Source organism: Abrus precatorius, unplaced genomic scaffold (assembly GCF_003935025.1).
Source record: "Abrus precatorius isolate BTA unplaced genomic scaffold, Abrus_2018 Scaffold7, whole genome shotgun sequence".
Classification (NCBI taxonomy): domain Eukaryota; kingdom Viridiplantae; phylum Streptophyta; class Magnoliopsida; order Fabales; family Fabaceae; genus Abrus; species Abrus precatorius.
This window is the reverse complement of record NW_020874417.1, coordinates 32,468,145-32,527,011: the sequence shown is the minus strand read 5'-3', so window position 1 is coordinate 32,527,011 and position 58,867 is coordinate 32,468,145. Positions and strand designations below refer to the sequence as shown.

The 58,867-nt window shown below is 34.1% G+C and overlaps 7 protein-coding genes and 1 pseudogene across 12 annotated transcripts; 3 read left to right on the top strand and 5 right to left on the bottom strand.

The window, feature by feature from the left end:
* Window positions 1–1,122: 1,122 nt before the first annotated feature.
* On the bottom strand, window positions 1,123–4,243 carry LOC113872205 (transmembrane ascorbate ferrireductase 1). Its single transcript, XM_027509568.1, has 4 exons — window positions 4,043–4,243; window positions 2,127–2,175; window positions 1,812–2,011; window positions 1,123–1,710 (listed from the first exon to the last, which is right to left on the bottom strand). The coding sequence occupies exons 1-4, from the start codon at window positions 4,184–4,186 to the stop codon at window positions 1,414–1,416; spliced, it is 690 nt and encodes a 229-aa protein (XP_027365369.1). The 5' UTR covers window positions 4,187–4,243; the 3' UTR covers window positions 1,123–1,413.
* A 6,860-nt stretch (window positions 4,244–11,103) lies between these two features.
* LOC113871034 (paramyosin) lies at window positions 11,104–16,402 on the top strand. Its single transcript, XM_027507719.1, has 8 exons — window positions 11,104–11,512; window positions 11,749–11,949; window positions 12,033–12,155; window positions 12,359–12,396; window positions 12,509–12,611; window positions 12,768–14,759; window positions 15,427–15,518; window positions 15,669–16,402. Exons 1-8 carry the CDS (start codon window positions 11,444–11,446, stop codon window positions 15,892–15,894), a joined length of 2,844 nt encoding a protein of 947 aa, XP_027363520.1. The 5' UTR covers window positions 11,104–11,443; the 3' UTR covers window positions 15,895–16,402.
* A 951-nt stretch (window positions 16,403–17,353) lies between these two features.
* LOC113872474 (low-temperature-induced 65 kDa protein) lies at window positions 17,354–21,378 on the top strand. Its single transcript, XM_027510053.1, has 6 exons — window positions 17,354–17,779; window positions 17,901–18,125; window positions 18,338–18,679; window positions 19,120–19,446; window positions 19,806–20,885; window positions 20,979–21,378. The coding sequence occupies exons 1-6, from the start codon at window positions 17,704–17,706 to the stop codon at window positions 21,092–21,094; spliced, it is 2,166 nt and encodes a 721-aa protein (XP_027365854.1). The 5' UTR covers window positions 17,354–17,703; the 3' UTR covers window positions 21,095–21,378.
* An 868-nt stretch (window positions 21,379–22,246) lies between these two features.
* Window positions 22,247–26,737, top strand: LOC113871984 (pentatricopeptide repeat-containing protein At1g55630-like). Of its 5 annotated transcripts, none has more exons than XM_027509104.1 (5): window positions 22,271–24,217; window positions 24,359–24,422; window positions 24,905–25,093; window positions 25,211–25,431; window positions 25,713–26,707. In XM_027509104.1, exon 1 carries the CDS (start codon window positions 22,650–22,652, stop codon window positions 24,090–24,092), a length of 1,443 nt encoding a protein of 480 aa, XP_027364905.1. In that variant the 5' UTR covers window positions 22,271–22,649; the 3' UTR covers window positions 24,093–24,217; window positions 24,359–24,422; window positions 24,905–25,093; window positions 25,211–25,431; window positions 25,713–26,707. The 5 variants fall into 5 exon arrangements, with proteins under 5 accessions (XP_027364903.1, XP_027364905.1, XP_027364906.1 ...); XM_027509105.1 differs by having other exon boundaries at window positions 22,273–24,217; window positions 25,057–25,123; window positions 25,713–25,897; XM_027509102.1 differs by having other exon boundaries at window positions 22,247–24,217; window positions 25,057–25,123; window positions 25,211–25,881.
* Window positions 22,301–28,217, bottom strand: LOC113871985 (heavy metal-associated isoprenylated plant protein 39-like). Of its 2 annotated transcripts, XM_027509107.1 has the most exons (4): window positions 28,101–28,217; window positions 27,825–27,906; window positions 27,477–27,678; window positions 22,301–22,476 (listed from the first exon to the last, which is right to left on the bottom strand). In XM_027509107.1, exons 1-4 carry the CDS (start codon window positions 28,107–28,109, stop codon window positions 22,440–22,442), a joined length of 330 nt encoding a protein of 109 aa, XP_027364908.1. In that variant the 5' UTR covers window positions 28,110–28,217; the 3' UTR covers window positions 22,301–22,439. The 2 variants fall into 2 exon arrangements, with proteins under 2 accessions (XP_027364908.1, XP_027364909.1); XM_027509108.1 differs by lacking the exon at window positions 22,301–22,476 and having other exon boundaries at window positions 27,426–27,678; window positions 28,101–28,203.
* A 6,870-nt stretch (window positions 28,218–35,087) lies between these two features.
* Window positions 35,088–39,415, bottom strand: LOC113871815 (annotated as a pseudogene).
* Window positions 39,416–42,349: 2,934 nt separating this feature from the next.
* On the bottom strand, window positions 42,350–43,528 carry LOC113871813 (receptor-like protein EIX2). Its single transcript, XM_027508913.1, has one exon. It carries the CDS (start codon window positions 43,526–43,528, stop codon window positions 42,350–42,352), a length of 1,179 nt encoding a protein of 392 aa, XP_027364714.1.
* Window positions 43,529–43,612: 84 nt separating this feature from the next.
* LOC113871812 (receptor-like protein EIX1) lies at window positions 43,613–57,572 on the bottom strand. Its single transcript, XM_027508912.1, has 5 exons — window positions 56,824–57,572; window positions 50,980–51,960; window positions 48,743–50,568; window positions 46,152–46,264; window positions 43,613–45,289 (listed from the first exon to the last, which is right to left on the bottom strand). The coding sequence occupies exons 1-5, from the start codon at window positions 57,570–57,572 to the stop codon at window positions 43,613–43,615; spliced, it is 5,346 nt and encodes a 1,781-aa protein (XP_027364713.1).
* Window positions 57,573–58,867: the final 1,295 nt, after the last annotated feature.

The following is a 58,867-nucleotide window of genomic DNA, read 5'->3' as shown; positions in this document are numbered from 1 at the left end:
AAAAAAAGAGAAAATGATAATTTTTTATTAAAAATTATAACATTAATCTTGTCAACGTGAATCGCGAAATATCCTGTAATTTTCATACGTGTTTTTATTTATCTTTTCTTGAAGATGTTTTTGAGAGTTAAGTCTAATTTGTTTCTGATACATGATCTAAGAATGGCGTTGCTTCCATAAACTCCGTTAGAGGTTGCATGATATAGGTTAATTTGTTGATGTTATTGGGGTTTCTGACCTATTCTGTTCGCTCGTTGTAGGTGTAGCCTTTCTTTGTGGTGTAACTTGTGTCTTCAGCTTTTTGTCCCTTTGTTTTCACCCAAAAAAAAAGTGTTACAATGCATCATGTCATTTAATTTCACTTTCGAATTGGAGTAAGAGTTAAAACGAAGTATTTTATTTTTTCCGTTCTCTTATAAAATCGTGGAAATAGATATAAAGTGGATTGCAAGGGTGCTGGGAAATAAGTATGTATAAAATGGATCACACGGGTGCTAACCCACGAAAGCTAGTGCAGAGAGTGATATTTTCACCTCAAGACTTGCACAAAAGAGAAAAATCAAGCCAATACAAAATGTAAAGGTGATGGTAAGATTAGTCGTAACGTGCATGCCCTATTAGCTCTTCTTAGTGACGACAAAAATGTCTTTTTGGTTATCCCATGTCGTTGTATCATGAAATTGCACGTGAATGCATCATCACTTGCCCGATAATCTACTTTGAACTGGGATTTTCTGAAAATTAATTATGATTTTAAGTGAAGGACAGTATTTTCCAAATAGCTAAGATAAGATAATATGTAGCGCATAATAAAGACAATATTTATCTACTCGATCATTTCTCAAAAATTATAATTGATGGCACGCTCTTATTGGTATGAGAAAATGGCACCTACTCGTGGATTGGTGGCGGAGCCAACGTAGACTCATAGCCACCTTCCATGGCTATGATGCAGGATGAGGACTACACAATGTATATGACCTATATATTGATGAGCCTGACACGGTCCATAGACGTTCAAGGGTCTGCAGTTTTGGAATATTACAGGACATCTTAGCCAGTAAGAAATGGTACGAGTATCTTGTAATTGACAGGGTATGACCAAAGTTAACACACTTTGGAGTAAATACAATTTCCATTTATAACAATTTAAAACAACCCTGTGAATCTAGCTGGAGTCAGTTGTTAATTTCACCGTTTGGACCCATTTTATAACCGATAAAAACAGATAAGTCGATATTAAAAGTGCTGATGTAAAACAATAACTAATTTCACGTTTCAGGATAACATTGATGATTTACAAGCTTTTGTGTCCCAAAATATAAACAAGAGATTATTTGCTTCGTCCCACTCCCAGTACAAACATTAGCAGACATGATATTATTCAATACAAGTATGATTACAAATAGAAATCTATATGGGTTCATAGTCATCTGCTGCTGCAGGAGCATCAGATATAGCAGATAATACAACAAAGGCACCAAATAAGATTGTGATCACAGCAGTGAAGTTGACAAGTAAAGCTTCAGAGCCATATTTTGCCAATCCTGAGTTCTCCAGGAAAGTGAGCTTCTCCAAAAACCCGAGAGAAGCAGTGGCCACAGCCAAGACATATACAAACAGCCCAAATAGCACGTGCCAAGGAAGTGAGTAACGTCTAATGTCTTGTGTCCCACCAGGGAAGAAAAAGATCACAAACCCATATATCCACTGCAGGTAAACCAATACAATGTTAGACAAAATTGTAATATCATATCCTGTTCAGCGAATACTATACTGATAGGATAGTTTAGTCATATCCAACACTTTACCTGAATGCCATAAAGGGAAATAACAGCAATTCCAAGCCATGAATGCAAGCTGTACAGATTGGCAATCCCACTCTCATTATGATACTTAAAGGCAGTATAAATTCCAATTATTCCAAGTGCTAATGCAATGGCGTGGAGAACAAGGTGTATCAATTTCTTCACCTCCTTTTTCAGGGGAAGAGCTTTGTAACTTATAATAGCTGCAATTTTTTTTGTGTGTGAGAAAATTTAAGAAACAATTAGTACGTCAACAAAATCAAGTGGTGTTGAACTGTTGATTCATAAAGCAGATACTTGTGAACGTATATTGATTACCTTCACCTCCAAGAACTATTAAGCCAATAATTATAAGAACGGGATGAATCTGTATAAAGAAAAAGATGCGTAAGATATAGGGATTTCCTAAAAGCGATAGCACAACTCAACCACAAATATATGTGTGGAATTACCAGTCACTTATTATAATAATAAATCAACTTGTATAATAAACTATTCTTCACACATTTCTTTGATCTAATGATGCAAGAGAGAGAGACCATAATGTTAATCCAGATTCGAGGGGTCCCATCTCTGAATATAATAATTCTTTTTGTATATAAGAGATAAATACTGTAGACGGATGGAAATGTCAAGGTCAATTGCTTGCAGACATGAGACACAACAAAATTCAAAACTCAAACCAAGAAGATAAGCCAGGCTTTCACTGTTATAATCATGAATATCGATAATTCAATGTTAAGGATAATACTTGAGTTGGCAGCACATATAGCAGCAGTACCATGTGACAATTCCATTTCTCACTCAAATGCTAAACAGATAAGCAAGTGGGTCCATCTCCATCCAGCAAGTTAGAAATTCTGGACCCCATAAATTATTAAATTAAAAGGAGTAGTAGGTAAAGATGAGGCCAATAATTAATCAAAACATATTATAAATAGCAAATAACAGTAAAAATCTACAGACACCCAAAAAATCCACTTTTGATCCTTAAAACTAGTTCTAATAATTATGTTTGAGAGAAACGCAGTGTTTCCCGTCAGAACCCCGAGAGAAACACAAAGGAAGGACTTCCGACTGGACCATTTGCCATTGCAACACTAATATTCACTAGAACAATAAAACAAAAAACTGTCATAAATCCTTTACCGTCTACTCACCTTAAAATTTTCTTTGTCAAAAATAAAAGCAAAAGTAGGTAGCTCTTATATAGCCATCATCAGATGGTTGTCAATAAAAAGCACAATTTCTGTTTATTTTATTTACGAGACAATAAAAGGGATCTGGCACTACAATGATATGAATCACTTTTAAATATAAAAATGACATCACATATCTAATTTATCACAAGTGGCAGCACCCACATATAGATTATGTATAGATATATCATATATATAACACACGAGGTACATGCACTCCATAAAAAAAAATTTCAGTCTACAAAATTTGAAATAAATAATTCATACCAAAATTATTAAATGTTCGTAAATTAGAGGTAAAAAATTATTCAAAGCACAGGTAGTAAAAAATAACACTCAGATATGAATTTATGATTCTGTTTCAAACAAATCGAAATTGCACCATAAAAATTCTTCAACCAGATGCACCTTTCAATCCATGCTATTTTTTCAATTTCAAAATACATAGCTACAAGCCTATAATATCTTTCGTTTAATTACTGTTTTAGTAAAATGTATTTAAATTAATTACTCGTGTAAACACCAATTTTTCAGCTGCATATGAACACCGGTTATTATTGACAGTAGTAAGATAAATTAGGAAGAGGTTTTATATCAAAGTTATACCTCCAAAAAATGGCAACTATGTAAAATTTAAGTTCCACGGCGATAAATATTCGGTTACATATTTCAGGGGGAAAAAAAAAAGAGGGGAAAACTATTTTCAAAGCGCACCTAAAACAATGAGTTTAGAGGCACGAGTCAGAGCTCTGGAGTTGAACAATCGTCTAAAACTAATTTAACCTCTAAGATTAAAACTACATACTTATTCGGTTATTCCATATGATAAATAACAACAGCGAAAACAAGGAAGAGAACTGCAAATCGTTTTTGAGTAGGTGATGGGGAAAGCTGGAAGTGGTTTCCAAACAAGCAAAAACGCAATTTAACAGCACAGAAGAGAAATAAATTTGAAATTAAGTTGAGGGCCATTAACATTTAATTAACCAAAAAAGGAAAGCGAAAAATGAAGAGGGAGAGAGAGGGCAGCGTTACATTGAAGATAAGGGCCTTGTTGGAAGAGTCCCAAGCCAAGCCACCCCTGAAATGAATGTTCCAGACCAATACCAAGATGATTGCAACAAGACCTAGAAGATGAACAACGTACGTGAAGGGAAGAGCAACCACACCTAAAGCCATCTTCTTCAGTGTTTGTTGCAACTGTTTAACTGCAATCGCCAATCACAATATAAGATATCGATGCCGTCGACCATCTAACCCTCCATTTGACCGTCTGATGCCAATCCAGATCTTTTTCCTTCTTTGGCTAGATGCTCGCCACGTGTTCCTCTCTCTTGCCACACTTCCTTGTTTCATATCAAACGTTTTACCGTCCCTTTTTTTTATGCTCTAGTAAATTTCATCACTATATTTTGTTTTCTCTCTCGTTGTTATTGTTGTTTAATTAATTGGAGTAACGATTATTTCTTTCTTTGCTTTTATATTCTTCAGATTAAATATCTGATTTTAAATAAGTCAAAATCATCATCAATCTCCAATTAATTTTCATTCAACATTTTTTGGTTGAAATTTTTTTACCTTTTTAATAACCTTCATCTGAAAATATTTCCTTGATAGTTACTAATGGCTCTTACCCTATTGCATCCGTTACCGAATGATGAAAGGAACAGCTCTTGTGTTTTTCCATTAATATTTCACTAATTAATTTCCATCAGTTTACCATTTTAATCATGCTTAATGAATACTTTCATTCTCCCTCAATTTTAAATGATAGAAACTATATGCACATGAGATAGAAGTATTTGTGTTTCTTAGCAAAGGCCTAATAGTTATCAGTAGTGGTGTTTTGTTTTGCATATGCTGAAGTAGGCAATGACGTTCTCTTTAGACTTTTATTTTTTTAAAGAAAAAAAAGAGAAAATTGCACTGACCTTCTCCCTCCTTTCCGCAGACTATGGACAGTAATCATAACTGCCCAATAAGACGAGGCCGAAATTTTATTTATCTTTTATTTATGCATAAAATATTAATTTCACAAATTTACTTGTTGATATTTTCATAATTATATTTGTTAACTAACTATATAAAAATATTTATTCATATTTTAAAAATATTTTATATTTTAAAATAAAAATAACAAAATATAAAAAAACTTATCTTTTTAATGAAGTTATCATTCGGTTAAATTAAATTCAATATTTATTAATAAAAGTTGTTGAAATGTTTTTAAAAAAATTATGCCTTTTGATGAATTAATAATTTTATTGGCAGAAAAGTACTTTAAATATAAAAAAAAAACTACAAGTGATTAAAAACAAATAATAACAATATTATGTGATATATCGCCCTTTTGTTTGAGACAGCGACGAACGCGAATATACGATAAAACGAAGTACGGAGATCGACAACGATGATCGATTTGGACACCCAACTGGTGGTCCTGGAAATTGGAATCGCGCTTTTATCGTCACAACTCAGCTAATTGTTACCCTTTGGATATTTTGCTTGAATAAATGCTTTATGAAAAATTACTTTTGTACTATGTGAAGACATATTTTTAAATTTTTATATATATAATATTAATTTTTTATTTAAATAATTGAATCAAGACTTAATTGGTGGTCAACCACGAGAAACAACCTTAACTGATGAAAAATGTTGTACATATAAAATATATTAATATATCTCATATCTATTGAAACAAAATAGAGAAAAGGCAAATGAAATTGACACGTTATAAAAGCTTCTTATCTTATTTTTCTAGTATTCAAAATTAATTATAGTTTTAAAAAACATACAAAAAAAAAAGTGCCTTACCCGACCGCATATATAATATATAATGGTTTGTTAACCTTTACTTCTATGCGATAATTAACAGGTTCGATATAAGGTTGAAGGTGATGTTAAAGTGGACTGGCCTCTGGAACGGGTTGAATGCTTTGCATTTGTTGGTACACCTAATCTGTCTATTTTTATCCGTTAAAATGCAGATTAATGATAAGTTATTTTGGACTTATTTTTAATTTTTTTTAAAAATATTTAATAATTAAATATTTATTTTATTAATATATATATATTTTTATCAATTTTGTAATTTTTTTATATTTTTGTGTTACTTATTATTCCATTGATCTATTAATTTTTGCGTTTTTTTTTTTTTTTTAGTGTTTGACTCAACGAGTTGAATTAGAAAATCTAGTTATTTTTTAAACTGGTCCCATTTTTTAATAGAATTTTAGCGGAATGGAGACAAGCTGACCTGTAACTATATGTTTGATAAGAATGGTGTGAGTAAAAAGCTGGGTAGGGCAAAAAGTTTGGGCCACAAGCAAGTTAGGCTTATCCCTGTTGACCCAATAGCAACGTTTTTTTGTAAGGTTAGCAAATCGCAATACCGAGACCAAGCAAACAATTCCACCTTAACTGGTCTTTAGTTATTACAAATAAACTGGGCTTTTATATCCGATACAATACAAATGACAAGAAGTCCATAACATTACAAAAAATGCCATACGTTGGACCCCCAAGTTACAAGAAAACAAGAACTTCACAATCTTTTTGCTTACATTATTTTGTCGAAAGTCTACAAAAAATGGAGGGGGGGATAGTGGCTTAACGAAGATGGTTTTGATTCTTATTGAATATTTATGAATTTAGTATTGTAAATTATTGCTGCATTTTTATAATAAAAAGCAAGTTTTAATATTTGAAAAGACTTTACATGTTTAACTATATCACCTAAAACTATATTAAAAGAAACAACCAGCAACCACCATATGAGCTGAGTTATAATCAAATATTAAACTAGTTAATATTAACTATTTAACATTAACCATCTACACTTTATATGATGAAATAAAGTCTTCAATTTCTCCAATAAGATAATATTTTACAAGACATTTTTCTTCTTATTTACGCAACTTTATTCTTGAAAAATATTTTTGCAACAATTAAACTAGTTACTTTTAATTCTTCTCTAAATTTAAGTTGTTTATGATATCAAATTAACGACTTAATATTTTTTATTTTAAAAAATTCTCTTCCTCTCAAATTTCAGTGGCTTATTTTCCCAAATTAATTATTTTTACTTTTTTCTTTATATGATACATTAAAATATGTTCTTTAAAAAGTTACTTAATCTTTTAGTGTATATACCTGAATTAATTGCGCATAGTTTCTTTAAAAGATGGAATCAACTGAGTTCAAATTTTGTGTACGAAAAAAATGTTTAAAAAGTTAATCCGTTTATAATATAAAAACTTTTAATTTAAATAAACTTATCTTGTATAAAAAGTATTTATAGTTTAAGCCGAAAAGATCAATAGTTTGATCATTAATATACATGCGTTTGTCAAGTACTGTTGTTGGGTATTCCATTTACTGAATTGGGTTATGAACATGGATTAGTAAATTGCAGCTAAAAGATACATGATAAGTAGGTATTTCAGATGCAATATTAAAGTCAAGTGCACACTCCACTTCCGGATATACCCAAGATTCATCATTTCAATCTTCTTAATTTATTGGCCATATATAGAAAAAAGAAAAAGAAAAAAGCAATAACATGATCTAGAGAACAAAAGAACGTCTCAATAATGCATCTATCCGTCATTCATTGTGTTCATATCTATCATAGAGAGACAGAGAATTAAGAGGAAAAGATTGAGAACCACCCTATTGACACTTGTCAAGCTTTGAAGTTTGATTGTATAGTATATATGCTACGATGGCACGCTATGAACCAAGCAAAGATAGGCTATGCCATCAAAAATTTAAGGATTGAAATGCGATACACTGTGACCTGTGAGTTCCACGGGACAAGACAAGAAGCTTGGAACAAAGTTCGCAAGTAACGAACTTGTCTTTGCCATTCTCAGAAAGAGACATTTCAAGTGCTTTCTTTTCAGATTTGGGAATCCTACTCCTTTGCCGACGTACCCAATCTTCATAAAAGTGAAATAACAGATAGATTCACCTTTTTTTAAGGAGCGATTCTTTCTTCATGCTGATTATTTATAAAATTGATGTTCCCTTTGTCAAAGCTCAGAGGAAGAAGGTAGCTGATAGATTTCATTGTTGATCTTTGTCGATTTTTTATTATCCGTTTTGTTAATTATTTCGGGTTTTGATTTTGCATTATCTGTATGTTCATATTTATTAGGGTGGCTTAGCGTGCGTAGTTTATGACATCACCCTTGATTGTATTTTTAAATCGAATTGAAAATGTTTGATAAAATTAATCATTGAACTAGCTAATACATGTAAAATGAAAAATAAAAAATCATTATTTTTTACTCTAAACTTTAAATTTTAACAATTGTATAATAATTTAGTTATATTTTGATAACGTTTAATGACAAACATAATTTAAAAAAGTTGAACCTCGAAAAATAAAAGTAATAATATTTCAAATGAAAGGAAAAAATATTAAAAATTATTTGGGAGAAAAATATTTATTTATTTTATTTTTAAATAGTAATTGAAAATTAGTTAAAAGAGTGCTACTTAGAGTAGTATTAGAAAAAATGTATGCAACTGTCTATTTTAATTATCTTTCTAAACTAAGCTATTTTTGTCTTTTTAGTTAGTTAACTAAAATGCTTTGCTAAACACATTCTTAATTTATATTAATAAGTTTTTGTGCATTACATGAATAATATTAAACTAAAATATTCGTTTAAATAAAAAATTGAAATGTATTGATTGATATTTTAAAAATTTATTAAACTTTATAATTTTTATTATTAATACAATTTTTTTATATTAAATATAAAATTATTTCTTCATCCCTTATTAATATGACATGTTAAAATTTTATATTGTTTTAAGATTATAATAATTTTAAAATTTATTTTATCTAAAAAGCGAAATATCTTCAATTCGATAGAATATGTCAAAATTTGAAATAAAAAATAATATAAAAACAACGGTTAAGAAAAATGACTAAATAAAAAAAAATTCATGTGATGTAATGAAAGAAAGAAATAACTTTCAAGAATACTTGCCTTTACGATAGTAAAAGTAAAATATATGTGAATTCATTTTTAATGCTTGCTAAACATAAAAATTATTCTAGTTTAAAGCAATCAATAATTAAGAAAATATGCAAAATATATTTTATTTAAAATATATTAAATAATAAATGTAGAACAGATTGATGGGAGTGTCTAATTAATATAGAAAACAATATTTTCTATAAAAAAATTTGTGGCTAAAAATAATTATTCGCCGATATTTCATGAAGAATATTATTATATAGTACATAACTAAAATCATTATCCCACTGTTTACCTATGCCCATGTTTATAAAGCCTCTTAGCTGGCAAACATAATTGCTACCATTTATACGGAAGATTTTTATACCTAAAAAATAAACCGAAGATTCCCACATTGAATTGGTAAAACTGATTTCATTATTTCATTAAATCTCAAAGACTTGCAATTCTGATTATGGGTCCAACTTATTGCCCAAAATTTGTGAAAGTGGGTACTAATCTTTAATTCTTGGGTTCTCCATGATTCTCTGTCATTAGTCCAAGCACATAACTACTAGCCCATGATTTTTCCACGCCATATTTTGTAATCAATGATTTGTAGTGACTTTTGAAAAGGTAATTCAACTTTTATTTAATTATTATTATGGTGCAAAACCGAAAGTCAGGGACAAGGGAGAAAAGTTGTAGCCCTCAGTGTGGTGGGGAGAAAGGGAGTTGTAGTGTGATGCTTTGGACAGGTAACCAAGAAAACAAATTCAGGTTGAAGAATGAGGATCATTTCTTCCTACAAGAAAGAAAAAAAAATGGTTCTTGTTTCTTGATTATGGCAAATGAATGCCATGAAGGGTTGGTTACACATACATGCTACACTTGACAGTGATATAATGGAATAGGGGGTTGGAAACCACTGATATACATCACTGCCTTAACACCAAAACTCCAAGACTACCTTCAATGGATCCGTATAAGCTTGTGTGTGGAATTAAATTTGTATGGAGCTAGTGGACAAGGTTATTATTTCTGATTCTATAAACCTAGGTGTCCACGGCTTGTGGGCCACCTTAGCCATATGCTTGGATAGGTGAAGGTCAATTGTTTATACTAATTTTATAATGTTTTTATTTTATATATCACATTTGAGAAGGCCAGTTTTGGTGCAACTAAAAAGACAATTTTTGTGATTTGGTGGTCACTTATTTCAATTAGTTTGTAACATTTTATTTTTCAAAAAGGATGAAGATGTGTATAGCATTTTTTTTTCCTGATCTTTTGACGTGAGTATCATGTATGGGGCACCTAAATTTTAATTAAATTAATTGATTCGTTTAAATTTTCTTTTCAATGATAACATCAAATAATTTTCAATTTTTTTTTTGGAAAGGGTTACCACCTTATTGTTGATGTGTTAATTGCTTATTACTTAAAATACACAAGAAAAATAATTTCAGTATGTTAAGGATCTGTTTGGCCGCCGACAGTGGCATGTGCTGAATGTGTATACACAAATGCCTAAGTTGCTTAGCTTTGTTTTACGAAGCTTGTTGTTTTATATATTTTATTTTATTTTATTTGCTTATTGCCACTTAAATAGATATTGAAGAAGGCTAAATATATGTGGGGACCAAGGCTCATAGCATTTACAACTCATTTCTGAATAAACTTTCCTCATCATACCCTTGCAGCAGAAAGGTGCTACATTTATGTCTTGGTGGGTTGTTGCTTATCAAAGACAGCACAGAAGCACATGGACACTGCTCTACCCTTTTTACTTCACCCTTTGGAATAATTAGATTTCTAGGTGAATTTGGTCAAATAAAATGTCATTCTCATTCCCATTTAAATGTAGGAACAATTACGATCTAGCTGCTGATTTGAACCTCTCTTCCTAACTCTATTTCTTACCCCAACTAGTGGGTTATCATTACAAACTGAAAGCAAGTTCTCTTAAAGACCCATTTATTGAAATTTTAACGCGACAATTATTACTAAAAAAAAATTTTGTTTACCGTGATTGACACTCATGTGTTTGGTCAATGTTGTCATTTTAATTTTCCTCACCCCTTTTTCCTTGTAAAAAAGCAAAAAGGAGACCATAATGCTATTCAGCTGTGTTACCCTTTACATTATCTTTGGTGCATGAAGACATGCGGAGAAGCTTCTAATATCAAAATTATTTTTCTTTATTGCTTTTTGTTAGTAGTTTGCTAATAATACAAGTTCAGTATCTCAGCCAAGGAATCAGGAGCCACTTCACAAGACTCTTGGCTTTCTGAACACTCTGATACTTCATTCCAGTCATTAACTGAATCAGTCACAGATAATAAATTTTCTAGTTTCAAATCAACAAATCCATTTCCCTCACCAATGAGGTGCAGCTTATAAGAGGCTTGTCTTCTGGCATCTACAATACTGCAACGGCCATATTTATCAGCCTGAAAACATGTTCAAGTCATGGAGCAAGAAGAACAAAATCAAAGCTGTGTTCAAACTGGAGTTTCAGGCAACACAGGTAAGTAAAATCAAATCTTTAGTTTATGTGCTACTAAATCTAAAAAGGGGGTTTGGCCTAGCTTTTATAATTGAAACAAATTGCACAGAAAGTTTGAAATTTACATAGTATCACATATTTGTCTTGGTTATAAGAGTTTGACTGTTTGTGTAGTGAGGGGAATGTCATACACAAACCAATGTACAGATTCTGTAGGCAGTGTTTTTGACCTTGTTCTTCATGTCCTATTTTATCAGGTGCCAAAGATGAAAAAGTCTGCACTGATGGTATCTTTGGTGCCAGATGATGTTGGGAAGCCAACTGTGAAACTAGAGAAAACTGCTGTCCAAGATGGGACCTGCTTATGGGAGAATCCAGTTTTTGAGTCAGTTAAACTCATTAGAGATTCAAAATCAGGAAAGCTCCATGAGAAAATCTACCATTTTGTTGTTTCAACTGTAAGCAGTAGTTGTGATTTCGCACTGTCTTTTTACCCAACTAAGAGGTTGGTTGGGAAGTCTAATCTTTGTGGTTCTTGCAGGGATCTTCAAAATCTGGCTTTCTTGGAGAAGCCTCAATTGATTTTGCTGATTTTGTCGCAGAAACTGAACCACTGACTGTTTCTCTACCCCTAAAGTTTGCCAATTCAGGTGTGGTTTTACATGTAAGTACCCTTTATCTCCTTCCTAACTTGCTTCTTGTCTCCGTCTTAAGTCTCAACAAGGCCCTTCCGCATTATTCATCTCTTAATCTTTAATATGTCTTAAGAAATTTAGCTGTATCCTTTGATACTAAAAATACTTCAACATAATTAGATTTCAAACACCATTCAATTCTTAGTTTCTCACATATGAATTGTTGAAACAGGTGACTATTCAGAATGTGGAAGGATACACTGCTGAAAGGTTAAAAATGAACCACACCACACTGATAATTTAAACATTGCAAATTTCCTGATGTTTCATTGTACTTTATTTCTTTCCAAAATGCTCTCTCAACCTTATACCTTAATTCCAGAAATGGAGAAGATAATGGAGCTGAGGGACTTTACAGTGATGGAAGCTTGAAACACCAGCTGAGCTATGGAAGTACAGATCATGAAAGTTATAATGTTGATGAAGTAAGGTCTTACAAGATATACCTTTATATTGCTAACAATTCTAATTAACAAAGTTGAAACTTTCCTAAACAGAAACTTCTAACGAGGATAAGTTATGCAAAGAAATAACTCATTTAAAAAATTATAGTTACATTAATTTTTATTATTGTCTTTCAGAATGGGCACATGGGGAAGACCAAATCTGAGTATTCAGAACAAGATGCATCTAATGGCATCAGTCCTGGGGCAGCTCCATGGGATTCTTATAGCTTCAGACAGAATTCAATGCCATCAAGAGGAACTGTTCAGCCCATTGCAACGGAAACCCAAGTGCGTAAGAGGTCAAACACAAACTGGTCAATGGGTTCAACATCAGATGGAAGTTTAGGTGACTGGACAAACAGCCTGGAAGATAATCTTCCAAGAGAAAGATTACAAGAGCCTTCGGATAATGCCACCGAAAGGCTCCAAAGTGAAATTGCTTCTTTAAAGAGGCAAGCAGAAGTATCAGAATTAGAGTTACAATCACTTCGGAAGCAGATAGAAAAAGAAAGCAGTCGAGGACAGAATTTGTCTAGACAAATAATCAGCCTCAGAGAGGAGAGAGATTTGCTCAAAACCAAATATGAGCAACTCAAGTCTCAGCAGGACTTCAATAATGAGACCAAAACCTCTAAAACCTTCAAGTATGAGATTGAAGATACTAGGCTTCAGTTAGAAGCAATAAAGGAAGAGCTTATTTATGAAAAAGAATTGAGTGCCAATCTTCAGTTGCAACTGCAGAAGACACAAAACTCAAACTCTGAACTACTTTTAGCTGTGACAGACCTTGAAGCAATGCTGGAACAAAAGAATAAGGAAATATTGGATCTGTCTACCAATATAAAATCCCAGAAGACTACTAAAGAGTTTGATGGTGGCATAGAATTTGATCTCTTGCGGCAAAAAATTGCTGACCAGAAGGATGAAATAGATAATTACTACAAGCAACGTGAAGAGCTAACTGAGCATATAAAAGAGCTCACTTTGGAGTATGATCTTCTTAAGAAGGAAAATGTGGATATCTCCTTGAGGTTAAAGCAAGATGAAGCACAACACATCATGTTACAAAATGAACATTCAGCTTCTTTAGTTACAATACAACAACTTGAATCCCAAGTGGAGAGATTAGAGGAAAAGCTAAAGATGCAGGAGGATGAATTTTCAGAATCTTTGGTCTTCATCAATGAACTTGAAAATCAAGTCAAGTCTTTGGAAAAAGAACTGAAAATACAGGCAGAGAAATTTGAAGAAGATCTCCATGCTATGCAATGCGCTAAAACTGAGCAGGAAGAATGGGCAATCCAAGCAGAAGAGGCCTTGAGAAAGACAAGACACAACAATGCTGTTGCATCTGAGCGTTTTCAGGAGGAATATAGAATGCTTTCTGTTGAAATGGCACAGAAAGTTGAGGAGAATGAAAAGATGATTACGGAAGCAGTTGCAGAAGCTGATGAATTGCGGCGCCAGAACAAACTTATAGAAGAAATGTTACATAAATGCAATCAAGAGCTCAGGCTTATTACAGATCAGAATGAATTGAAAATGCAAGAGCTCTTGAACCAAATAGATTCAAAAGCAAAAACAATAGAACAAATGTCACAAGAACTAGAAGTTAGGTCTGAACAACTTGAAGATGCACAAAGGCATGGGGATGAAAAGGATGCTGCATTTTCAAAGCAAATTCAAATGCTCAGATCTCAAATTAAGAATTTGATGGAAGAGGAGTGCACATTGTCAAAACCCAAGCTAACTAAGAACCTGACTGAGATGGTGAGGGCAAATGCAGAAATAGTCCATGAAGGACAACCAATTATTACGCCAAATGATGAGATGATACTAGGCACCCTACTGTCAGAAGTAGAAACCTTTAAGAACCAGCACAATGAAATAAAACAGAGTTTGCACAAAGAACAAGTGGAGAAAGAAAATATGAAGAAACAGATAACTCAGTTAGAAGGAGAGCTGAAGAAGAAGGAAGCAGAATTAAGTACCATGGAAAAGAAGCTCAAGAAAAACAAAGGACGAGCTGCAGTTACACACATGAATTTTACTTCAAGAGACAATGAGTGCGCAGTGCCTTCTTCTGCTAAGACACATATCAAGAAGTCAAAATCTGAAATGCCTAAGGTAATTGTTCTGATTCCATATTTAAAATAAGAGATTAAGAATATTAGGGCAGGTTAAATAGAAGTATCACTCCCTGATGGCTTGTGCACACTTCTACATTATAAAGAGAAATAAGTAGTAATGTCAGAATACATGGAGATCAGTACACAGTTTTGGAAGATGATATAATAGTTAGAATATTTTCTTCCGTATATAGTAACTTTTTATTTTGGAGTTAAATAATGTATTGCAAACCTTTGAACTAATCAGCTTTATAGTACTTCTCTCGGTGTGATTCTACTCATGCTTTTAATCTAGCAGTTTTAAGTGTTTGAAAAATATCATTACATGCTGACTACAGGTTATTTGAAAAGTACATTTACTTTAATAAATTAAAAAATCCATTATATATCAGCTTTGAATAATGATTGCAAAACAGAACCCACCTTTTTGTCTAAAAGAAGTAATAGAATCCTCTAAGTTCAACCAGACTGAGTGAGGATGGTGATAAACATAGTTAAATATGCCGTTTCTCTATACTTTCTGCATATTAGCCTTGTAAACAAAGCACTGTTCTCTGAGTATTTCTTTTATTAATCCATTTAAATTCAGTTCCCATCACACATATTTGTTGATTTTGGTGCTAAAAAATAACCCCAGATTGTTGCTATTTTTTTAACATGAAAAGGTAATGGATGCTGCAAGCACTGCTGTTAGCAAGTCTGGAGGAGGAATAATTGGCAAGTCAGCCGAGAACAAAGTTTGTCTAGCTCCTGGAAGGTAAAACCAATTCATTTATTTTCTTCTGAATCGTTAGCACTTCTGAATCTTTGTGATAGAAAATTGGTGCAGCAGATGTCAAATTTGTCAGTGTCTCACATCTCATCCAAGAACTAACTTCTATTATTTTCTGTTTCCTTATACTGACAGTGAGGTAAAAACTGGTGCTGTAAATAATCATGATGGCGAGTGCCAAACAAATGAATTGTTGAATGAAGTTGCAGTCCTAAAGGAAAGGAACAAGACTATGGAAAGTGAGTTGAAAGAAATGGAAGAAAGATATTCAGAGATTAGTCTGAAGTTTGCTGAGGTAGAAGGAGAAAGACAACAACTTGTTATGGCTCTACGCAATCTCAAGAATGGTAAGAAGAACTAGAATTCTTTGAGCGTGTTGTGTCTCAGAAAACACACTAGAGATGAAGGAGGCAGGCTATCATCATCACCAGAATGGAGGAACCAAATTTAACCAGTACTTCGCATTTCAGTTGTGACCTATATCCTGTACATGTACTAACAGTTTTACCTCATCCAAAATTTTCTGGGCCACTTGGTCCATCCAATATTCTTGTCCTATGATACATAAGTTAGCCAGGGGTAATATGCTAGAGCCTCATACAAGGTATGTAGCCAATGATTTATCATCAGTTTGGCATTTTTGGCATGCAATGTAATACATAAGACCTATGACGCTCAGAAGAAATGGTTTTGATTGAGAGTGTGAACAGAATAAAGAAAAAAACAGTATACTGAGTCCAGAAATATATAAGCAACTGTCAGGTTACCTTGGTTAGTGCTTTTCGGAAGCTACAATTAGAAGTTCCTCCTATAATGTTTAAGTTATTGAAAAACTGGTGTTTGATATCATATACAGAAAGCTTCTTTTAAAAGCAGTTTGGTTCTTGCCTTCTTGGTAAAACATTACTTGAGTACTTTAAAGTGTTGAAAAAAATCAGAAGTGTACAATTAAGTTTTTCAGTACTTTCTTTGACAGTGCCCAAACATCACTAATAACTAATTTGGCCTAAAAAAAGTAAAAACAACTGGTTAAAGTATGTTGGAGAAACCCAACAAGTGGGGACAGGGAATTTTTCCAACTTTGTTGCCATAAGTATATTCGTTTCTTCACCTTGCTTATTATCTCAATACAGTAAGTTCCAACAAACCATTACCATAATCGAATATAGAGACAACTAATCTTGAAGATTCACTCCACGGATTGTAGCCTGATGTGCTGTTTCCCTTTAAATTTTAAGATTGGCAATTTGGCATACATGATCAACATCTTCTATATTTTTAAAATGACTTCTCAAATTTACGACTATCACAACAAGCACCAACTATAAAATTAGTGGTGATAACTACCAAGAGAATAGTTATGACAGGAGTATAAAAAATTTGCTTGGTTACTAAGGACTCTGGTTTGAAAGCCAGTCATGAAATTTTGTTCAACAACGTAATATGTGAAAATACAAATTGTCAAAATTCCCCCCAGTGGTATCGTACATTCTCAGATATGTATCATATCCGTGTTTTTTGCACTATAAAATTACATTTTCTAACTGCAACGTTATTAGGAAAGTGACAAAATAACTGCCATGCACTCCTAATTAATTCTTGATCGTAACTTTATGCCTCCTGTCGGCACAAACAAAAACCAGTTTTGTTGTTGACATTTATGCATAGCCATCGAAAGAAACGATAATGTCCACAATTTTATCCAATCAACAACAGAAAAAGAACCAACTAGACACGGATTATTTACCGTACCATATCCAAAGTTGACCAATATCATAATTATTTGTGTATATCAGTGGCAAGAAATAATAAAATAGAGTACCCATGTTGAGTTTTCCTATCATTCCAAAGAGCCATAGACACTTGTGTAGTACAGTTTCATATGTGAAAAAGACAGTTTATGAATGTCGATATTCACATTTGGACCAACCATTGTCTTTACTCTGGTGGGACCCCTTTCCATATTTACGAGTCCACGTATACAAAACCACTCAACACGTGTCAAATGACAGGGACATGTCGGTTATGTCACACGTGTCTCCAGTTACGAGAAGCCACATGTGGCATAGAATGTCATGGCTTTTTTTTTTCTCTATAAAGCGTTAAGCCTTTGATCTCTGTAGTAATTGTCTATAACGAGCAAGCAGTTACTTTTCTTTCAGTTACTGTAATGGATTCAAGAGTAGTTCAAAGTCAAGTGAATGAGAACGATGAAAATTACCCTCACACTGTTGTCTCACAGCAAGGTATGAATCTCATTTATAAGTTCTATTATATTTTATGGTATGTTTGCTAATGCTCCCATAATTTTTTTTTTCCTGTAATAAATTTTTTGTTTCTTTATCTATTTTAAATTTTTGGATACAGTGACACATGGTGCAGAAGATCAACACTTTGACCCCGAGAAGAAGTCTGTTCTGAATAAGGTCAAGGCAAAGGCTAAGAAAATTAAGGACACGATTAAGAAGCATGGTCATCAGGTCCTTGATCGTGGTCATGAGTATAACAATGAAGATCAGCACACCCTTGATGATCATGACTTGGATGAGGATGAAAAAGTTGGTGAAGACCCAAAAGTTCATGAAACACCAAGTATGTTCTTTTCTGCATCATCTGCAATTAGACATGCTAGAATCTGACATGTAGTTGTTGATACTTTTATAATTTTTCTAGAATTTTTTCTTTGAAATAGAAGAATTCCAGAATATTTTTTGTTGGAAAATTGAAATCTTTAATAAGGGGAATTTAAAAAAAAAAAAAAAAGTTCTGATTTGAGTTTGATTATGTGCTTGAATGTTTTGCAGTTCATGAAAGTGAGGCTGTTAAAAATGTCACACCTACATCTGAGCAAGTCGAAAATTTAGGAAAGTCAGGAATTAATGTTAGAGGTACAACAGTTATGGGAGAAGAACCTAATCATGATCAAGTAGTTGAAGGTGGTTCTTTAACTACTGAAGTTGCTGAAAACATAGTCACCGACCCATCCAAAGCATTTTCTGTGGAAGAGAATGCAGGGCTACTTCATGACAACTTAGAGGAGCCAATAAGCATGAAGGATGATTCTAATGCTCAAGGAAGTAGACCTGAAGCATATACTCCTCCCAATTATCAAAACAAAGTCATTGACACTGATCCAAGTGGGGCAGGTATGTAGGACGATTGAGCAAAATTGTATAACTAAATTTTTTTTTTTGAATTAGACTCTGCATTATGTATTAATATGTTATATCAGTGTATTATTTAAAAGATTTGATGGTTAAATTGATAAAATTGGATTTGACTCATTTACAGTGAGGATTGGTCTAATGTTGATAGGAAATTATTAGAGTAAATATTTCCAAATTCATATATGTACATGCATTCATATTTAACTCTATACATGCATGTATTTTTCAAATTATACCTTCAATTTTGTTCATAAAAGTGTGCCATTTGATTTTTAGTGTTGGTGACTTAGTTTGAGCAAAGACCATTATCCAAAAATAGAAACCCACCAAGTAATGAAGAATGTAGAGACAAACTTGTGACACGCCTAAGAATATTTATGTACCATCGGATTAAGATTTTCATCGATGATGGCTTACAGGAAGTGATGAAATAGAAATCACTCCAGTTGATGAATCTTTTGCGAGAATGAATTTGCATGATATGCCCAAACCTACCCCAGAACCTAATGTCCAGCCAACAGTTGTTGATTCTGAATACCCTCCTGATGGAAGCCATGGTCAGCCTGTGCCACATCTATCTGCTGATCCACCGATAACATTTTCTGTGGAAGAGAAGTCAGGGCTACATGAGGACAATTTGGAGAGGCCAACAGGCTTGAAGGAAGATCCTCACTCACCAGGAAGTGGACCTGAAGCATATACTCCTCCCATTTTTCAAACCGAAGTCACTGATCCAAATGGGGCAGGTAAGTAGAACGATTGAACAGAAGTTTTATAACTCAATTTTTTGCTATGGACTCTGCATTATGCATTAATACATTATACAATTAGAGCATTATTTGAAAGATTTGAAGCTTAAATTGATACAATCCGATTTGACTCATTTCCAATGAGGAGTTAACAATGATTGGAAAATTATTGGAGTAAATATTTCCAACTTACATATTTTATTATATACGTGCTTTCATTTTATCACTGTTGTATCCAAAAGTAGAAAAATCAATTCACCATGTAATGTAGAATGAAGATAAGAAGCTTCTGACATGCCTAATGATATTATGTTTATGTACCACAAATTAAAATTTTCATCTGTGATGGCTTGCAGGAAGTGATGAAATAGAAATCACACCGGTTGAGGAATCTTTTGCCACAATGAATGTGCACGATGAGCCAAAAGATACCCAAGAACTAAACATCCAATCAACTGTTGTTGATTCTGAATACCCTTCTGCTGGAAGCCATGATGAGTTTGTACCACACTTCTCTGCTGAAACACAAACTCAGGTCCCTTCTGCTGGAAGCCATGATGAGTTTGTACCACACTTCTCTGCTGAAACACAAACTCAGGTCCCTTCTGCTGAAAGCCATGATGAGTTTGTGCCACACTTCTCTGCTGAAACACAAACTCAGGTCCCTTCTGCTGGAAGCCATGATGAGTTTGTACCACACTTCTCTGCTGAAACACAAACTCAGGTCCCTTCTGCTGAAAGCCATGATGAGTTCTCTCAGGAGAAGATATCCACAAATATCAATAGAATCGTTGAAAATCCTGGAGAAACTGAACAAACTTTCAACACCACCACAACCACAGTTGGAGAGCAACCACCCTATGAAGCAAACACTGATAAAGTTGTCTCTCCTAGAAGTGTCATAACTTCTGAGTTAGTTTCTGGAGAGAAAGGTGACATAAATGACACGATGATAACAAATGAAGAGCAACAAAAAAGTGGTGATACTTCTAACAAGTCAGGGTCCACTGCAGAATATGGAAAGAATATTGCTCAATCTCTGACAGAGAAACTAGCTCCAGTTTATGAGAAGGTTGCAGGGGTTGGAAATGCAGTGAAGTCCAAAGTGACTGGAACAAGCACTGGTGGTGTTGGAAATGAAGCAAAAAATGGGGTTAAAGAACAAGACAAAGGAGTATCTGTGAAGGAATATTTGGCTGAGAAGCTAAAACCTGGTGAAGAAGACAAGGCACTTTCTGAGGTAATTTCTGAAGCTTTACATAATCCGAAAGAAGAGGCAATGAAAAAAGAGCATGAACACTTGGGTAGTGGAAATGACAAGTCAGATAAAGTCTCTGAAGAGAGCTCTGTGAACAGTCAAGGAAAAGGTGTGGTTGGCAAGCTTAAGGGTGTTGTTGGCTCTTGGTTTGGCAAATCGGAGAACCAGTCATCTCAAGGTAAAATGCCTTCATGAGTTTTTTTTTCGCTAGCAGATTTTGCAAATTGTTATGTTATATATAATACTGATTTTGAAGTTGCTGTTGTTATAGTTGCAGGTGAAGGTGTATCAAATAGTACAAATTATGGTGCAGAAGTGGAACAGGTTAAGGTTAACCAAGTTGTAGATGAAAACAGTAGTCGAATTGAAGAACAAGGGACTCGCTAAATTTCTGTGCGGACATTGAATAATACATGTGTGTAGTGCTCTCCTTACCTGTAATTAGATATTTGTATATGTTGTATTCATGTGAAAGTTATAATGTTTGTGTAGATGTGGAATTTACAATATGATATTGTTGTATAGGAACACAGAATAATACTGTGTCCTTATTATTAGGTTACGTGAAAAAAACTGTCAATATATAGTTTTATTGTATTATGTCTTTTTATTTTTACTTAATAGCTCAATTCAATGTCCGATATGGTAATGCATATTTTTATGTTTCTTTTCCACTTTTGGGTGAGCTCATAAACTTTGTATTTTTTTTCTAAATGATGCCTTTATAGTTATCGTTAATTCTTCTAACCTGTTTCATGTCATATTTGTTTAAACAAACCAGAAAGAAACTCAATCCATTGTATTTATGTTTGAAATCACAGTTCTCTAATGGTTGGTTATAGAAGATTGTAACTACAAAAATACAATTTATAAGTTATAAAAAATATTATTAGAACAAATTTATGGCATATAAAAACTGTTGGATTTAGCTGTACCCACATGCCATTTGATTCTGGACTGCAAATGATCTAAATTCTTACCTTTGAGATGAAGTGCGTGTTTAGTACTTTTTAGCCTATTTACATTTTGAATGAAAGTTAGTAGGTGTTTTTATTAAAAAGGGGGGGGGGGTTGAAAGTAAATTTTTTTTTATTTATCTATAATGACTTTAGAGAATGAAAAACTTCATTTTATAATCAGTTCCACTCTTATGACTCCTAGCAAAGAAACCAGGAGACTCAAACATACAATCAAATTTGAATTTTTATTAAATTTATGTTATGAACTTAAGTGTTTGTACTTTTCAAGAAGATATTTTTCCGATAATTCTCATAAAGGCGTCACAAAATCGTAAAATATTTTTAAATCAATTATTGCTTAGGTTATAAATTAAAAATTAAAACTACTTAAATTAAAATTATTTTTTCCATTTGTTTGGAAACTTCTTAATATAAAATGGAAAAGCAAATCCCAACGAAGTAGCCCAGTTCTCTTCGTAATGGTTAGAATTTGAGCCCAACATGAATCGACAGTGGTTTAAGGCCCAAAACCAAAATAGAATTTGAAAAATAAACGTTAATGAAACGATGCGTTAATAGTGTTGCATCATCTTCCTTTTCCTTGCTCCACCGGGTTAGGGTTTTGCAGAGTGACCCATGTTGTTTTCTTCACAATCACAATTCATAGTTGAGTCACACCTCACTCAATGAATTGGGGCTCCATGTGATGCCATTTCTCGACGAGCACAACAATTTTTCGACTAATACTCCAAAATATCGTCCCACACGGTGGACTATTTTGCTTCGTCATGTTTTTCTCGCTTCTCTTCTAGACTTAATCCGTTTCGCGAACTTGGATCGCTGATTCGATGGGTGTCCATGATCTCGCTAGCACAGTGGGGTTCTGGAAGCTTCCACTACAAGGAAGCACTGTTCTACCTTTGGCCAAATCGTGGTTGTTGCGCATTTCAGAGTTTCAGAGATGACGGCTTCGAATTCGAACCATGAATTCAATAACCCTTTTAGCTCCAAGGATGGTCCACAAGTTTTCCCATTGTTTGGTTATTTCGCGGAAATTATGTAACCATCCGTTTGATGGTGATCGGTTTGAATGTGTTGAGGAGCCTTTAAAAGAACTAGGTTCTGATCATGATTCCACTGTGGATGAAAGGATCCATTTGAATGAGGATTGGAGCTGTAACCCAAAGCAGTTTTCACTTAGAAAAGGGTTCTTAGAAACTGTTAGGTTAGATGCTAAGAGGGTCCTTGGGGTTCTTCGGCAAGACAGTCCTGGCCTTGATGCCAGGTTGGTTTTAGATGAGTTGCATATAAGGCCATCAGGGCTTCTTGTGAGAGAGGTTCTCTTTGGAATTTTGAAGAAAATAGGTTGTGAAAATAAGACTAGGTGTGCAAAGCTGGCATACAAGTTTTTTGTGTGGTGTAGTCAGCGAGAGGGTTACCGCCACACTGCGAATGCCTTTCACATAGTTATGAACATATATGCTGAGTGTGAGGAGTTTAAGGCAATGTGGAGGTTGGTTGATGAGATGATTGAGAAAGGGATTCCTGTCACTGCTCGTACTTTCAATATTTTGATTCGTACTTGTGGTGAGGCAGGCTTGGCTAAGAAATTGGTGGAGAGGTTCATAAAATCGAAGACCTTCAACTATAGGCCTTTTAAGCACACCTATAATGCTATTCTGCATGGTCTTCTTGTTTTAAACCAGTACAAGTTGATTGAATGGGTTTATCAACAGATGTCGCTTGATGGCTTTTCTTGTGATATTTTAACTTATAATATTGTTATGTATGCCAAGTATAGACTTGGAAAGTTGGATCAGTTCCACAGACTGCTTGATGAGATGGGTAGAAATGGATTTTCTCCAGATTTTCATACCTTCAATATTCTTCTTCATGTTCTTGGCAGAGGGGACAAACCGCTTGCAGCTCTTAATCTTTTAAATCACATGAGAGAAATGGGTATAGAGCCAACTGTGCTTCATTTCACCACATTGATAGATGGACTCAGTAGAGCTGGAAATCTGGATGCGTGCAAATATTTTTTTGATGAAATGATAAAGAATGGATGTATACCAGATGTGGTGGCTTACACTGTAATGATAACAGGATATGTAGTGGCCGGTGAGCTTGAGAAAGCACTGGCAATGTATCACGAGATGATTTCCAGAGAGCAAATTCCAAATGTTTTTACATACAATTCCATAATACGGGGATTATGTATGGCAGGAAAATTTGATGAAGCGTGCTCAATGCTCAAGGAAATGGAGACCAAAGGTTGTAGTCCAAACTCTGTTGTCTATGATACATTGGTGAGTAGTTTGCGTAATGCTGGAAAGAGTGCTAATGCTCATGAAGTGATAAGACAGATGACAGAGAAGGGGAAGTATGCCCACATACTTTCAAGATTCAAAGGGTATAAGACATAGTCGTAAGTTAAATTTTCATATTGGAAATGTTAACTCACGAGGCATCAACTTTTGATCTGGTGAACTGAGAGTCTCGGACCAATTTCCTGCTGCTTGTTCAGCTGATTAAAAGCTGGAGTATTAAAGTATGTGGTCCACCCTCCCCCTTCCCCTGATATATATTCCTTTTTTTTCCCCTTATTTCTACACTCAGTAACTGACATGTAAATCTGTATGCCCATATTTTTCATTATATATGATCAATATTTCTTGTCCTTTTATTTTAGGCTATGCTTCTTTTAATTCCTATGTGCCTTCATCTGTCAAAGAGCTTATTTTATCAAGACTAAGGTGCGTAAATTGACTTTATTTCTTGACCATGTAAACATTATGTACTTTTGGTGGTAACTATTGCCATTTGGGCGTAAGCAAATTAAACTATAACTGGAGTTATGTGAATTAATTTTTTGGCTTGTGCTATAACTATTTATCTTATAAGTGTATCTAGGATTTATAACCTGGATGATTGACAATCAATTAATTAACTTGGTACACTAGTTGTTTTTCAGCTTTTCGAACTAATAGATGAACCCCAGTTGCTCTGAAAAAAAGAAAGTAGTAGTGCATTAGATTTTAAATCCATCTTCCTGATAGTTTGAATTCACTGCCCATAAAGTCGGTGGCATTCTGTTGAGCTTAGAGTGTTGTTTATATAGTTTTTAGTGTGACCTTTGTTCTCATCCCCATCTTTTGATAATTGAAGTGAAATTGATGTCTTGCATTCATGATTTTGAGATTAAATTTATAATTAAAATCTCCTTTTAATTTTTAAGTTGAAAGACAGTACCCTGGTTCATTGGTGCATTTCCACAAATCCTGAGAAAGTAATAGCAGCTTAAAATATTGCCAAGAGCCAAAGATGTGGTAATTTATCATGTTGCTTTCCGCATACATTCCTAAGTTGGTTGCTTTTCTGTGGCTTCAGAGACTGCCATTGGTCTGCTGCCCCTTTCCAGATGAAGGTTGAAAAGCATATTCCCTTTTACTGTCAGGTTATTGTTATGGTTCATTTGTTGGCTTGATATTCTGTACTGTGTTCATACATGATAGATTGATAGGCATCTTCTGTCATTGTGCAGAGTGGGGGCTCCAAGTTCAAACAATTAGGATGCTATGCAATATGCGGTATTCACCTTGTATGAGATTGTTTTTGGCAGATGCGTAGGCTGTGTTGGGCGCATCGAAGTTTATTGTAAATGACAACTCTTCTTGGCCTAAAAAATACCATCAGATATAACCAAATAGCATTGAAGATGAATTACACATTTGATTCTCTTTTCGAATGCCACTTTCTCATGTGGTAATTCATGCTGCTTTCATTTTTTACAACTAATGTTGTGCATCGATTTCCATCTTATTTGTCTTTACAAAATAATCTTAGGTAGGAACCACAAATACCTGATTCAATTTTTTTTTTTTAAGGTTTCCACCTCTTTAATTTCGTGTACGCAGATTTTTTAACTCAAACCCCTAAGGCTCTTTTTTCATATTTTGTTTTTCCTTTGTAACAATTATTTGGTTTGCTTTTGAAACTGCTCTCATAAAAATTATAATTTTGTTCTTGCAATTAACGTTATGCAGGACAGTTCAGCCCCATAAGGGTTTAGGTACTTCAATTTCTGCTCATGTGATTGGCAACTAAGAATCCTGAGTGCAGTTTGTACACATTCATCATCCAAGTCCAGGGGCTCGTGTATCTTCCTGTAATGAACATGTGATTGGTTTTATACGTGTACTTTTATAATTGATTGAAATGGTTTTATACCTACACGTACAATCAAATTACAATAGCCTAATAGGGCAATTGATCAATGCAAATATTTTTGGGTTCACAGATCCCCTTGGGCTCGGGCCTAGGGAAGGCCTTAACAGTCACCACGTATATGGTGCCCAGGGGCCCGGGGCCCATGGAGGAAGAGAACTGAAAATGAATTTTCATTTAAGGGTGTTGAACTCCTACTGCGAAGCAAGAACACTTGAAACTTCGATCTTATTTTTCTCATCCAAGTAATCAGAGAAATTTTATCAAGTATATGACTTACCTGGAAACAAGAACACAGAAAAACACAACCCTTGAGCATATAGATATACTTGGCCTGGTCAACTGGAATTTCTCCTTAAAATTGTATATTATAAGTGGCCACAGCAACATTCTCCTGAAGCCATATTGAACAATAAATAAATGAACCTAATCTTGGGATCAAGATTACTCAGCTGATTGAACTTTTCTTGAAAGTTGCATATATCACAAGTTGCAATATGAAAGACGTAAATCATCAACATATCAGGGTAGTCCAAGTGACTGTCTTTCTATTAAGCATTTCATCATATACTGTAGAAGAAAAACTTCTTTCATATGCTGTAATATGGGGCTAGGCTTGGATGTGCGTGCGCTTATGTTGATAAAGGGGAGGTGAAGCTCCTTTCATAGCATTTCAACAGATTTCCTTGCAACAGTCATTCTAAGTTAATTGTTGACAAATATTAAGCTTCTAAAAGACATCCAATCATGGGGTGGAATTTACTGAGCCCCAGAGAAAATGTATCTATTATTTTACATATCCATTTTTCTTTTCGAACTTATACTTCTCTTGATATCTTTTATTTAATTCCTTGAATATTGTTGAGCTTCTCCTGTAGTTGTTTAACTAGTTTCCAAATATGTCAGGCCATTTTTGGGGCTCTCCCTGTTTATTCACATGTTGAGCATAGTGTAAATATAAATACAATTTATTGAGGTGGCACTATGCTTTCAGATGCAGAGGACATACAAAAATATTGAAAAAGTCGCGAGCTTTTTCTTAGTTGAAGTAATTTTGTCCTAACAGGAGAAATTAGTAACTGGCTAAATGCTTTCAGACTCAGGCTTGAACAGTCATAAACTTAGTAGACTTTCGTGTCATTGTTGTCATGTACCGCCAAACCCAACCAAATGATTCAGCAAATGATTAACGAAAATGAATCTTGTGTATTTGAGTTATCTCGCTCTCAGAAGAATGATTAGAAAACCGTTTTTGTCTTCACTCATTTTTTAATCGGAGGATGAACTTCCTATACCCTTTCGGACTTTGCTTCCATTCAGTTGATAGAAAATGACCCACAATGCATGGCAAAGAAGTTTCGCTGTGCCATTTTTTTTTTTTTTTACCTTCTCCACACTCTTGGTACACATTACAAGCATGAACAAAAGACAGACATTATCATACTCCACAGTCATTTGCACCATGAAAATTTTTCATTATTCTTAAATTATATGAACAATTTTGCAGCTTAACATCTACATAGGAAATATGAAAAAAGAAGGGAGAAGAATTTGAAAAATTGGATGATATGTATTTTCTTTAGTTTTTCTCATCCGGTTTCCCTTCTTGTTTCTCTTCCTTCTTTTCCTCTTTTTTTTCTTCTTTCTTCTCTTCCTTGGCAGGTCCAACTGATACTATATCTACCTTCCCTACTTTCTTCAGCTTCTTCACTACTGCCACTGTATCCATTTGACCAATCACTGTTAACTTCTGTTCCTTCACATCTGCAGCAATCGAATCAACCCCTGTTGTTCAAAGTACCAACAGTTACTGGGTGGATCCATAATGGTATTCTATTAACATGCAAGGCAAAAAAAAAAAAAGGTTTTCTATGAACAAGAAATACGGTTTCTATGACAGAAAGAAAATGAAATTATAAATAAACACCAACCAAAGATATCTGCAGCTGCTTCTATTGCTTTCTTCTTTGTTTTGTCATCTACCATAGTAAGGACCTTTAACACTACTTTCTGCTATGGATCCAGTGAGGGGCAGCACATGCAGACAGAGACACAAGAGGATAGAGAAAATGAAAAACAAAATTTGAATAAAATAATTTTAAATTAAATCATGGATATAAATATAATCAAATTAGCTTGAACATATGCATATGGAATGGAAACAGAGACAGAAAAAAATGCAGAATAATCAACATGAAAATCAGTACCTGAGCCATTTTGAGTTGATAGATGGATGTGAAAACTAAGGAGAGGAGAATGAAGGGTTGAGAACTTTTGGCCTTTGTAATATAAGGTATGGCGTGCGGTTGTAGATTTCTTCTTTTATTTGTGGGCGTGTCTGTGTGTGTTACATCCAAAAGATGGACACTTAAAATGCAAATTTCTGGCCAGCATGGCACAACTCAATAGCACACATAGGACAAATGTTGACATGGTTATGGTTTGTTACTTGCCATTTGATTTGATTTTCTTTACTTTTTTCTCTCACTTGTTATATTTTCCTACCTAAGAAAATAAAATTGGATCACGTCAGGGGATAGCTTAATTAATACTATGTTAAAAGACCATATAAGTGAAATGGAAAGTTGAAGAAAATAATTGTTTTATGCGTTAGATTTTGGTTAATTAGTTGTCATCCAAAACAAGCATATGCAGATGTTATAAGATAAATTGTGATATTCAAATTAAGTGTTTTTTTTAATACCAATGCCAATGAGGCACCAACCCAAAGTTTCCTCATCAGGACAAATAATTATAGTTAGAAAAACTAACATGAAGAAAAGCATGTCACTTTGCAGCAGACATCCAAATGGCTTACATGTGTAACACTATTCCATGATTGTCTATTCTACAGAATGCATTCACCGGACTATTTTATTTTGTCATTACAGAACCTTTGAAAATGAAATAAGGTACAATCGAAGTCCATTAGACCTTAATTAAATGGGTAAGTCTCCTCTATAATGAACTTGTGTGTACAATGCATACGTAAAAATGTCTTTAGAATTAATTTAATTTAAAGAACATGGTGAAGTTAAACTTACTAAAATTCAAAGATGAATATGTTATTACCTGAACATTTATAAATAAGCTTACTATATATATATATATATATATATATATATATATATATATAAGATTTTGACATAAACAAAGAGGATTGTGGATAAAAAAGAATGGAACTTTTTCTCATAATGTTAATGGATGATTCTTAGGATACTTGTTAGGAAAACAAAAATAAAAAATATTTATTATATAAAAAACATAAAAATTATTTAATATTTATCCTCTAAAGTAATTAAAAAAATTAGTGGAATATATGAAATGTTTCTTTATCCCATCCTTTGGAACTCATTTATAAAATTCTAAATTATGTATAACGGCAGAGATTCATCTCTTTTCTACCAAACACACTATTCATTGTACTAAACGACAAACATTTAGAATTTCCAAATAAAAATACATGTATTCCACTTATTAAGAATTTGGTTGTAAGTTAAAAAAAATGACAGATTAAGATGATAAAGCCATTTCAAACTTGTAAGCAGAGAGAATTCCAATTGAACTACAAGCTGTAAGCTATGCATGGAGAATGGAAAGTCTGAAAGATCATAGTGGGATTCAAATTCAATGGTTGTCGGCAAGGTCAACCGTTGGAAAGGACTATTTCCCCTTTCAAATATCTTATCCGTTAAAAGAATATGTTGAAATATAAGCTTCTTTCCACCCTACTTGCAATGTAACAGTAGATCTTGCTACACAACATTATTAACTGTAAGGAATGCTTTGAATATCTCCACTTATGTTGTCAGAAGTTGGAGAATGATTATATATATATAACAAAGTCTACGATACATAATGTAAGAAAAACAGCATAATTTACTGAAAAAAAAAATTGATTTTTAAAGTTCTTATTTAAAAGTGAGTACTCAATTTTAATAAATGCATAGGTGTTCGTGAGTTGTTTTTTAACTTCCATTTCTTAGTGTTTCTTGGGAAAAATCGATTTTACGAATACTACTGTTACGAGGCATACTTTAGAAATTTAAGTATTAAACGTAAAATTTCACATTAATTGTGATTGAGTTAAAAAAAAAGAAGGGAAAATATAGGTTTTATATTGGTCAACTAAAAAGAAGAAGAAAATATAACTGAAAATTGAAAAGAGTATTCACAACTGTTATGGGATTTAGGGGTTATTTTGCAATTGTTTTATCCTGGCCACACACTTGTTGGAAAGGTTATTTATATTCATTTTCTTGTAGCCGTAGATTTGTTTGAAAGGTTGGGTAATTGCTATTGTATTATTTTTTTTTTTGAAAATGTGTGTAATATTTTTAAAAATTAATTTTGAAAGTCGTTTATAAATTATTTTTGAAATTTAATTCTTAAACATAATTCTATACATTTTAAAAATTAAATTTTGAAAGAATAAAAAAAATTAAAAGTGGTGTCATTAATAAAAATAGGTGGTAAAAAAAACAACTGAAGGTTGGATCAGTGGAATCAGATCAATCCACCTCGCATGACCCATGCAAACAATGAAGATACTGTAATTTCAAATAATTTATTGAACCAAATACGAGAACAAACAATTGGAAGTTACCACAAAATAAAATACATTAATGAATTTGCAGCAATTCTTATCTCTCTATAAAGACTACAATATACACATTTTTTTCACGTGTAAGTCAAAATGAATAATTAAAAGTAATTATTAGTTTCATAATTTTGTCTACGAAGTATTCTGTTCAAAGACCAAAAGCAGTGACACATACAAACAGAAAGAACCTTATACAGAGAAAGTTAAGCGACAGAGGAAGCACATCTTGGCCCTGCTGGCAGGGTTGAAGAAAACCCCGTTAACCCATTCATATATATCGTAAATAAATAAATTTAAAATAAAAGATATAAATTAATATATTAACATAAATTTAATATATTAATAATATATTTATTATTATAAATAATATATAATTATTTTAATTTAAAATTAAAAAATATATTTTTTCTTTCCTTCTCTTCCAAAAATTCCGTCTCAACATAGCCTTAGAAAATTGAGAAAGGTAACATTGACTAAATGTTATATCAAAATCCCAAGCCAAGGACACGTGTTGGATTACACTAACATTAATTTAGATGTAACATCAACACTAGTTAGTTGTATTCTAAGTTTTTGTCGTGAGTGGGAAATGCCACTGTTCCCACACAACGGCTTTTTCATTTGCCTACTCTCCACAAACCAAACTTTTTTTCTCCCTCCCTCCTCTTCTTAAATTTCTTTGGTTCTCATATGGAACCTTATTCCCAATCATCAACACATTTTATTTTCTTTGGTTCTGATTGTATTGTTTTCTCTCCACTATTCAGTCATCTTAATCCCTGGATGGAGTAGATTCACCCTTTTAATCTTTCTATACGGGTTTCAGGAGAATGTGGTGGAAACTTGATTTCTATGCTCTAAAATGCAATTTTAAGGAGAAATTCTAGTTGACCTCACAAGGCCTTGTATTTATATCGGATACTCAAGGGTAGTGTTTTTCTTATCGAAATTCTTATTTCAATGTAGTCATATATTTGATAAAATTTCTAAATTTATGAACATGTAATTAATATAACAAATTACAAAGTAGTAAACATCCGGTTGAAGTGTCATCCAATGTGATAGTTTCTTTTGGAAAATAAACTCATTTGTTGTCTTTGTACTTCTGCTTATTTAATTGAAAACACTATTTTCTTGACAACTTTGAGAATTTGGAAAACAAGACATGTCATAGCTGTTTAATGCATAATGCTACTTGTGAATTTATAACCTGCAGTTAATTTATTGTGCTACATGAATGAGGATGAACATTCATCTTGAATGAGCAGGTTACTTTTTTGGTTTCAACTTTGCATGCTGAAGCAGTGCATCACAATTCAGATCAATATGAGTGCCAAATCTTTTCTAGTTACTCCAGTTGTTTATGTATTCACATTTTTCACTCTTCTGTGCATCACATACTGAAGAATCATGCTTTTAGGACTCTTACAATATGGTGGTTGGCGTATCTAAAGGTCCTGAGAAGAAAATGAAGCTGGTTAGTATTGGGTATATCAGAAGGACAAGACTTGGTGATGAATCTTGGGTTATCTTCCTGTTAGGATCAGTCCCTGATGGCCTCAAACTGCATGTGGAATAAAATCATAGTTAGTGGATGACATTGGCTATTTTGCTGCTTAGATTAGGAGATGGGGAACCCCTGAGCCAAACAGGGGTAAGGGTGTCAAATATGCTGATGAAGTTTTTAGAAGAAAGGGAAGGAGTAAATGGAGTTTCATTTCTTCTCTTCATTTATCTTCTGTTTTAGGCTCATTGGCATGAGCTAAAAATGTAAATAAATTCATATTTATTACGATTAGCTTGATTAGAATCCATGGTTCCTTTAGTATTCATGATTTGAAAGCATGGCAAAAGCAGGCTGCATTGACTCATTGTTATGTGAGTATGATTATCAATGCTAATGGGTACACTCGTGAAACTCAGTACATGGCCAAAGATGAAAGGAAAATGCATTTTGTCTTCCTTGAAACATAGAGTTCTCTCAACCTCCTGCCAATGTTTCACTCGGCCCCTTAAAGCTTGGTTTTAAATGAAAGTTTTAAGAAATTCAAATTCAACTGAGGCTAACCTCAAGACTAATTTTACTTGGTTTGTTGACTTAAACCAAACTTAAGGAAATTATTATGTATTAAAATAAAGTCTTCTTTGTAGTAGTAATGTCATCAGATGTTCTTGTGTATGCTCCATTTGATTAAACTAGAAAAGTAATATTTTCATTTAAAATGTAATTTCAGGATAAAATAAATTACTTTAGGATTGAGCTACAAAAATGGGTATACATTTTTGGAGGTAAAAATTATTTTACTGAAAAAAAGGCTCAAACAGTCGTTTTGCCTTTCCAGGTTCGATAAATTAACCCTTCAAGAAAGATTAGTAGGCTGAATAGGTGTAGTGCAATCGTCTTGTACTGACTTCTAATAAAGTGTGAAGGAGTGTGAAATAATATGGTTTTTCACTGTAATAACTGTATTTTTTTCAATGCTAATCACTGGTAATATAATGCAAGGGCATGGAGGATTTCTCCAAGCTTCTATTTGAAGAGAGTAAAAGGTTTAACTAGAGTCTATCTATTGGTCTAATGCAATCAATCAGAGCAAGTTGTATATTACAAAAGCCAAACAACATACTATCTGTTCGTTAAAAGGAATGGATATCTTGTTCGTTAAAAGAATATGTTGAAATATAAGCTTCTTTCCACCCTACTTGCAATGTATACAGTAGATCATGCTACACAACATAATTAACTGTTAAGAGACAGAGCAAGCACATCTTGACTCTGCTGGCAGGATTGAAGAATACCCAATTAATCCATTCATTATACAGAAAGTCATTCTTGGGATGGAATTTTGAGCGTACAAATTCAATGGATTACACTAACATTAATTTGGACGTAACACCAGCACTACTTAGTTATAAGGTTTTTGTCATGAGTGAAAAATGTCACTTTTCCTGCTGATCTGGATATCCAGTTCTATTTTTCATTAAGCAAAAATACATAGAATAACAAAAAAAAATTTGTGTAAAATTAACTTAAACAATCTTTAGAGCTTAAAGGAATTATTTTGGCTTAAGCAAATTTGTGCATTTGAATAGATGAAAGCTAGGTGTGAAGGAAAGAAAGAATTAAGGATGGATGGAGATAATAAGAACAAGTTGTATAGGAATGATAGTAGAAAAAGAGAAGGATGGAAAGATACAAAGGAAAGAGAGAGAGATAGAGCATGAGGAGAGAATGTTAGACCTAACGAGAAGAAAAAAAAGTTAAATATAGAGAGGCTAAATAGAGTTGAATATAAAGGATAAAGAGAGAATGTTAGGCATAAGAGAAGGAGAAGAGATGATTGAGAGAGAAGACGCAAAATTCGCTTAAACAAATCTGCAAAAATTACTTAAGTAAAAAAAAATCTCTTTAGCTAATTTTGCAAAAATTAATAATTGTTATTTTCTCAATTTTTACTTAAACAAATTTATTTTTGTTTAAGTAAAAATAGAACTGAATATCTAATTTTTGCCATAACTGAAAGAAATTTGAATCCCTGTTCCCACACAAAGGCTTCTTCATTTGTCTACTCTTCACAAACTAACTTTTTTCCCTCTTCCTTTTTAAATTTCATTGGCTCTGATAAGGAACTTTATTCCCAATCAATCATCAACACATTTTATTTTCTTTGATTTTGATTATTTTGTTTTCTCTTGACTATTCAGTTATCTTAATCCCTGGATGGAGTAGATTCACCCTCTTAATCTTTCTATACGGGTTTCAGGAGAATGTAGTGGAAACTTGATTTCTATGCTCTAAACTGCAATTTTAAGGAGAAATTCTAGTTGATCTGACAAGGCCTTATATTTATATAGGATACCCAAAGGTAATGTTTTTCTTATTGAAATTCTTATATTTATATAACCTGTAGTTAATTTATTTTATTAAATGGATGAGGATGAACTTCATCTTGAATGAGCAGATTACTTTTTGGGTTTCACCTTTGCATGCTTAAGTGCACCGCAATTTAGATCATATAAATGTCAAATCATTTCTAGTTATACTGCAGAATCAATATTGTTAGGACACTTACAAACAACATGGTGGTTGGCGTATTTAAAGCTTTGTTACGACACTTACTAACTCCGAGATTTTAATATAATCAAATTCTATTCCTTTTATGACTCGTTTGCCCATTCATAAGCCACTCTGCTAGACACGGGAGCCAATTCTTTATGGGCTTTGTTCAATGATTTGTCATAAGTCATTCCTCTAAGCTTGCCGATGCAACGCCGTATTGATCCTTCTAAGTTGTAGCGGGAGATGTCCAAAGTTTTCAGTGAAGTGAGTTGGCATAACAATAATTTAGATAAGAAATTAAATTAAAATAACAAAAAAACTTACAATCCAGCGTGAAAAAAATTCGAATTAAATCTTAGAAAGTATATCATAACAATGATGGTTAAAGGGAATGTTTAATTAATCGCAAGATATATGTTAAAAAATGTGTTGCTAATATTTTTTTACATGGCCAAAGATGAATAAGGAAAATCCTTATTCAGCTTGCTGCAACTGAGACATTTTATAAAAAGAAAGAGAGAAAAAACAGTCTCACCCATAAATGCGATTTCTCATCGCTACGAGAAAAACATAAATCTTGTCTGCTTTCTCATCCATCCATCCAAAGTAAGCAAGCCTAAAAGTCTTCTTCAACAATAAGACCGCAATAACTCCCCAGAAACCAGTTGTAAAGCCAACTGCTATGACAAAGAAGAACCATACTTTTTCTACCTTATCTTTGCTGTCATCGTAATCTTCATTACCAGCACCTTCATGCAATTCATCGCCAGGACACTTATTTGGGAGTGGAGATCCGCAAAGATATGGGTTTTCAGCATAAATAGATGGATCATCGAGAGTTGAGAATTGTTTATCTTTTGGAATTGGTCCTGAAAGATTATTGTGTGACAAGTTTAAATGACTCAGTGAAGTTAAAGCAGACATACTGTTTGGAATTGTGCCTGAAAGAGGTTATGTGACACATCCAATGATTCCAGTGATTTCATATCCCCTGTCATTTTAGGGATCTCTCCTTCCAAATGATTGTTTGATAGATTCAAGCCATGTAATCCAGTGAGCCAAGTTATTTCATTGGGAATGGAGCCAACCAAATTGTTTTCCGACAAGTCCATGTTAACTACTAACTCCAAGATTTTTATATAATCAAATTCTATTCCTTTCATGACTTCCTTGACTTCCTCGTATGCCCATCGATAAGCCACTCTGGGAGACAAGGGAGCCAATTTTTTATTCGGTTTGTTCAATGATTTGTCAAAAGTCATTCCTCTAAGCTTGCCTATGCACCGCGGTATTGATCCTTCTAAGTTGTTGCGGGAGAGGTCCAAAATTTTCAGTGATGTGAGTTGGCATAATTGTGAAGGAATGTTACCACTCAACCTGTTTTGCCGCAGTCTAAGAATTTGTAGTGAAGGAAAGGAGTTATTATTCCACGATGGTATACTCCCAGAAAGTTGATTCTCACCAAGATCCAGAATCACCAATTGCTTCAGATTTCTCAGAGACATTGGAAGCTGCCCTTGAAAACTGTTATTGTTCAAATGCAACCATGACAATGTGGAAAGATTCACGAATGAGCTTGGAAACTCACCCGAAAGCTTGTTGGATGACAAATTTATTTCTTCCCATTGTTCATTATCCTTCCAACAATTTGGAATTTCACCGGATAATTTGTTCTTTGAAAGGTCAAGGCTTGTCAACTCCATTTGACACAAAGAGATTGGTATTGAACCAGTTATCAAGTTATTTCTAAGTGACAACCCTATCACATAGGGCATTATATGGCCAATATTTTCTGGAAGTGAACCACTGATTTTGTTATTGGCAAAATTCAAATTCCTTGAACGGGGCACAATTGAAGACCATTCTTTTCCAGTAGAAATTCTGTCTAACTTATTTGAAGAAAGATCCAAGAATTCCAAATTTTGAAGTTCATAGAGACTTTGAGGAATGAAGCCATTAAAAGAATTGTTCGAAAGATTAAGATCTTGAAGATTTACAAGTTCCTCAAGACTTTGGTGAAGTGTCCCATTCAACTTATTATTAAATAGAGATATGCTTTTCAACTTTGATAGTTTTGCTAGAGAGTAGGGAATGGGCCCATGGAAATAATTTGAACTGAGATCAAGGAACTCTAGATTTTCAAGTTGCCCCAACCAAGTTGGCAAGCCAACACTAAATTCATTATCACTTAAATCCAGTTCCTCCAACCCATGCCTACTAACGCATCCAGATAATTCGTGGTGTTCGAATGATTCTCCTCGAAGCTTGTTTCCAGATAAATGTAAGACTTTTAGATGACACATGTTGCTGAGAATTAATGTAAGAGGACATTCCATAATAGTGAGGTTATTTTGTCCAAGATTAACATCGACAAGGCTCTTCAACTCGGCAAACCATGATGGAACTGAAGTGAAACCGTTGTATGAAAGGTCAAGGGATTGAATGGAAGTCATGTTTCGAAATGCCTCAGGAATTGGACCGTGGAGCATGTTCATTGAAAGATCAAGATCCACAAGTTTTAAGTTTCCAAACCACGGTGGAACTGAATTAAGACTGTTGTTGAACAGAAAAAGTTGCTCAAGTGATGACATGTTTCTCAAAGCATTTGGAATTGCACCTTGAAGCCCATTCTGCGCAAGATCAAGAAACACAAGTGATGTGTTTTCAGAAGCATCAAGTTTTGCGGCACGACTCCTGTCGAATGAAAGATCCAGAGACCTAAGTATCTGGGGGTAACTGTTCTCTTGCAGTAATGACATGCATTCAGTGTCCAAAGGATTGTGAATCCCATTGCATGAAAGATCCAGAACCTTAAGTTTCTTAAAGATATGAAACCATGATGGGACCGAAGTGAAATGGTTCCATGAAAGGTCGAGGAACTTAATGGATGGCATATTTTGGAAGGTATCAGGAATTGGACCTTGAAGCCCATTGTGTGAAAGCTCAAGATACAAGAGTTTGTCAAAGTCACCGAACCATGACGGAATTGAAGTAATATTGTTGTAACCAAGGTAAATGAATTGAATGGAAGTCATATTTTTTAAATTGTCAAGGATTGGACTGTGAAGCCAATTCCAGGAAAGATCAAGATACACAAGTGATGACATGTTTCTGGAAGCATGGGCATTTTCACCATGAAGTCTATTCAATGAACGATCAAGAAATCTTCGGTTACTAATGTCTGGTAACATGTTCCCAGAACGATCATAAAGCCCATTGCATGAAATATCAAGAAACTTAAGTTTCTTAAATATATGAAACCATGATGGGACCGAAGTGAAATGGTTCCATGAAAGGTCGAGGAACTTAATGGATGGCATATTTTGGAAGGTATCAGGAATTGGACCTTGAAGCCCGTTGTGTGAAAGGTCAAGATACAAAAGTTTGTCAAAGTCACCGAACCATGACGGAATTGAAGTAATATTGTTGTAACCAAGGTAAATGAATTGAATGGAAGTCATATTTTTGAAATTGTCAAGGATTGGACTGTGAAGCCAATTCCAGGAAAGATCAAGATACACAAGTGATGACATGTTTCTGGAAGCATGGGCATTTTCACCATGAAGTCTATTCAATGAACGATCAAGAAATCTTCGGTTACTAATGTCTGGTAACATGTTCCCAGAACGATCATAAAGCCCATTGCATGAAATATCAAGAAACTTAAGTTTCTTAAATATATGAAACCATGATGGGACCGAAGTGAAATGGTTCCATGAAAGGTCGAGGAACTTAACAGAGGGCATATTTTGGAAGGCATCAGGAATTGGGCCCATAAGCTTGTTGACTGAAAGATCAAGATACACAAGTTTGTCAAAGTTGGGAAACCAAGATGGAATTGAAGTTATATCATTGTATGAAAGACCAAGATGCACAAGCTTGTTGAAGCTACGAAACCATGACGGAATTGAAGTGATACTGTTTTCAGAAAGGTAAAGGAATTGAATGGAAGTCATGTTTCTGAAAGCATCAGGAATTGATCCATTTAACCCATTCCATGAAAAATCAAGGTGCACAAGAGATGTCATGTTTTGGAAAGCATGGAGAAGTGGTAGTGTAAATTTATTTCCTCCAAGGTCCAGGACTTGAACTTCAGTGAGATTAACAAGAGGAACGAGTGAATTGCGAATATTACAATCACTCAAGTAAATACGTAACAAGGAAGGAAGTTTGTTAAGTAGCTGGAACAAATTGTGTGTGTTCCCGAGATAAACACCGCTCATGTCAAGGTGTTCCAATGACTCAAGTTTAGAGACCCAATTGATGTCATTGGCTTTTAAATCATCATTCCCACTGAGATCAAGAAGGCGCAGGTTCTTGAGATTCCCTAGGGTGCTTGGAATCCTGCCACCAAAATTTGATTGAGAGAGAGAAAGATACCTGAGACGTTGCATAGAACCGAAGAACATTGGTATTTGACTCTTACTGAATTCATTTCCACTGAAGTCCAAATAAGTCAAGTATTCCAACTGCAACAGACTTGGATCAACATTTGGAGCTCGTACGGAAAGGTGGTACCAAGTGTCATCATAATCACACTCTTGTGGAGCGACGAAGATTTGATATTCTGTCAGCGAAGATGGTGGGAAACAAGGAGGGCGGAGATCAAGTTTGAGAACATGTCCGGTCACATTGTCACACTCTATTCCCTCCCATTTGCAACAATCAGCACCTCTCCATGAGAAAAGCCTGTTTGATGAAGGATCTTGGATGAGGGAGGCTTTGAATTTGACAAGGGCCTCTCTCTCTTTTCCTATGCATGGGACCGTTGAATTTGCACACAAACATAATTGAATTTGTGCAATAATTTCAGCCAACAGCAAAAGTACCGCAAATGCAGCACTTAGGTAACTTCTCATGTTTTGTAACTAAGAATGGTAATGGTGCTTTTGCATAATGCCTCTCACTTCACTTATATATGCACACTCAAGAATCAATTTTCAAGCTTTCAAGTTTATACACATTTAAATTTATCACAATCTTAAAACCCAATATTTTAATTTTAATTTTTGTGCCTCACAATAACGTTTCTAATGGTCATGTATAGCGTGTGGGGATAACAGGATTCATCAACTCTAGCTTTCATTATTTTTTTAATAATTAGGAATATTTCTTATTAACTTACTATTCCAATAGATGGTAAAGTAATAAAGTACGAGTAGTTAGTTAGTATACTTTAATACTTTAACTGCAACATTTAGTAAAATTAATTTATTTTATCATAAGAACTAATGCAATTAATTTTTTATGATATATGTATGAATATAAATTTAATTAATATACACTAATAACGTAAAAAATCCATATTATCATCAAATCATAATTATAATATGATTAAAAATCGTTGACTTTCAAAAGTCATATCAAGAGTAATTTCTAATTAGTTGTATCGATATACAAATACTTACATTTTGATAATGTAGCAAAATTAAACTTTGTTAATATTAAGTGATATTTAAAATAAAACATAAAAGTATTAAAATTTATTTGAAATAAATTGATAATATAATTTTTAAAATTATCATTCAATCATAAATTATCTTATTAGTAAAAATAATTAATTCAAATTTTATATCTATTATATATTTAATTAATGTCCAACATAAAAAGCTTTATTCTCATCTTATATCAAAATTAAACTCAAACTAATATTCCAAATTTCGAAGAGTGCCAGTTATTTGATCTATTAATTTTCCACGAACAGCATGTACTTACTAAACTTAAATTTCTGATGGTACTCAAAGATATGTAAAATGGGTTTATTACCATTCGATTGCAAATTTTCATATAATTTATTTCTTTAGTTAAAATTTTTTGTTATATTTATATTAAATTTAAATTTTAGATTTAATTATACTTTTGGTAAAGATATTTTAATTTATATTTAATTTTTAGCTCCTCTAATTCTAACCACGTATATTTAATATTTATAAATTTTTATTGGTTAACTTACTATTTCACCTGACAAACCATGTCTTTAGTTAAAGATAGAGAAAGATCAGTTTTGTTTCGTTAGATGACTTAAAAAGTAAATGCTAATTTTTCCACATTCTGAATAGACAAATGAAAATTGAAATTAAAATTTATTATCAAAAGTAATTAGATTATATCGATATAAGTTATATTTATTTTTATATTATTTATTAACTTTTGATTAAATTATTTAAATTTAAAATTAACCGTTAAATTAAAAATTTAAAACATATAAATTAATTTACAAATTATAGATTAATCTAAAACTATTTATATCTTATTCATATTTATCAAAATTAATATAATATATGCTTTTAAAAATGTATAAAAATAAAAATTATTACATTATATTTTTTATAATTATTTTATTTTGATAAATTTTAACACAAATAATTAAAATAGTATATTGTTAACAGTGTAAAAATAGTATAACTTATATCATTTAGTCCTTTCTTCATTTATTACATAAAGAAACTCTAGAATTTTAAAGCAACTAAATAATTTAGATGAGATATTAAATTAAAGTTTAATATTGAAGGATTTCAGTAAATTTTCATTTAAGTTTTCACGTTAATAGAATGTTGACGAGGTTAATGGAATCAATCCAAAAGAAAATTCTCCGTTAGACTTTGATGGGCGTTTACGAACAGAAAAGGAACCATCAGAGGAAAAAAGAACAGAAAAAGACATAAAATAAATACTATCTTTCTATTCTGTTAGTTACCCAAAGAACACTCAGAGACCCACAAACACCCAATCTGAAGACTTAAGAAAAACCCGTTCACTTTAACGTGTGGAATTTAAGCCGTAAAGAAAACGCTGGGGAAAACAAAATATCGTTCCTCACTATATATTTTTTATTAAAATGCACACTGTTTATTCAAACATCACTTTAAAAAACAAATAAAAATATTATAAATATGAAAAGTTAATATCCAATTTTATTCTACAACAATTAATTGATTAGTGGATCTATCTTTTTCACATCGTATAAGTATATTCAGTAATTATTTGCTAACTTTGAATATCATGTGCACAATGTATTTTTTAAAAGTTAAAATTAACCACTAAGGAAAAAAATTAGCAAGTATCTTGAAAATACTAGTTAAAAACATAAAAGTAGAAAAAGATATAAATAATGTTACTGAGTTGCATATAGTTTTTAATAAAAATATTTATTTATAAATTTTCAATCAATACTTTTCAAGAACAACACTATTATTATTATTATTATTAAATCCACCGCAATTTTTTTTTATTACCCAACCAAGGACCAGATGGACATGTTCAGTTCGAATCAAACACTATGAATTTTAATTGAGTATTAAAAAAAATCTCAAGACAAATCTGAAATATAGTCTTTTCTCAACTCCTGTCAATGTTTGGAATACAAGAAAATAAAATAAAATCTATAAATATATGTTTAATGAATTTGGATACAAATATGAATAAATATCTACAAAATTTATTAGTTACAACTTACAAGTACTCATAAGGCATCCGATTGGACACGCACAAACAACAACTACTGAATAAAACTTTCACAATACCACATAAGGCATCATTATTCCGATACACTATCCAAAAATTCAATAAGACTACTGAAAAGGAAATGAATGCATCTTCTGACAGAAATCATGTTAAGACTACTAATTATGCCATGAACTGAGGAAAAAAGCAGCATATTATAAAAATGAAGTGATCATAGTAACACCATTGGACATTGAATTCGATCTGAAAGAATGGGAGTAAAACACTTGTTTTATTTGACAGATGCGTTGATTGTCATCCCATGATTCATCAAAGTATGTTCTCCATAATCACCTTTGGAGCCTTGCTACCCTTACCATTGTTGCTACATACATCTTATCCGCAACCTCATCCATGTAATGGAAGTATGCATGCCTCCAATTCTTCTTCAACAGAAGAGTTCCAAAGAATGCCCAAAATCCTGTTATGAAGCCAAGTGCAGTGACAAAGTAAAACAGTACCTTTTCTTTCTTATCACCGTTCCCACTGTTGTTTTCATGGGCCATGCTCGAAGGTACCTCATCACCACCAAAACATTTATTCTTTAAGGGTTCTCCACAAAGATAAGGATTGTCAACAAAAGATGGTTCATCAAAAGTGAGGAAATGATCATTTCTTGGAATTGGACCAGAGAAATTATTGTTGGATAAGTTTAAGAAGCCTAGACTATCCATGTTGGACATGCTGGTGGGGATAGGACCATAAAGGTTATTATTGGAAAAGTCAATGGATTCTAGTGACTTCATTTGCTGTATTTTGCTTGGGATTTTTCCTGACAAATGATTATGTGCTAGGTTCAAGCCAATCAATCCAGAAAGAGAGGTTAAGCCATCAGGGATTGATCCAGTGAGACTGTTATTTGACAAGTCTATGTTCACCAAATACTTCAATTTTTTTGTGTAATCTTGTTCATATCCTTTCAAGACTTGCTTGAGACCCTCCTTTTCCAATTCTTGATCGTTTCCTACCACGGGTGGTGCAGCTGGTGGACTTGCCATGGGTGCTGTATCTTCTGTTGGCTTTTGCACCATACCACTCAAATGATCAATGCAAGGGGGGATTGAACCGGAAAAATTATTATCAGCAAGATCCAAGATTTTCAAATAAGATAGCTCGCAGATGGATGTTGGAATATCACCACTGAACAAATTCTTCCTCAATCTCAGATTTTGAAGATGAGAAGTTTGCATTACCCACCAAGAAGGTATCTTCCCTGAAAGTTGATTCTGACCAAGATCCAAACTTTGCAACCATTCCATGCTTTTCAAGGCTTCAAAAGGCTCTCCATTGAGACTATTGTTGCTCAAATTCAACCATCCCCCTGAAAGATTCCCAAATGAGTTTGGAATAGTTCCTGTTAGTTTATTTGAGGCCAGATTAAAGACTGTGAATTTTTTATTTTTCCAACAATCAGGAATTTTGCCAGAAAGTCTGTTTTCTGAAAGATCAAGAACAAACAGTGTCTCCATCTTGCACAAAGAATCCGGTATTGAACCTTCAAGACGATTATTTTGAAGATTTAGCTTCTGCAAGTACGGATTATGATGACCAAATTATTTTGGAATAGGTCCACTAATTTGATTGTTTGAAAGATCTAATGTAAGTTGTTCTTGTGTTCGAACCCGTAGAGGAAATTGTGGCCCAATGCGTATCTCTGCTATTATACCTGTTAAAGAGTTATTAGCCACTCTTAAGATCGTTAGATTCTCTAGTAGTCCAAGGCTTTCAGGAATGCTCCCTTTCAGTTGATTGTTTGAAAGTTCTAATACACTTAAAGAAGACAATCTTCCCAGAGTAGTTGGAATTGGGCCATCCAAAAGATTTCCTGAAAGATCTAATGTTCTCAAGGCCAACAAATTTCCAAAGGATAACGGAATTGGACCATCGAATTTATTCATTCCAAGATAAAGGCGTTTCAAATTAGATTCCCCAAGGTGATCAAATATGATACCGGTGAAAGAGTTATTAACTTCTCTTAAGGTCATTTGATTCCCCAATTGTCCAAGGCTTTCAGGAATCCTCCCATTCAAGTGATTGTTAGAAAGATCTAAAACACTTAAAGAAGACAATCGTCCAAGGGGAGTTGGAATTGACCCATTCAAGTGATTATATGAAAGATCTAACTTTTTCAAGGCCAGCAAATTTCCAAAGGATGATGGAATTGGACCATAGAATAAATTTGATCCAAGATCAAGAGTTTTCAAATTCCACATTTGTCCAAACCAACTTGGCAAACTATCCTTAATTCTATTTCCCCTCAACACTAAAACTTCTAAACCATATCTCCTACATCCTGAATAATTTGCATAACCTAGTTCCAACCCTCCTGGAACAAACATGCAGTCTGACAACTCTAATGATCTGAGAGAGCACATGTTTGTCAAGATAGATAGCAAAGACACTTCAGTTCTATTGAAGGAATTAAAAGAAAGGTCTAGGTAGACAAGGGAACGAAGATTGTTCAACCAATATGGAACTGAAGTAAGAAAATTTCCGCTAAGGTCGAGGTCTCTAATTGAAGTCATGTTTCCAAAAGCATCAGGTATGGGTCCAGAAAGAAAATTTTGGGCAAGATTCAGCACATGAACAGTAGTAAGAAACGAAGAATTAGCACCGGTAGGACGAAATTTCATGTTGGTGAGTCCACATGCACGAAACTCTACTTGCAACAAAAAAGGTAGCATGTCAAGTACCTGGAATAGATCATTTGCTTTCCAAAGGGACACTCCATTCATTGCAAGGTGTTTGAGTGATGAAAGTTTTGAAAGCCAACCCACATCATCAGTGTATAAAGATTTGATCATAACAGAGTACATGCTTTGACTAATGTCAAGAGTGTGCAAGTTTGAAAGATTACCAAGATGAGGAGGAACCTGGCCTTGGAATCCACAGTATGCGAGGTTAAGATATGTCAATTGTTTCATGGAGCCAATAAATGTTGGTATTGTGGCATAGCGAAAACAGATTCCACTCAAATCTAGATAGCTCAAGTGTTTCAACTCAAGTATAGAAGGGTTCACATCATCAGCTTCTAATGGACACGGGCATTCCAAGGGGAAAGTTGCATATGGGTATCGGCATTCGTTTTGTCGAAGAATAAGCTTGACAACGTGTCCGGTGTTACCATCACATCCTACTCCTTTCCACAAACAGTGATCCTTTCCTTGCCAAGAAATAAGCTTGGAATAAGCGTCGGTGAAACTCTCTGAGTGTTTGAAGAGCTTGTCGCTCTTGTATTATGAAGCCAAAGGTTGAACCATTATTCTTTGCGCATATGCGCAACTGTAGAGGTGCAATAATGAACAATAAAAGCATTTGGAACGGGACACTTGAGTTCGTTCTCATGTTTGCCAAAAGATTAAATTTTTCTTGGCCAATAAGGAGAAGACAGTTTTCATGAGTAGAATAGAGAAAATATGGGATATTTATATATGCTGCAGATGTATTTTACTCGTCAGTGGTCATTCATGTAGTAGAAAACTTAAGCGTCGACACTTACAAAGAATTTACATTTTAAAAATTATACAAAGACAATAAAGTTTAAACATTTAGACCTAGCTATAGCTGACTTGAGACTTGGTGGTTGTCATATACTTGTTGATGAGACCGTTGTTTAAGAATTTATGTGTATATTTAAAAGAGCTTTTTTAGGAAAAAAAAATATTTTTTTTTACAAACTCTCACTGAGCTGTTGAAAATAAACCAACTTTCCTTTTTGGGTCAACGGTCCTGAATCCGAATACCAACGAGGACAATTCAATTTGACGAGTGCAATTACGTGTGGTAGAATAACTACTAAGGAGCACAAATTATGAAACCTTATATACTTTCAACCGATTAAGAGAATGTATTCGTTCTTAAAATATTTTTGTTTATTCAAATATTGGTGCTGACATTATCAAGTAAAATTATAGGACACTGAATTTAAACTGAAACAATCAGAGTACAAATATTCTGAACCAGGCATAAATTTATTTTGGAACTCAAACTATAAGGCAATGGCAATATCAGAATAAGCTTAATTTTAACTGGAGCATTGATTGTCATCTTACGATTCATCAAAGCTTCTCTCTTTATTCAGTGTAGCCTTGCTACCCTTACCGGTACTGCTACATACATCTTATCTACAACCTTGTCTACATATCCGAAGTAAGCATGCCTCCAATTCTTCTTCAATAACAGAGTTCCAAAAAATGCCCAAAACCCTGTTATGAAGCCAAGTGCAATTACAAAGTAAAACACCACCTTCTCTTTCTTCTCACTTATCCCATTATTGTCTTCCCAGTGGGATTCAAATTCAATGGTCGTTGGTGATGACAATCGTGGTTGTCATCAGTCGGCAAGGTCAACCGTTGGAAAGGACTATTTCCCCTTTCAAACAGGAATGAATATCTTGTTCGTTAAAAGAATATGTTGAAATATAAGCTTCTTTCCACCCTATTTGCAATGTATACAGTAAATCTTGCTACACAACATAATTAACTGTTAAGAGACAGAGCAAGCACATCTTGACTCTGCTGGCAGCATTGAAGAATACCCAATTAACCCATTCATTATACAGAAAGTCATTCTTGGGATGGATTTTGAGCGTACAAATTCTATGAAGCTACAGTTAGAAAATTCGGAAAGGGAAACATTGGCTAAATGTTACATCAAAATCCCAAGCCAAGGACACGTGTTGGATTACACTAACATTAATTTGGACGTAACACCAACACTAGTTATAAGGTTTTTGTCGTGAGTGGGAAATGCCACTGTTCCCACACACTGGCTTCTTCATTTGTCTACTCTCCACAAACCAACATTTTTCCCTCTTCCTTTTTAAATTTCATTTGCTCTGATAAGGAACTTTATTCCCAATCAATCATCAACACATTTTATTTTCTTTGATTTTGATTATTTTGTTTTCTCTTGACTATTCAGTTATCTTAATCCTTGGATGGAGTAGATTCACCCTTTTAATCTTTCTATACGGGTTTCAAGAGAATGTAGTGGAAACTTGATTTCTATGCTCTAAACTGCAATTTTAAGGAGAAATTCTAGTTGATCTCACAAGGCCTTATATTCATATAGGATACTCAAAGGTAATGTTTTTCTTATTGAAATTCTTATATTTATATAACCTGTAGTTAATTTATTTTATTAAATGGATGAGGATGAACTTCATCTTGAATGAGCAGATTACTTTTTGGGTTTCACCTTTGCATGCTTAAGTGCACCGCAATTTAGATCATATAAATGTCAAATCATTTCTAGTTATACTGCAGAATCAATATTGTTAGGACACTTACAAACAACATGGTGGTTGGCGTATTTAAAGCTTTGTTACGACACTTACTAACTCCGAGATTTTAATATAATCAAATTCTATTCCTTTTATGACTCGTTTGCCCATTCATAAGCCACTCTGCTAGACACGGGAGCCAATTCTTTATGGGCTTTGTTCAATGATTTGTCATAAGTCATTCCTCTAAGCTTGCCGATGCAACGCCGTATTGATCCTTCTAAGTTGTAGCGGGAGATGTCCAAAGTTTTCAGTGAAGTGAGTTGGCATAACAATAATTTAGATAAGAAATTAAATTAAAATAACAAAAAAACTTACAATCCAGCGTGAAAAAAATTCGAATTAAATCTTAGAAAGTATATCATAACAATGATGGTTAAAGGGAATGTTTAATTAATCGCAAGATATATGTTAAAAAATGTGTTGCTAATATTTTTTTACATGGCCAAAGATGAAAGGAAAATGCAATTTGTCTTCCGTGAAACATAGTTCTCTCAACCTCCTGCCAATGTTTCACCCGGCCCCTTAAGCTTGGTTTTAAATGTAAGTGTTAAGAAATTGAAATTCAACTGAGGGTAACCTCAAGACGCTTATAATCTAATTTTACTTGGTTTGTTGACTTAAACCAAACTTGAGGAAATTATTATGTAATTAAAATATAGTCTTCTTTGTAGTAGTAATGTCATCAGATGTTCTTGTGTATGCTCCATTTGATTAAACAAAAAAAGTAATATTTTCATTTAAAATGTAATTTCAGATTTAAATAAATTACTCTAGGATTGAGCTACAAAAATGGGTATACATTTTTGGAGGTGAAAATTAGTTTACTGAAAAAAAGGATCAAATAGTCGTTTTGCCTTTCCAGGTTCTGTTTGATGAATAAATTAACCCTTCAAGAAATATTATTAGGCTGAGTAGGTATAATGCAATCGTCTTGTACTGACTTCTAAGAAAGTGTGAAGTCGTGTGAAATAATATGGTTTTTCACTGTAATAACTGCTTTTCTTTTTCAATGCTAATCACGGGTAATATAGTGCAAGGGCATGGAAGATTTCTCTAAGCTTCTATTTGAATAGATTAAAAGGTTTAACTAGAGTCTATCTATTGCTCTAATACAATCATTCAGTACAAGTTATATATTACAAAAGCCAAACAGCATACTATCTGCTAAAGATAAAATTAAAAAGTAAGAAAAGAAAACAACATAAACCTTATTCAGCTTGCTGCTACTGAAACATTTTATAAAAAGAAAGAGAGAAAAAGTAGTCTCACCCATGAATGCGATTTCTCATCACTATGAGAAAAACATAAATCTTGTCTGCTTTCTCATCCATCCATCCAAAGTAAGCAAGTCTAAAACTCTTCTTCAACAATAAGACCGCAATAATTCCCCAGAAACCAGTTGCAAAGCCAACTGCTATGACAAAGAAGAACCATACTTTTTCTACCTTATCTTTGCTGTCATCATCATCTTCATTACCAGCACCTTGATGCAATTCATCGCCAGGACACGTATTTGGAAGTGGAGATCCGCAAAGATATGGGTTTTCAGCATAAATAGATGGATCATCGAGAGTTGAGAATTGTTTATCTTTTGGAATTGGTCCTGAAAGATTATTGTGTGACAAGTTTAAATGACTCAGTAAAGTTAAAGCAGACATGCTTTTTGGAAATGTGCCTGAAAGGGGGTTATGTGACACATCCAATGATTCCAGTGATTTCATATCCCCTGTCATCTTAGGGATCTCTCCTTCCAAATGATTGTTTGATAGATTCAAGCCATGTAATCCAGTGAGCCAAGTTATTTCATTGGGAATGGAGCCAACCAAACTGTTTTCCGACAAGTCCATGTTAACTACTAACTCCAAAATTTTAATATAATCAAATTCTATTCCTTTCATGACTTCCTTGACTTCCTCGTATGCCCATCGAAAAGCCACACTGCTAGACAAGGGAACCAATTTTTTATTGGCTTTGTTCAATGATTTGTCTAAAGTCATTCCTCTGAGCTTGCCTATGCACTGCGGTATTGATCCTTCTAAGTTGTTGCGGGAGAGGTCCAAAATTTTCAGTGATGTGAGGTTGCATAATTGTGAAGGAATGTTACCACTCAATCTGTTTTGCCGCAGTCTAAGAATTTGTAGTAAAGGAAAGGAGTTATTATTCCATGATGGTATACTCCCAGAAAGTTGATTCTCCCCAAAATCCAGAATCACCAATTGCTTCAAATTTCTCAGAGACATTGGAAGCTCCCCTTGAAAACTGTTATTGTTCAAATGCAACCATGACAATGTGGAAAGATTCACGAATGAGCTTGGAAACTCACCCGATAGCTTGTTGGATGACAAATTTATTTCTTCCCATTGTCCATTATCCTTCCAACAATTTGGAATTTCACCAGATAGGTTGTTCTTCGAAAGGTCAAGGCTTCTCAACTCCATTTGACACAAAGATATTGGTATTGAACCAATTATGAAGTTATTTCTAAGTGACAACCCTGTCACACAGGGCATTACGTGGCCAATGTTTTCTGGAAATGAACCACTGATTTTGTTATTGGCAAAATTCAAATTCATTAAACGGGGCATAATTGAAGACCATTCTTTTCCCGTAGAAATTCTGTCTAACTTATTTGAAGAAAGATCCAAGAATTGTAGATTTTGAAGTTCATAGAGACTTTGAGGAATGGGGCCCTTAAGAGAATTGTTCCAAAGATCAAGATATTGAAGATTCACAAGTTCCCCAAGACTTTGGTGAAGAGTCCCATCCAACTTATTATCAAATAGATATATACTTTTCAACTTTGATAGTTTTGCTAGAGAGAAGGGAATGGGCCCATGGAAATAATTTGAACTGAGATCCAGGAGCTCCAGATTTTCAAGTTGCCCCAACCAAGTTGGCAAGCCATCACTAAATTCATTATCACTTAAATCCAGTTCCTCCAACCCATACCTACTATCGCATCGAGATAATTCGTAGTGTTCCAATGATTCTCCTCGAAGCTTGTTTCCAGATAAATATAAGCGTTTTATATGACACATGTTGCTGATAATTGATGTAAGAGGACATTCCACAATAGTAAGGTTATTTTGTCGAAGATAAACATTGACAAGGCTCTTCCACTCAGCAAACCATGATGGAACTGAAGTGAAACCGTTGTCTGAAAGGTCGAGAGATTGAATGGAAGTCATGTTTCGAAATGCCTCAGGAATTGGACCGTGGAGCATGTTCATTGAAAGATCAAGATCCACAAGTTTTAAGTTTCCAAACCACGGTGGAACTGAATTAAGACTGTTGTTGAACAGAAAAAGTTGCTCAAGTGATGACATGTTTCTAAAAGCATTTGGAATTGCACCTTGAAGCCCATTTTGTGAAAGATCAAGATACACAAGTTTATCAAAGTCACCGAACCATGGTGGAATTGAAGTAATATTGTTGATACCAAAGTCAATGACTTGAATGGAAGTCATGTTCTTGAAACAGTCAACAATTGGACTACGAAGCCAATTCCGGGAAAGATCAAGATACACAAGTGATTACATGTTTCTGGAAGCATGGGCATTTTCACCGTGAAGCCTTTTCAATGAAAGATCAAGAAAGCTTTGTTTCCCAATGTAGTCAAAACGGTCAAGAAGCCTATTAGATGAAAGATCAAGGAACTTAAGTTTCTTGAAGATATGAAACCATGATGGGACCGAAGTGAAATGGTTCCCTGAAAGGTCTAGGAACTCAATGGATGGCATATTTTGGAAGGTATCAGGAATTGGACCTTGAAGCCCATTGTGGGAAAGATCAAGATACAGAAGTTTGTCAAAGTCACCGAACCAGGGTGGAATTGAAGTAATATTGTTGTTACCAAGGTAAATGAATTGAATGGAAGTCATATTTTTTAAACTGTCAAGGATTGGACTACGAAGCCAATTCCAGGAAAGATCAAGATACACAAGTGATGACATGTTTCTTGAAGCACGGGGATTTGCACCACCAAGCCCATTCAAAGAAAGATCAAGAAATCTTGGTTTACCAATGTCTGATAACGTGTTACTGAAATCAGAATGATCATGAAGCCTATTGGATGAAAGATCAAGAAACTCAAGTTTCTTAAAGATATTAAACCATGATGGAACGGAAGTGAAATGGTCCTCTGAAAGGTCGAGGAACTTAATGGAAGGCATATTTTGGAAGGCATCAGGAATTGGGCCATGAAGCTTGTTGTCTGAAAGATCAAGATACATGAGTTTGTCAAAGTTTGGAAACCAAGATGGAATTGAAGTTATATTATTGCCATTAAGGTAAACGTGGACAAGGTTCTTCAACCCAGCAAACCATGAAGGAACTAAAGTGAAACCGTTTCCAGAAAGGTAAAGGAACCGAAGAGAAGTCAAGTTTTGAAAAGCATCAGGAATAAGACCAAGAAGGTCATTGTATGAAAGATCAAGATGCACAAGCTTGTTGAAGCCAGGAAACCATGACGGAATTGAAGTGATACTGTTTCCAGGAAGGTAAAGGAATTGAATGGAAGTCATGTTTCTGAAAGCATCAGGAATTGATCCATTTAACCTATTCCATGAAAAATCAAGATGCACAAGAGATGTCATGTTTTGGAAAGCATGGAGAATGTAAGTCCCACATCGTTGGGAGTAAAGGGGATAGGACCCCTCCTTTGCTTATAAAAGGGCAGGGGGTCTTACTAATCATTCCATCCCAAAATCCTCTCTTTCCCTCTCATTTTGTATTACACCGAGCTTGTACTTGGTAGTAATAGTCTCTTATTTTGAGGAGTAAATTTTAGAGTGAGGAGTAGTGTAATTTTTTCTTCTGTGATAATTTTATATTGTCTTTATTGGCTCTTATTTGTCATCTCTTATTTTAGTTGTGTGTTATTATACTGATACTCTGGTCCTAACAGTGGTATCAGAGCCACTAGGTTATTTATATTATTCCGCTGTAATGTACATTGGTATAGTGCTAGAGAAAATTCTTAGTATGCTCTGTGGTTGCAGTATTATCTGATCTGCCACATCAGAAAAGAATTATTCTTGTTACTGGATATACAATTTTGGTAGTGTAAAAGTGTAAATATAGTGTGTACTTATTCACAGTCTACCATTATTATTGTTCCAGTAGGTAGTACTATTTACAGTGAAAATTACATAAGTCGGTATAATTAAGAGAGAAATTATGGCAGCAAAATATGAGATAGAGAAATTTCATAGGAGTTATTTCTCCTTGTGGAAATTGAAGATAAGAGCAATTTTGAGGAAAGACAAAAATTGTCTTGATGCAATTGAAGGCAGACCTGCAGATATTTCAGAAGAAAAATGGAGAGAAATGGATAATAATGTTGTTGCCAATTTGCACTTAGCATTGACTGATTCAGTGTTATCCAGTGTTGCAGAGAAGAAGACTGCAAAGGAGATTTGGGACACACTGATCAAGTTGTACGAGGTCAAGTCACTTTACACCAGAATATTCTTGAAGAGGAAACTCTACACTCTTCGAATTAGTGAGTCCACATCAGTAACGGACCACATTAACAATTTGAATACACTGTTTGCTCAGCTTACAGCCGCAGATTTCAACAGCCGCAGATTTCAACATAGTAGAAAATGAACGTGCGGAGCTTCTACTCCAGAGTTTACCAGATTCATATGATCAACTCATCATCAATATAACAAACAACAACATTATCGATCGTCTATCCTTTGATGATGTTGTTGGAGCAGTTCTTGAAGAAGAATCCAGGAGAAAGAATAAGGAAGATAGACTGAAAAATTCTAAACAGGCAGAAGCGTTGACGATGATGAGAGGAAGATCAATGGAACGTGGTTCCAGTGGGAGCCAGAATCATGGTAGATCAAAATCTCAGAGAAGGAAGAACCTCAAATGCTACAACTGTGGCAAGAGAGGGCACGTGAAGAAAGATTGTTGGAACAAGAAGAGTGGAGGAGGGAAGAATATTGAAGCATCAACCTCTCAAGGTTGTGTTGCAAGTACTTCAGATGATGGTGAAATCTTATATAGTGAAGCAGTAAAATCTAGAGGTGGAAGACAACTTCATGAATGTTGGATATTGGATTCAGGTGCAACCTGGCACATGACTCCATGTCGAGACTGGTTTTACAATTATGAACCTATCTCAGGAGGATCCGTGTTCATGGGAAATGATCATGCCCTAGAAATTGCTGGAATTGGTACTGTCAAATTAAAAATGCATGATGGTACTATTCATACAATTCAAGGAGTACGACATGTGAAAGGCTTAAAAAAGAATCTATTGTCCATTGGGCAATTGGATGACCTCAATTGCAAGATCCATATTGAAGGTGGAATCTTGAAAGTGGTTAAAGGCAACTTGGTGGTGATAAAAGCAGAAAAGATCACAACCAATTTATACATGCTTTTGGGAGATACGTTGAAAGAAGCAGATGCATTAGTTGCAATTAGTCAAGAAGAAGAAACAATGATGTGGCATCGTAGACTTGGTCATATGTCAGAACGAGGCCTGAAAATTCTAGCAGAACGTAATCTCTTGCCCGGGCTCAAAATGGTAACCTTACCATTTTGTGAGCACTGTGTGACAAGTAAGCAGCATAGATTGAAGTTTGGCAACGTGACTACAAGAAGCAGACACATAGTGGACTTGATTCATTCTGATGTATGGGAATCACCGGAAGTATCTATTGGAGGAGCAAAATATTTTGTATCATTCATTGATGATCACTCAAGGAGATTATGGGTGTACCCAATCAAAAAGAAGTCAGATGTGTTTCCAGTGTTCAAGGAATTCAAAGCACTAGTGATTTTCTGGCATTTTGCAAGCAAGAGGGTATTTCAAGGCAATTCACAGTGCCTTATACACCTCAGCAGAATGGTGTAGCAGAGCGGATGAACAGAACTCTTCTAGAAAGAACAAGAGTTATGCTAAGAACAGCAGGAGTGGCTAAATCTTTCTGGGCAGAAGCAGTGAAAACTGCCTGTTATGTAATAAACCGATCACCATCAACAACAATTGGTTTGAAGACACCAATGGAGATATGGAATGGAAAGCCACCTAATTATTCTTCATTACATGTGTTTGGATGTCCTGTGTACGTGATGTACAATTCCCAAGAAAGAACAAAACTGGATCCAAAATCCAGGAAATGTATATTCTTGGGTTATGCTGACAATGTTAAGGGGTATCGCTTATGGGATCCCACTGCTTGCAAGGTTGCTGTTAGCAGAGATGTAGTCTTTGCAGAAAATGAACTGCAAAATGAGCAGAAAGATGACAGTACTACCAAAGACACTACTTCAGTAGTGATAGAAAGGAAAGCTAAAGAAGATGACAACTCTGAAGCAGAACAAGAGCACGGAGAACAAGAATCAAATGATGCCAATGATGGAGAAACTCAACAAACAAGACGTGAGATAAGTAGACCATCTTGGCACTCAGACTATGTGATGGCAAGCCACGATGCATATTGTCTTCTAACAGATGAAGGAGAACCATCAACCTTTCATGAGGCTTTGAGGAGTTCAGATGCTTCATTATGGATGACAGCAATGCAGGAAGAAATTGAGGCCTTACATAAAAACAAGACATGGAAACTTGTTGAACTTCCAAAAGATCGAAAAGCCATTGGTTGTAAATGGGTCTATAAAATCAAACAAGATGGTAATGATCAAGTGGAGCGGTATCGTGCAAGATTAGTGGTTAAAGGATATGCTCAGAATGAAGGCATTGATTTCAACGAGATATTCTCTCCAGTTGTTCGATTAACCACAATCAGAATTGTTCTGGCAATGTGTGCTGCATTTGATTTACATCTTGAGCAACTTGATGTAAAGACTGCTTTTCTACATGGAGAACTTGAAGAGGAAATATATATGCTCCAACCAGAAGGTTTTGAAGAACAAGGAAAGGAAGACTTGGTTTGCAGGTTGACCAAATCTCTGTACAGTTTAAAACAGGCGTCAAGGTGTTGGTACAAGAGATTTGGTTCCTTCATTATTAGCCTCAGATACAACAGACTGAGTTCAGACCATTGTACGTATTACAAGAGGTTTGGTGATAATGATTTCATCATTTTGTTGTTGTATGTGGATGACATGCTGGTGGTAGGCCCCAGCAAAGATCGAATTCAAGAATTGAAGGCACAATTAGCTAGGGAGTTTGATATGAAGGACTTAGGACCAGCAAACATGATTTTAGGGATGCAAATACACCGAGACAGAAAAGATAGGAAGATTTGGCTCTCTCAAAAGAATTATCTTCGTAAAGTCTTGCGGCGCTTCAATATGCAAGACTGTAAGCCAATCTCTACCCCACTTCCTGTCAGTTATAAATTATCCTCAAGTATGTGTCCTAGCAATAAAGCGGAGAGGATGGAAATGTCTCGAGTGCCGTATGCATCAGCGGCGGGAAGCCTTATGTATGCCATGATTTGTACTAGACCAGACATTGCACAAGCAGTGGGAGCAGTCAGTAGGTACATGGCAGATCCTGGTAGAGAGCATTGGAATGTTGTAAAGAGGATCCTTAGATACATAAAAGGAACCTCTAATGTTGCATTATGTTTTGAAGGATCAGAATTTATTGTGAAAGGCTATGTTGATTCAGATTTTGCAGGAGATCTGGATAAAAGGAAATATACTACTGGTTATGTGTTTACACTTGCTGGAGGGGCAGTAAGCTGGTTATCTAAGTTGCAGACTGTTGTGGCTTTGTCTACTACAGAAGCTGAATACATAGCAGCTACTGAGGCATGCAAGGAAGCAATCTGTATTCAAAGGCTATTGGAGGAACTTGGGCACAAACAACAGACTACAATTGTGTATTGTGACAGTCAAAGTGCTTTGCATATTGCAAAGAATCCAGCTTTTCATTCCAGAACAAAGCACATAGGTATACAATACCACTTTGTTCATGAAGTAGTAGAGGAAGGTAGAGTGGATATGCAAAAGATTCACACCAAAAACAACATAGCAGACATAATGACAAAGCCAGTGAACAATGACAAGTTTACATGGTGTCGATCCTTGTATAGCCTATTAGGAATATAAGCAACATATAATTGTAATATATTAGGAATGTGTGAAGATATAATTAACTTAATCATAATCTTCAAGTGGGAGAATTGTAAATCCCACATCGGTGGGAGTAAAGGGGATAGGACCCCTCCTTTGCTTATAAAAGGGCAAGGGGTCTTACTAATCATTCCATCCCAAAATCCTCTCATTCCCTTTCATTTTGTATTACACCGAGCTTGTACTTGGTAGTAATAGTCTCCTATTTTGAGGAGTAAATTTTAGAGTGAGGAGTAGTGTAATTTTTTCTTCTGTGATAATTTTATATTGTCTTTATTGGCTCTTATTTTTCATCTCTTATTTTAGTTGTGTGTTATTATACTAATACTCTGGTCCTAACAGATAAGTGGTAGTGTAAATTGATTTACTCTAAGGTCCAGGACTTGAACTTTAGTGAGATTAACAAGAGGAACGAGTGAATTGTGAATACCACAATCACGCAAGTAAATACTTAACAAGGAAGGAAGCGTGTTAAGTAGCTGGAACAAATTGTGTGTGTTCCCGAGATAAACACCGCTCATGTCAAGGTGTTCCAATGACTCAAGTTTAGAGACCCAATTGATGTCATTGGCTTTTAAATCATCATTCCAACGGAGATCAAGAAGGCGCAGGTTCTTGAGATTCCCTAGGGTGCTTGGAATCCTGCCACCAAAATTTGATTGAGAGAGAGAAAGATACCTGAGACGTCGCATAGAACCGAAGAACATTGGTATTTGACTCTGACTGAAATCATTTCCACGTAAGTCCAAATAAGTCAAGTGTTCCAACTGCAACAGACTTGGATCAACATTTGGAGCTCGTACGGAAAGGTGGTACCAAGTGTCATCATAATCACACTCTTGTGGAGCGACGAAGATTTGATCTTCTGTCAGCGAAGATGGTCGGGAACAAGGATTGCGGAGATCAAGTTTGAGAACATGTCCGGTCACATTGTCACACTCTATTCCTTCCCATTTGCAACAATCAGCACCTCTCCATGAGGAAAGCCTGTTTGATGAAGCATCTTGGATGAGGGAGGCTTTGAATTTGACAAGGGCCTCTCTCTCTTTTCCTATGCATGGGACCGTTGAATTTGCACACAAACATAATTGAATTTGTGCAATAATTTCAGCCAACAGCAAAAGTACCGCAAATGCAGCACTTATGTAACTTCTCATGTTTTGTAAGGTAACGGTGCTTTTGCATAATGCCTCTCACTTCACTTATATATACACACTCCAGAATCACTTTTCAAGCTTTCAAGTTTATACATTTAAATTCATCACAATCTTAAAACCCAATATTTTAATTTTAATTTTTGTGCCTCACAAAAACGTTCCTATGGTCATGTATAGCGTGTGGGGATAACAGGATTCATCAACTCTAGCTTTCATTATTTATTTTAATAATTAGGAATATTTCTTATTAACTTACTATTCCAATAGATGGTAAAGTAATAAAGTACGAGTAGTTAGTTAGTATACTTTAACTGCAATATTTAGTAAAATTAATTTATTTTATCATAAGAACTAATGCAATTAATTTTTTATGATATATGTATGAATATAAATTTAATTAATATACACTAATAATGTAAATAAATCCATATTATCATCAAATCATAATTATCATGTGATTAAATTTTTATTCAATTGTCAAGTCAAGCTTTTAGTTTATACATTTTAATTTATTTGAGTATTGAAAAAACATCCGTGATGAGTGGGTAAATATACGTTAGTACGAATATGAATAAATATCTACAAAATTTGACAAGTACAAATATTATAGTGTTGATATCATACATCTCATAAGCTATTTATAATTAAAATTAAAATTTAGATAAATAATTTTATACATATATTACATTATAATTTAATGTTTTATTATATTTTATCTAGCTTTATATAAATGATTTTATATATAATTTTATATTTTGTTGGAGTATTTTCAAAAAAGATCTAAATTTTATAATAATATTTATGCTTCATAAAAAAAATCATGATAAATTATATTTGAGTAAACGAACTGTGAGTAACGAGTATGAAAATTACAATTTGAACACTCAAAAAATATGAAAGTTGTTATAAAACGGTTCGGAAAACACAAATAATTTCAAGTTGGTATCTGATTTCAAATCCATTAACTTTTTCAGTCACGCGTAGTGGAAGACTGACTCCATTTTCAGTCAACCACCATATTCGTCTGCTTCAAGTGTGGAAGGGATTAATCAAACTTATCAATGCACCAGAAATTTCTTATTAGACTTTTTCGTTGCCTTTCAGGTGCCCTGTTCTAGTGTTCTGTTCAAGTTATCGTATAATGTGTGTTCTAAAACAAAATATGTTTTCTATTCTTTACATTGTTTATTTGCTTTTCTGATCAAATTAAAACCCCCTACATTCGTCTCATTTAGCGACATAAACATTGACTGGGTGGCCACGTCAACTAGAGGTTGCGTTGAAGAGACCCGAAT

What these genes read in the sequence shown, in the direction of transcription:
- LOC113871812 (XM_027508912.1), bottom strand. Translation starts at nt 57,572, where the DNA reads ATGAGAAGTTACATAAGTGCTGCATTTGCGGTACTTTTGCTGTTGGCT. An exon ending in CTTGATCTTTCATCTAATAG is followed by an intron (nt 50,569 to 50,979) that starts GCTTCTTGACCG and finishes TTCAATGAACAT; the next exon opens with GCTCCACGGTCCAATTCCTG. An exon ending in AGCAGTTGGCTTTGCAACTG is followed by an intron (nt 46,265 to 48,742) that starts GTTTCTGGGGAA and finishes GCTTCATAACAG; the next exon opens with GGTTTTGGGCATTTTTTGGA.
- LOC113871985 (XM_027509107.1), bottom strand. An exon ending in AGCAGCTGCAGATATCTTTG is followed by an intron (nt 27,679 to 27,824) that starts GTTGGTGTTTAT and finishes TTTGAACAACAG; the next exon opens with GGGTTGATTCGATTGCTGCA. An exon ending in GGGAAACCGGATGAGAAAAA is followed by an intron (nt 22,477 to 27,476) that starts CTAAAGAAAATA and finishes CGGATTAAGTCT; the next exon opens with AGAAGAGAAGCGAGAAAAAC.
- LOC113872205 (XM_027509568.1), bottom strand. Translation starts at nt 4,186, where the DNA reads ATGGCTTTAGGTGTGGTTGCTCTTCCCTTCACGTACGTTGTTCATCTT. An exon ending in ACAAGGCCCTTATCTTCAAT is followed by an intron (nt 2,176 to 4,042) that starts GTAACGCTGCCC and finishes TTCTTTATACAG; the next exon opens with ATTCATCCCGTTCTTATAAT. An exon ending in AATAGTTCTTGGAGGTGAAG is followed by an intron (nt 2,012 to 2,126) that starts GTAATCAATATA and finishes AAAAAATTGCAG; the next exon opens with CTATTATAAGTTACAAAGCT.
- LOC113872474 (XM_027510053.1), top strand. Translation starts at nt 17,704, where the DNA reads ATGGATTCAAGAGTAGTTCAAAGTCAAGTGAATGAGAACGATGAAAAT. An exon ending in CACTGTTGTCTCACAGCAAG is followed by an intron (nt 17,780 to 17,900) that starts GTATGAATCTCA and finishes TTTTGGATACAG; the next exon opens with TGACACATGGTGCAGAAGAT. An exon ending in CACTGATCCAAATGGGGCAG is followed by an intron (nt 19,447 to 19,805) that starts GTAAGTAGAACG and finishes GATGGCTTGCAG; the next exon opens with GAAGTGATGAAATAGAAATC.
- LOC113871984 (XM_027509106.1), top strand. Translation starts at nt 22,650, where the DNA reads ATGAATTCAATAACCCTTTTAGCTCCAAGGATGGTCCACAAGTTTTCC.
- LOC113871813 (XM_027508913.1), bottom strand. Translation starts at nt 43,528, where the DNA reads ATGGAGACACTGTTTGTTCTTGATCTTTCAGAAAACAGACTTTCTGGC.
- LOC113871034 (XM_027507719.1), top strand. Translation starts at nt 11,444, where the DNA reads ATGTTCAAGTCATGGAGCAAGAAGAACAAAATCAAAGCTGTGTTCAAA. An exon ending in GAAGGATACACTGCTGAAAG is followed by an intron (nt 12,397 to 12,508) that starts GTTAAAAATGAA and finishes CCTTAATTCCAG; the next exon opens with AAATGGAGAAGATAATGGAG. An exon ending in AAAGTTATAATGTTGATGAA is followed by an intron (nt 12,612 to 12,767) that starts GTAAGGTCTTAC and finishes ATTGTCTTTCAG; the next exon opens with AATGGGCACATGGGGAAGAC.